At 36.4% G+C, this 66,247-nt stretch overlaps 6 protein-coding genes and 1 long non-coding RNA gene across 11 annotated transcripts; 4 read left to right on the top strand and 3 right to left on the bottom strand.

Annotated features, from left to right (window-relative positions):
• Window positions 1-2,833: 2,833 nt before the first annotated feature.
• Window positions 2,834-4,634, bottom strand: LOC130718485 (transcription factor RAX3-like). The gene is made up of 3 exons (XM_057569083.1): window positions 4,438-4,634; window positions 3,946-4,075; window positions 2,834-3,698 (listed from the first exon to the last, which is right to left on the bottom strand). Exons 1-3 carry the CDS (start codon window positions 4,571-4,573, stop codon window positions 3,326-3,328), a joined length of 639 nt encoding a protein of 212 aa, XP_057425066.1. The 5' UTR covers window positions 4,574-4,634; the 3' UTR covers window positions 2,834-3,325.
• Window positions 4,635-18,156: 13,522 nt separating this feature from the next.
• LOC130718982 (agamous-like MADS-box protein AGL80) lies at window positions 18,157-20,588 on the top strand. Its single transcript, XM_057569634.1, has 2 exons — window positions 18,157-18,652; window positions 20,440-20,588. The coding sequence occupies exons 1-2, from the start codon at window positions 18,157-18,159 to the stop codon at window positions 20,586-20,588; spliced, it is 645 nt and encodes a 214-aa protein (XP_057425617.1).
• Window positions 20,589-22,959: 2,371 nt separating this feature from the next.
• LOC130720464 (uncharacterized) lies at window positions 22,960-26,257 on the top strand. 3 transcript variants are annotated; one of them, XM_057571110.1, is made up of 4 exons: window positions 22,974-23,727; window positions 23,843-24,484; window positions 25,176-25,598; window positions 25,726-26,257. In XM_057571110.1, exons 2-4 carry the CDS (start codon window positions 24,437-24,439, stop codon window positions 25,936-25,938), a joined length of 684 nt encoding a protein of 227 aa, XP_057427093.1. In that variant the 5' UTR covers window positions 22,974-23,727; window positions 23,843-24,436; the 3' UTR covers window positions 25,939-26,257. The 3 variants fall into 3 exon arrangements, with proteins under 3 accessions (XP_057427094.1, XP_057427093.1, XP_057427092.1); XM_057571111.1 differs by having other exon boundaries at window positions 22,960-24,484; window positions 25,855-26,257; XM_057571109.1 differs by having other exon boundaries at window positions 22,974-24,484.
• A 351-nt stretch (window positions 26,258-26,608) lies between these two features.
• Window positions 26,609-37,512, bottom strand: LOC130717787 (CSC1-like protein RXW8). 3 transcript variants are annotated; one of them, XM_057568147.1, is made up of 12 exons: window positions 37,191-37,508; window positions 35,747-36,105; window positions 34,604-34,747; window positions 34,082-34,145; window positions 33,747-33,956; window positions 32,882-33,058; window positions 30,596-30,894; window positions 29,616-29,892; window positions 29,034-29,312; window positions 28,158-28,391; window positions 27,750-27,927; window positions 26,609-26,927 (listed from the first exon to the last, which is right to left on the bottom strand). In XM_057568147.1, the coding sequence occupies exons 2-12, from the start codon at window positions 36,022-36,024 to the stop codon at window positions 26,752-26,754; spliced, it is 2,316 nt and encodes a 771-aa protein (XP_057424130.1). In that variant the 5' UTR covers window positions 36,025-36,105; window positions 37,191-37,508; the 3' UTR covers window positions 26,609-26,751. The 3 variants fall into 3 exon arrangements, with proteins under 3 accessions (XP_057424130.1, XP_057424131.1, XP_057424132.1); XM_057568148.1 differs by having other exon boundaries at window positions 37,090-37,207; XM_057568149.1 differs by lacking the exon at window positions 26,609-26,927 and having other exon boundaries at window positions 27,785-27,937; window positions 37,191-37,512.
• A 6,307-nt stretch (window positions 37,513-43,819) lies between these two features.
• On the top strand, window positions 43,820-45,276 carry LOC130718983 (L10-interacting MYB domain-containing protein-like). The gene is made up of 3 exons (XM_057569635.1): window positions 43,820-43,997; window positions 44,298-44,633; window positions 44,734-45,276. The coding sequence occupies exons 2-3, from the start codon at window positions 44,307-44,309 to the stop codon at window positions 45,274-45,276; spliced, it is 870 nt and encodes a 289-aa protein (XP_057425618.1). The 5' UTR covers window positions 43,820-43,997; window positions 44,298-44,306.
• A 369-nt stretch (window positions 45,277-45,645) lies between these two features.
• LOC130718984 (uncharacterized) lies at window positions 45,646-46,745 on the top strand. Its single transcript, XM_057569636.1, has 2 exons — window positions 45,646-46,075; window positions 46,155-46,745. Exons 1-2 carry the CDS (start codon window positions 45,646-45,648, stop codon window positions 46,607-46,609), a joined length of 885 nt encoding a protein of 294 aa, XP_057425619.1. The 3' UTR covers window positions 46,610-46,745.
• A 3,814-nt stretch (window positions 46,746-50,559) lies between these two features.
• On the bottom strand, window positions 50,560-52,939 carry LOC130721272 (uncharacterized). Its single transcript, XR_009013379.1, has 3 exons — window positions 52,528-52,939; window positions 51,810-51,872; window positions 50,560-51,561 (listed from the first exon to the last, which is right to left on the bottom strand). It is a non-coding gene; the product is annotated as an uncharacterized LOC130721272 (long non-coding RNA).
• Between the last annotated feature and the right edge of the window lie 13,308 nt (window positions 52,940-66,247).

Below are 66,247 nucleotides of genomic sequence, written 5' to 3' on the forward strand. Positions count from 1 at the left end.
GTTTATTGTTAATTACTAGTAAAAATTTTACTATATTTAAGAGTCAATAAGTAATTATTAATGTCATAAATGCAAGTTAAGTTTATAACTAATTTGACTAGAAAATGATATTAGAAATTATAATTAAATATAAATATTATATAATATTTGATTTGAAATATCATTCCTCAATTTGCAAAATAATTTTTTTTAAAATTATTATTCACAATAATCATTATACCATTGACTAAATATAATAATTTTATCAAATCTTATCAAAAAAATTTAATAATTTCAAATTTTGTTATCACTAAAACATAATCATTAACTTCGATTGCATAGAGTCCCCGGAACCAATATTAAGAAACATTATCTCTTTCCCTAGAATTATCCTAACCAAAGTTATAAGGGGTTATCTAGTTGACTCTTGAGAATGTTGGGGTTAAATAACCCATCATCGAATCACATTGAATATAAGTGAGTTAAAAAATTTATATTTTATTTATTAATTTATTTTCAACTCACTTATCTAAAAATTCAAAAGGTTTTGAGACACAAACAAAAAAAAGTCTACTACAATATTTCCTCTTTCTACTACATTGGCTAACCCCTTCGCCGATGAAGTTGGCGATGATGACTGATAGATCTAGACTGTCATCACTACACTCATTTGTCATTTGTCAGCAAAGAAACATGGACATTTATAACATCTTTTTCTAGATTTCTAGGAACTTTACTAATATATATTGATGAGTAAATACTAAATAGTAAATATCCAATACTTTTTTTTTTGAAAAAGAAAGATCATATGTAGTTATTAGATAAAAACATCAAAAGGAAACAACTACAAAAGCAACACAGCAAAACAGGAAACAACAACTAAAACAGCAACAAAGAGCAGAAACAAAGGCAAAAGGAAAAGAAAAACAGAACAACAAACGGTAGAATAACAAGCACCGACTGAGAAAGGCCAGAAAGGAACCAGCATCAAGAGAAGCAAGGCCGATTTCCCACCAGCAAGACCTCCGCAAGTTGCGAGCCAGCACAGGCCAAATCAGATATAATTCTGTGGTGGTAACATATAAGCCATAGGCAGCAGCAGCTATCACAGACCAGAATTAACAAGAGACAGGATTAAGCACGTACGCCACTCCCAAAAAATGGTTTCTCTATTGCACCCCAATTTAGCAAAATAGTCTGCCATAGAGTTCCCTTCTCTAAAAATGTGAGAGACCCCAATACAACCCACTTCTGAGATCAAGCTATCAATGTGATTGAGATCATTAAGCAAGATGGAGCAGCCATATTTAGATAGTAATTAATCCTGAAATCATATTTTAAAATAATGTTAATTGATTATACAGTCAAGTAATACAAAAAGTAACCTATCATCGATTAATTGTTTTGTTGAGGGTGCCAACGTGTGGCAGACTAGTATTTTGGATGGGATTATTTTGTTATCTTGCCAAAGGACCAAAAGATTATCATTGCATTTGTACGGTGGAGTAGTACATCTGTTTGAGCTTGCAGGAATTGGTTATTTCTCAACTGTTTGCTATTGGAATGCTGATCATTTCAAGGAGCAACATGGCTATATTCTGGCACTTTTTGGAGCATACCTTGAAGGCAATTAGTGGGTGGTGTTTTCGTTCGAGCAGAAGTGTAATGGTTTTTGGGGGGTTGGCTGGTGGTGTTACCTTATTTTGTTCTAGTTTTTTAGTTCTCCTTGGAAGTTTCACTTTGATCTTAGCTAGTAGTACTATTTTTCCTTACTAGGTTTTCCCAAGGGAGTTTTTCCTAGTAACATTTTAATGAGACATCTTTCTATGATCATTCTTCCAAGGTGGGGGTGGAGGTGGGTTACCATTTTTTAACATTAGGTTCTTATGCTATTGTAATTATTTTTCCTTTTGCTTATATTGGGTTGTAGTACCCCTTGTACTTCATTCAATATATATATATATATATATATATATATATATATATCAAGCTTGACCTTGCTGCTGCTGCTGCTGCTCTTTAATCGTCTTTTTCCCTCTTTTTATTGTTTGCTCTTTCTTTTCTAGCTCTTTGTCTTGTTTCTTTTATGTTGTTTTTTCTTTTGCTATTGTTGCTTTGCTTGGACTTCATCTCATTTGGGAGAGTTTGTTCCCAAGTATTTCATTTATCTATATATTTCATTTTCAAATATATATATATATATATATATATATATATATATATCATTGCCTATCAAAAAAAAAATCATCGGTAGCCTAATCCTGGATTTGTAATTGACTAATTCCACGATTAAAACTTGCAAGTTATCAACTCCAAATTAAGTCCCCTTCGAAATATATGAATGCCGTGTTTCTCATAGAAGAAGCTAACCTATACTTGACTTTAGGTCAAATGCAGCGAAATTTCTAGACAGAAACATGGAGGATGTTCTAAATTTCTAATAACAGACAAATTCATGCACAGAAGAATGGAAAAAATTGTGTTGGCACCCATTCTACCTCCATGTGCGTGTGGAGATATAAAAAAGCAAAAGAAGGTGAGATATGATGAGTGATGTACTTATATGAAAAGAATCGAGAGTAGTTTTGATCAATTCACACTCACTTTTAATTTTTTTTCATCACATTTTAGTTCATTTTTTTTCTTCATATATCACTTTTATTTTCCTATCATTTATCATATTCAAAATTTCTTGCTCTTCTATTTCTACCTCGTTATTCGTGTGAGATGAATTATGGTGTGAATGTAATATTTTTCAAAGTTAGAGAAAATACCATATGAAAGACTAATATGATGGAGGAGAAATTAAAAAGCTAGTTATAAATATATCTAATAACACAATTTTATTGCCTTTAATAATCAACTTCAAGAGCATCCTTTTGCCATGCATAGATGGCTATATATAGCAACAGCAATCAACAATAATGTACAAGAATGTATTACACCCCGAGGTAACTAATTAAACTCTTGTAAGAACATTAGTTCTTGTGGAGTCTCTTTGCATCACAACTTTTTATAATTAACCTTGGAAATTCAAAGGAAGTGAATGATACATAGGATTGCAAGTTTCAAGACCCCAGCTAGTACTTTGGCTACAACTACTACTGGTCCCTATTATCTTATCATCTATTATCTCCTCCCCATAGAAAAACTCCAACCCATCCAATCTTTGTGGAGAATTAGTAGATACCATTGCTTCGATTGTTGGTGGCAAACTCCCTTCTCTTTGCACCATGTCAAGTACTCCAACACCAACCTGTGGAGAGTACTGACCAAATTGTACTACTTCATTGTTGTTAATGCAAGAAGAAGAGTCCACATGAACTTTTTCTTGAAAATCTTGTTGTTACCCATCAAAGGTAGGATGATGATACTCATTGGAAAATCTCCCTCCAAGTTTGATGAGCAATTTTCTAATAGAATCTTGGTCCTTGAAACTAGCGCCTTGGTTTGTGTATTGCAAAGGTGGCGGTGGTGATAGCACAGGGATGTGTGGCAAATATGGTTGTTGATGAGTAGTACTATTTTCATGAACCAAGGATAAGGGATATTCAACACTCTCTCTATTATTGCTTTCTTGCTTAACACCACCGTTGCCTCTATTTCGTGCTTCTTTGTTACGGTGCTTCCCAAAAAGCTTCTTTTTGAGCCTTGTGTTCCAGTAGTTCTTTATGTCATTATCGGTTCTTCCGGGCAGTTGAGCTGCAATCACCGACCACCTGCGCTCAAAAGGTTTTCACTTATACAATTAATTCTAAGACCAAAATCAATTATGCGAAGAAGCTTCGGAGCTTTTGAATTTCAGAATTAATATAATTATGAAGAAAAGAAGTTGATCAAAACTTGGTAATAATAATCATATATATATATATATATATATATATATATATATTGCTAGCAAGGTCGTCAATCATGATCTGTTGCACCACCAAATCATTGAGGATAGAAACTGTACAGGATATGTACCTGCTTCCAATACTAATGTAAAGGCTGCAAATGATGTTGTCTTCTTCCTCGGAGAAACCACCATGCTTGAGATTAGGGCGTAGGTAGTTTAGCCACCTGAGACGGCAACTCTTGCCACAACGCTTCAGTCCTGATTAAGAAAAACAAAGAAAAAGTTAAAGTCCTAACAATTTTCTTTAATGAACAAATGATAGCATAATTTGGTCAATTTTGCTTTCATCAGAATCAATTTTTGAACTATGATGCTACTCACAGAAATTTCTTCTCAGAATAATTTTGACTTCATAATGAATTATAGAAGAGTTTTCAAACCAAGATAAAACCTATTAGACTGTCCTAGCTAACAATATTAATGATTTAATGTACATGTAGATGTAGCAAATGAAATTGATGAAGATATATGAGAATGAATAATTGATCAAGGAGAAGAAATTAAAGAAAAGGAAACTGAAATATTAAGTAGGGTTTGTTTCTGCGAGATAATTGATATACCAATCTTTTGTGGCAAAGCAATCCAGTTGCCACCGGTGCCATGCTCATCTATGTAGGACTTGAGCTTGGCATCTTCTTCTGGCGACCATGGACCTTTCTTCACGTTCGCTTTGTCACAGCAAGGAGCCCTGCCCATGTTGCCTTTTTGTGCAGTGTCTTCCTGTGTGTTTTGAGCTTTTTGATTGATTGGGGTAACCCTTCTCTCTTTACAACCCCAACTCAGAATTATAGGAGAGAGAGTATGAGATCTATTTATTAGAAATAATTTATTCACTCCTCAAATCTATATGCACTCAGAGGAATTGAATTTGGATTTTCTGCTGCCCCTTTGTAGTTTTTGTAGCATAAAATAAATGTATAATTTTTTTTACATATTTAACTTTTTATGAATTAATTTGAACTATTTAATATAAGAATTAAAGATTAAGAATTTGCATTAGAAATTAAAGCTCAAAGAATGCATAGGATCCATTTTTCTCAAAAAGAAATAAAAATACTATCGAGATATTAATGAGTGATATGATGAGATGCTAGAAAAAAAAAAAAAAAAAGGTATGAAAAACTCAGTAGAATTTTTTATTTATTTTTTAAATTGGTAGTGTGTGGCAGAGAAAGTAATTGTGAATGTGATTGTAATTGTGAATATGTTCCCGTCAAAAAAAAAATTGTGAATATGTTAAAAACTTAACTATAATTAGTATTAAAACTGGGAGGGAATAAACATGATTCCGGGAGCATCCATCTTACTAATTTTATATGTAGTGTGTGGCAGAGAAAGAAAGTTATTTGTATAGAAAATTTCTGAAATTTAGTATTGCCAGAATAGGAGAATAGGTTTGTTCTTCTTGTCTTTCTTAAACTCGAATCAACTAAATTAGTTGTATATTCTATGGGCTATCCTTTTTATTTTCCTTGCAACTTTTTGGAGTCCACTTCCCTGTGACCCTCACTGCCTTACTGTCTTGGGATATATATATATTTATGTGCACCAGACATGGAGCAGTACTATCATGTTCATACACTGTTTCTTCTGTTTCTCTTTTTATAATTTTGAATTAAACCATAATATTTCACACATATGAGTAGAAATATTATATAAATTTATTTTTGTGTCCTGAATTACCTAACACATTAAGTTTTGATGTTAATTTGTTCTTAACATGGTATCAAAGCTTCTATGACTAAGGGGTTTAGAGTTCGACTCTAGTTGCTCACATTATTCTAATAAAAAAGTTTTGAATTTCAGCATTAGTAGTTAGCATGTATATAATCCACACTTCAAGCCTAATTCGACACTTGTATTAGGGAGCGTATTAGAAATGAGATGTAATAAGATAACACAAGAAATGGGGGTTTGAATTGTGCCATATAAAACTTTGGTTTTTCAAGCGATAATTGGTTTTAATTTTTTTTTTTGCAATTGTTTGGTGCAGCAGATAAAAAAGCATAATAATAAACAATAGATACATGAGCTTTTTATCCTGGTTCACCCCTAAACGATGGGGTCACGTGCAATCCTTGGCTAAACCAAGATTTCACTATAGTGTTAGCCATGCCCCTCAATAGTTAAAAATACTGTTTAACTTAGTTTTACTGCCTGACTACACCTGAGTTTGTCTAAAAAAAGTATCGAAGACTTCTCCTACAAGTATTCTCCAGGACTTCTCCTTCAAATATTCTCAGAACTTCTCCTATACAGATATTCTTAAGTACTTCTCCAAAACGACCTTTTTCAAGATAATTTTTATATACAAAGATCTCTTGTTACCAGAGGGATAGAAGATACTTTTTAAGCACATGAACTATAAAGTTTGTGGTATAAGTTTTGACTCTAAAGATATTACTTTATGTTCAAATTCTAGAGAATAAGGTAAAAAGATTTGATAGATGTTTATTATATATTCATGTTACTTAAGGTAATACAAGAATGATTCTATAGGATAAGAGCAGGATATGATATGTGAACATGATAGCAACAGGATAGGATAAGAGCAGGATAGACTCTTATCATATCCTGTGTTTGAGGTGCACATGATAAGAACATGATATGATAAGGAAAAATGTATCAGATTTATATTTGAATAAAAAATACATTTAAAAATTGATTATTCTATTAAATTTAATTTATTTTACATTTTCATGAATGAGTATATATTTTAAAATAAATAAAATAAATTTAAATTTTATTAAATAGCCTATTTTATTGTTTTGAAGATAGCCTATATTTTAAATAAAATTATGAAGTTAACCAATTGGTTTTCACTTAGTTGTGACACATGATAATTAACAATAAAAGTTAACTAAATTAAGAATATTATTATTTCAAAATTACTTTATATTTAAATTATAAATTATTATATAAGTAGATAAGTAGTTTTAAATATGAGGAGATGAAAATAGAAAATTAACTATTACTATTAAAAAATCAATATTTGTAATCAATGGTTTTTACTTAGTTGTGACACGTGATAACAATAAAAATTAACTAAATTAAAAATATTATTATTTCAAAAATACTTTATATTTAAATTATTATATAAGTAGATAAATAATTTGTAAATAATAGGCGATGAAAATATTAAATTAGTCTATTATTATTTATAGATCAATATTTGTAAGTGAGTAATCTATTTTACTATTTATGAATAATAATTTTATTTAATTTTTATTTTAGTTATATTAATATTTTTATATTTATTGATATTATTATAGATTATATAATAATTAAAATAAATTAATTTGTAGTTAGATACTGAAAGAAAATATATAACTGATATCATATCGTGTTCTATCCTAACTCCCCCCTCATGATAACTTTTGCACATGGTTGACAGGATAGTGTTATCCTATCCTGCTAGCGCAATAAACAACAAATAACAACAAGATATGATTATTATCTTGTCCTATCCTATCCGTCCTGGCCACCAAACGGGTCCTAATAGGTTTTCTTGGTCTCGTGGATATGCGCTTTGGCTCTGTGATGCTTCATTCCTAGCTTTGGTTCCAAAGAAGGAGACTCCCTTGAGCCTTAATGATTTTAGGCCTATTGCTCTAGTGGGTTGCATTTACAAGATTGTCTCTAAGATTCTTGCCATGAGATTGAAGATGGTACTATCAAAGTTGATTGATTCTAATCAATTTGCTTTCTTAGGGAGGAGGAACATGCTTGATAGTGTTCTAATTGTGAATGAAGTTCTCTCTGAAGCAAAGCACATGAAGAAACCTACTCTAGTATTCAAAGTAGATTATGAAAAAGCATATGATTCTGTCAGATGGGATTTCCTCCTCTATATGCTACAAAGGATGAATTTTTGTCCAAAGTGGGTTGGTTGGATAAAAGGTTGCCTTGATTCCAACTCTGTCTCTGTTCTAATTAATGGAAGCCCAACATCCGAATTCAAAATGTGGAAAGGTCTCAGACAAGGTGACCCTATGGCCCCTTTCCTTTTCCTTGTTATTGCAGAGGGTCTAAATGGCCTACTCCGGAGGGCGGTGAATTTAAACAAATTTAATGGTTTTAGAATTGGTCAAGGAGAGGAGGTGGAAATTTCAACGCTACAATTTGCAGATGATACTCTTTTTATAGGGGAAGCTTCAACTCAAAATGTGATGACCGTAAAATGCATTCTTCGCTGTTTTGAAATGGTCTCATGTTTGAAAGTGAATTTTCACAAGAGCAATCTCATTGGGATAGCTATGGAGAACAACCTTCTTGGTGAATATGCAACTATCCTTCATTGCAACACTGGCCTTGTCCCCTTCAAGTATCTAGGTATCTTGGTTGGAGGCAATCTTAGAAGGTTATCCTTTTGGGATCCTATCATAAATAGAATCAAGAAGAGATTGTCGGCTTGGAAGAACAAAACGGTATCTTTTGGAGGGAGAATTTGTCTCGTCAAGAGTGTATTATCGGCAACTCCTCTTTACTACCTATCCTTCTACAAAGCTCCAATTGGTGTCATCAAGGCTTGTCATCGTATTATGAAGAATGTTTTATGGGGAGGCTTTGAAGGGAACACAAAGGTTGCTTGGGTAAAATGGGAAAAATTATGTAGACCAAAGTGTGAAGGAGGACTAGGCATTAAGGATTGGGGAAAATTCAACTTGGCACTATTAGGTAAATGGAGGTGGCGGTGGCTAATAGAAAAAGAAAGCCTTTGGTGCAAGGAAGGTCCTTAAAGCAAAATACAACAATGCCAATCCTTCCAAACCTTCCCCTTGGTGGCAAGACTTATGTAATTCTTGCTTTCCAGGTGTTAATGGACAGTGGTTCGAGGACAATTTAAAAAGAAAAATTGGAGAAGGGAATGAGGTATTATTCTGGCGTGATGATTGGCACCCTCAAGGCAACCTCATGGAGAAACACTCTCGGCTATTTCAGCTCTCAACTGAAAAGGATAATAGTGTGAAAGACATGGGCTTTTGGCATGGTGGTACTTGGATTTGGGACCTAAAGTGGAGAAGAAATCTAAGGGACAATGAGGCACTTATGAAGGAAAATCTGATTTCTATAATTAATACTTTCTCACCTCAGCAGGGCACTTGTGATAGTTGGATTTGGTGTGATACTACTGATGGCATTTATTCTGTCTCCTCAGCTTATACTATTCTGCAGGGGCTTACACATGAGGTACTGGGTTCTGTTTTTAAATCCTTATGGGAAGTGCCAGCACCTTCCAATGTTATAGCTTTTGGTTGGAAGGTTTTTCATGATAGGATCCAAACCAGAGGAAATCTTAGACGAAGACATGTGATTCATTTACCGGAGGAAGCCGTTTGCCCCTTTTGTATGCTTGAAGAGGAGAATACCTGTCATCTTCTTTTCTATTGCCCTTTTGCGTGGAATATTTGGATGGCCTGTTACAAATTGTTCGGTATCTCAACTATCCTACCTAAACATGGTGTGAATCACTTCCTTCAACACACCTTCTCTTGTTGGTCAAAGAATCAAAGAAGGGGGGCATGGGTCATTTGGATTGCTACTATTTGGTCTATTTGGTCTCAGAGAAATGCAAGTATATTTAAAGAAGAGGAAATTGACATTGATAAAGTCATTGACAATTTACAATTCAGGTCTTGGGTTTGGCTTCGTGGAAAATTCAAAGATTTTGGATGCTCCTTCTATGAATGGCAAATTCATCCTTCTTTATATCTGTCTTTGTTATAATTCCTTGGATACATTCTTGGCTGTTTGTTGATCACAGGGAGCTCTCGATTGATCTTTATATTGCTTCTGGACCTTGCACATACATTACTTTTGAGACCTGGTTTAGGACTGCTTTGTGGATACTTTGATAGTTCTTACTGGGATTAGGATTGCTTAGTAACTGTTTTTCTTTCCTGTTTTTGTGTTCCTCTTGTTTCTCTTGGTTTGAAGTACACCTAGTACTTCCCTTAATACAATTGTTTGGCTGATCAAAAAAAAAATGTTGATCACTATGATTGTTTTGACGAAATTAGTTGTAATATGTTTGTTTGTGTTCGGCTCATTTATATTCACACCTAACACACACACATATATTTTATTTTTCCTCAAATTAATTTATCTCCCCAATTAAATAAAATTACACATAAAACCCCCAATTTACATTATGTGTGCGCGACACACACAAAACGAGTGAATCACCATTTTAGTCCCTAATAATGAAGGTGTCGGTCATAATAGTCCCTTGAAATCATTAATGGTTAAAAAAATCCTTGTAAGTGTTGACGTCGGTCAAAGTAGACCCTATTTAAGTTTAGTCGTTAGTCCCTGGGACGGAAAATGTCCATGTGTCACGTTATGTGTCACGTGGGTTTCAATTTGGTCCCCGAAATTATCAATTTAGTCCTTGACACGTAATTAAATAAAAAATATGAATTAAAAATTAATAATTAATTATTAATGAAATTAAAATTAAAATTATTAATTAAAAAATTCTTGATTTCCAATTTTAGAAATTTCTAAATTAAAATAACCTTCATCTTCATCCCTCTAGAAACCTGGAAAATCCCTAATCAAATCCTCCAAGAAAAAACCTGAATTATATATCAAACTTCATTCTTCTACTGTAAAAGAACAAAAACATGCCCAAACCTCCTTCTTTCCCTTTGCCGTAAATCCATCCTCTCCACCCTTTCACTCTTTTTTTTCTTTAAAGAAAATAAACTTTATTCCCTTTCTACTCTGTCCGTATAAAAAAAACCACCACCAAATCTTCTCCTTTGAATTCCATTGTGAGACCCAAGTTTTTAAGCTTAGAATAAATTAATGAAATTCCTATTCACGACTAGGTTCGATGTATCGTGAAGGAAACCTGAACAAGTGTTTATCGAATGGAATGAATTTATGAAGGAGAAAGTTCAAGAAAAGACTAAGAATAGTATTAAAGTCGATATAAGTTATAGCGCGAGTCTTATTCGCTCACGCCTAGGGCAAGAGCGTTAGTAAACGACTAATTTACTCTTCTTTTTTTTTTAGGTAAGCAAAAATGGTATAAATAATGAAGTACAATGGGTACTTCAACCAATTACAAGGAATCAATTATCAGATTGCTAATTTGCAGTATACTACTTACAAACAGCTCTTAAAAAGACAACATGCAAAATCAAAATGGAAAATTAGAAAGCTGCCATAAAATAAAATAGAGGGTAAAAAAAAATATATTCAGAGAAATATAAGAATTTCTCTTATTACTGTCCATGACAGGTGTTTCGACACGAAACCCTGGAATGTACGAACGTCCGATTCGAATTCTCGGAAGTTTGCCGAAACTGAATCTCTGATAGCTCAAGAACCTTAAAATAAACTGTAGATGAAGACTTTTTCTATTCGGAGCTTCAAACAAAGATTCCACATGCGTACACTCATTTCTTTCATTGTTTTGGACCTTTCTTCAGAAGAAAGTTTTCTGATCCGACATCGACTGCAAAAAGTAACTTTTCGGGTTAAATCGTCTAATACTGTTTTTGGATCGATTGCCTAAATTCAAAGAAACCTGTTTCGAGTTCTGAAACATTGTCGCCAGATTCTATCTTATAATTCACAGAGGAACGCACCGAAAAAATCGGAATCGCGAAATTTTCATTTTCCCGCGTTTTCCATCTTCTATAAATAGGAGGAAAAATCAAATTTTCCTCACCATTGGAGCACCAAACCCGCGAGCTTGAAGGAAGAGAGGGAGAAGGAGATTTTCGTCGTTTCTTGCCTGATCGTCGCTCCGTTCGTTGCTACGCGTAGGCCTCAAGGTATAAATGTTATTCCTTACCTCTGATCGTAAATTATATCGCTTTTCTCTATGTCTTTCTGTGCTCAAAGTTTTGAGCTTTTTGTAAAACTGTCCAAATAACTTGATTTCAGTGTCTAAACTTATTGCCTACATGCCCAAGAGCATGAATATCTGGTTGTTTTCTGCTGAATCTCGCCGAATCGTCGCAGAGATCCAATTTTCAGGAAAAACCCATTTTTGGGTAAAAGCTTCGCTTTTTGAATCAAAAACTCATGACTGAGCTTAGCGCCAGTAGGATTAGTTGTCATAAATGTCGTTAGGAACACGCTCACCAAATTTATTTCTCAAAATTCCGACTTTGAGTTTTCGGGCTAAAACCACTGACCAAAATACCCCTGTGTTAGTTTTCGACCCGATAATTTTTCTGAGTTTCTTTGGTCTAGATATCGCCTAAGAATACCTAGGAATTAAATTAGATCGAAGGAAAAGTTCGGGAAGCCCTATTTTTTAGGGTGGCCGAAACTTGCTTCAGTGGGGCTGTGTCCAAAAATAATTTTTTGGTCTGTATGGTCTGAGCTATAGCGTAGCTCTCTCTGTTGTCGAAATTTTGGCTTTGGTTTCGTGTCACTCTGAGTTTTGTAGCTCGAGTTATGAACGTTTTAGTGAATAAAGTGTTTTTCTACAAAACTTGAATCGAGTCAAAACTCATCCATTCGGGGAAACCCCTTCCATTCGTGCCTAAATGTTGTACTCTAAAGCTTCTTGAGCTTTGTCTAACGTTAGTTAGTATTGTTTCGATTGTATCGACTTAATTTGATTGATTTTTGCTTAGTTTGCTCTAAGGTTCGTTTGTGGAAACCTTGGGCTTGACTGAGCAAGCTTGGGAGCGTGACCTACACTGTAATTCTGGAAGAACTAGAGGTGAGGGCAACTTACTTTGCTAGATAATGACTTAGGCGTCGATAACTTCGACTTGCTTATTGTTTATGCTTATGATTGTTTGAACTGTACTAGAAAGTGTTTTCTGGAGGCTTCAGCCGAGTGAACTGATTGAGACGTGTGTCTCCGTTTTCTGGGGCTTCTGCCGACATTGGTGATTGGGATTTATTTATCGCTTTGATTTGCCATTGATTAATTCATATGTTGTACTTGCTAAATGGATAATCATAAGCTATGTGAATACTTGTGCACATGATTTGCTGGATTATATTGATTATACTGTGCAATTATACGAATATCTGTGGAACGTCAGAGTGTGGGGAAACGGGTAGTTATGCCATACTCATGATGAGATTTTGGGAAAGTTTGACGGGACAAACCGAGGTTCGGGCCCTCATTATTGTTTAGTGGATCGAGACCTTCTCTGGGAGCCACTTGGGATGACGAGGTCTTTTAAACTCATAAGGTTAGAGACAAACCTAAATGGAAACTATTTTACAAGGAAAATTCATAAGACACTAAACAACCTCTGAACTCTTTAAATAATGATAACAATGTCATATGAAATCTTAGGGCTTGGATATTAGTTTTGGAAAATGAGAAGTGTCGCCGAATCCAAGTTTTAGGGAAACTAATAAGTTTCCAAGTACATTGGTACTCTTTCGCTCGCTGAGCAGTTTTGAATACCCGATGGATGAATTGGATGGTTCGAGTAGTTTCACGAGTGTTGCTCTCCTTTCTTTGTTGTTGGAGTTCTGTCGTAGAGTCGCCATTATCTTGAGTTTCTTGGAGTTGAGTTTTGTAGCTAAACACTTATGTTGTGAGGAAAATCCTTGAGTGCGATAGCACCCTTCGCTCTTTGAGCAGTTTATTTAGCCATCCAAAGGATGAGCCGGGAAGCTTCACTAAGGCGTGAGACTTCGTGAAAGCATGAAACTTCACTGAAGCGTGAGACTTCGTGAAAGCAGAAAGTTCACTGAGGCGGGAGACCTCGTGGAGACGGGAACCTTCGCTGAAGTGGGAGACTTTGCGAAGGCGTGAAACTTCACTGAAGCGTGAGACTTCGTGAAGGGGTGGGACTTCATTGAAGCGGGAGACTTCATGAAGGCGCGAAACTTCACTGAAGCGAGAGACTTCGTGAATGCGTGAAACTTCACTGAAGCGCGAGACTTCGTGAATGTGTGAGATTTCACTGAAGCGTGAGACTTCATGAAAGCGTGAGATTTCATCGTCGTTTACCCTAGGGCAAACGACAGGGTACATTTGTTTAGTTAGACACTTGTGCGTTGGGAGGACGATACATTGTTTGACTAACCTTATCACCTAACTTCACATGTTGAGATTTTGATGATTTGATATTGGTGAACATCGTTATGTTATTTGTTGAATTGTTGAGATATTGAATATTGTGTTGTTATTAGAGATTCGATAACATGCCATGTATATACCTTAGGGTAGGCAATACAGAACTTATATGTATATGTACAACATATATATATATATATACCCCCTTATTCTTCACATGTTGCTTGTATTATTTATCATATTCTGTGAGTTGACCCTCGCGCCTTGGCTTTGTGTGTATGTTTGTGTTTGGGCGGTCGGCCTGCTGCCAGATGTCCAACAGACGATTCGAGTTGATCCCCCGCTCGGGGAGGATCCTGAGCGAAATGTCTACTACTGAGCCTTCGACGTGGACCCGGACTTCATGGTGGATTAGATGAGGGTCGATGTTAGGGGTGTAGTATATGGGGTGTTGTTGTCATAGCTCTGATTGTCATTTCTCATTTTGGGGCAGGGTAGGTCCCCGACTATTAGCTTTTTGTGTGGTTCTCTTCCATGAGGATCACAGGGAGTTTGTCGGACGTAGGAGGTTCTTTTGGAGGCCGTTTGGGGCTGACTTACTTTCTTGGATGACTGTATTTATAAAACTTATGACCCTGTCTAGGGGTTGCAATTTTGCCTGCGGGCACTACTTTTAGTTACTTTCTGTTACTTTTCGTCACTCGAGGTTACTCGTGACATGACTTTTACTTACAGCGAGGGTTGTAATTTATGGTACATTAGTTGAGGTTTAATGCCTTTGGGTTGAGTCTTTATTTCGACAAGTCTTTTTATTCAAACAAAACAAGAAAAAAAATACCTGCTTTTCCGCTTTATTTGATTTTCGGTTACTAAAGTGACGCCACCGAAATCGGGGTGTTACATCCATCACCTTTCTTCTGGGTTTCTTTTCATCTCCTCCCCCTTCTTCATCATCTTCTTCCTCAATCCCTCCTTCACCCAATACCCAAAAACCCAGATTTGTGAAAGTTAACAACTTTTTTCTCCCATTTTTCTTCCAAGATCCAGCAAGATAGGAACCCATAAACATCAGAGGATGAGGAACAAGGAAAAAGATGAGGAAAGAAAATATTTTTCTTCCAGATCCAGCAAGGGTGAACCCCCAATCACCATCACAAAGCCATGGTTTGTGGTTCTGCTTGGAAGAGGAAGATGAAGAGGTTGTGGTTTTGATCTCCTCTTCTGATCTGCTCCAATTTTCATTCGATCTGTACCCAACCTTCAATGAAAATAACTTCTTCACACCCAACCCTCAAAACGCAGAACGTGACCCTTCCTTCCTCCATTCTTGGTCGTTTTGGTTTAGGTGTTCTAAGCGACGTATTAGAGTTCATGGGTGTTGCAGAGCTTATTACTTCGGTGAGGGCGAATGGTAGGTCCTGGGCGGATCATGTAGTTCTGGAAGTTTGGTCATGTTCTTGTTGTGATGCTTGTTTCTTTTTTTTTTGAATGATGATGAAGCTTCTTCATATTTGGTGATATGTAAAGGTTGAATTTTTCTATTGCATAACATTCGATATGTACCAAAGGAGTTTGAATCATGTATTTAGTGTGGTTTTCCATGACGCAAGGTTAAATTTTTTTCCCAGATTTGTAATCTTCCATGTAACTTTAGTTGTGTGGTGGGATTTCTTGCTAGCCATAGAAGTATTTTTCCATTTCTAGTTTGGTTTTTTACTGGATTTACTGTTATCCTTCTAGGTTTTAATGTTACTGATAATGAATATGATGGTAATTAATATTTAAAAAAAAGACTCTGATTAATTTTTTTACAAGGACCAGGATTGATTTCCTTTACAATTTCAGGGACCAAAAGAGTATTTAAGCCTTAAAATTATTTGAATTTTTTAATAATTTTTTTACTTTTTATATTTTACTCGGTGGCATTACTCAGATTAAAAAAAAAACACGTGGAAAAGCTGACCAGGATTAAAAACAAGCCACATCAGACTTAGACACACTTTGTCTTTAATTAGATTAAAAAATATTTAGGGACCCAATTTGATGCGAAAATTTTACAAGGACCAGGGTTGATTCCCTTTACAATTTTAGGGACCAAAAGAATATTTAAGCCATATTTTTACAATGAAGCGTACTCAATTGGTGTTGAGTTGTTCTAACTTATGCAAAGATTTTAAGTTTTGAGTCCGAACCCCTATAAAAATAGCTATTTTTGATACTTTAAGGGTATAATTTTACCTTTTATAATAGTTTTACCCGACTTGAAGATCACCTCCCTAAAGGCTACTATGGTTTAAAAAAAGTAAGAAAAATCCTTTTAACAAAGTGAAAGTGATGAAGAAAGCAATGGTTTCTGGCATATGATTCCAACAAGGTATGACATAACTGATAAATAGTTGGACTCCTTAAGTAAGTATATGGTTCGATTCCTAGGCGTGTGTATGAAGAAACATTTGTTGGGAGATTCCTATTCACTTAACGTGATCTCAGAGGATTAGTCTCATGGCTGCCGGCTGCGAGAATACCTTGGAAAACAAAAAAAAAATCTTGAAAGAGAAAAAAAATAATTCATTTTATTGGGCCAGTAAAACACCAAACTTGCCCCAATCCAGGACATATAAAATCATATAATGCTAATTTTTATTTTTATCTTGGGTAAGGTATCTCAAGAATTGGTAGCCGTGAGATAAACTTTACCCAACTAAAATCAGCACACTAAATAGCAGAGGTTGGACAATGTGTATTTTTTATTCACAAGAATTGAAAATTAAATCTCAATTTCCAAAAAAAAAAAATTAAATCTCCAACAATGTTGATTTGTTTTAATTTAAAGGCAATGAATTTAATTAAAAATAATTATTTAAGAGTAATCTCAGGATACTTCACTTTAGAAAATTATGCAAGACCATTGACACATATTTAACTTCTCTAAAGTGCGCTAATCATCACAACCAATGCATTATCTCTACAAATGATTGGTTTATTTTTGAAACACATTTTCCAACACGTTTTATGTGATTGATTTATTTATTTTTGGCTTATTAGCACTTTTGGTCCCCCATAATTTTAAAATGTGCAAATGAGGTCCCTAAAATTTAAAAATAGCATTTCGCTACCCCCACGTTAGTCTCAGTCAATAGTTTTGGTCCCCTAGCATATTTCCGTCCAAAAGTTAACGTTTTTGTCTGAGTTGGCTTTTTTTTAAATGACGTGGCATGAGATTAGGAGAGAGAAATTGTATTTGGAGAGAGGAACATCACATGCCTCTCACATGATTTAAGCTGATCCTTATTTCTCCATCATCATTGTGTTCTTCTCCTCCCTCTTCATCTCTTCTCCCCTAAATCACCAACTCTAACCAATCTCTCTGTAGTAGGGATCATAGCCTTTCTCTCTCCTAATCCCATGCCACGTGATTTAAGAGTTAGGGGCATAAGGGTTGGGGAGGGGAAGGTCCAGGGTTCGAATCCTAGAAGGGAACTTTGAAGGAATTTTCTAACTTACTAATAATTAACCACTAACATTTACCTATAAAAAAACATGATTTAGAAAAGGGTTAAGGGTCATATTATTCCCTGTGTTTGTAAAAGTGTTTGATTTTGGTCCCTTAGCTAAAAAATGACGATTAGTGGCAGTTTTTTTACAGTTAGTGGCGGTTTATAATACAGTTACTGGCGGTTTTTTGACTGAGGGACCAAAATCAAACGTTTTTACAAATACAGGAACTAATATGACCCTTAACCCTTTAGAAAAAAGCCAACTCAGACAAAAACGTTAACTTTTGGACGGAAATATGTTAGGGGACCAAGCCTGTTATTAAATAAAAAGTGTGCATTAATATTATTACATAAATAAAAATAAAATAAAATTTAATGTACATATGATTTTTCATATGCAATAATGTTATCAGTATATCGGGAAAATGCTGAAAATAAAATATATATTAAAATAAGAAAAAAAGATAATACCTTGCAATGCACAATTATTTCTTAATAATTATATGGAACAACTTGATCTTCTCTGGACGGGCGATTTGCAAATGCATTGATACGCATGACATCCAGTAAGTATGTCTATTTGTAAAACATAACAATAATTTATTCCTAAATATGTTAATATTTGGGATCCATGACAGTACACAGTTTCCAAATGACTTGATGTAATTACAACTGCGTAGATAAGATATCTCTCTATAAAACCCATACGCTACAAACAAGTATTGCATCAAAGTTCCAAAATCCTTATAATTTTCTTTGTGATTGTAGGCATGGATAGGAAGAAGGTGAAGCTCGCCTATATCACTGATGATAAGGCAAGAAAGATTTCATACAACAAAATGAAGAATAATATCATCAAGAAGGTGAATGAACTCACCACTCTCTATGGAGTAGAAGCATGTGTTATAATTCCCAGCTCATTTGATTCCAAACCAGAGATTTGGCCAAATGTGAAGGGAGCAAAGAAGGTGATTGAGAGGTACCAGAATACACCTGTGAAAAAGAAAAACATGACTTTGAACCAGGAGAGCTTCATGACACAGATGACTTCCAAATCACAAGACAAACTAAGCAAGGTGCATCAACTGATTCGTGAGAAGGAGCTGACCATGCCTGTCTTCAATTGTGTGAAAGATGGAGCCCTTCCAGAAGGTCTGACCGTGACAGATATTAATGATATCAAGATGCATCTTGAGAAGATGATGAAGGAGGTCAATGATGAGATTGCTAAACGCAATTTATCAAATGTTATTTCAATTGTTTCTTGTAATTTTGGTATTGTCACAAAATAATTATGTTTTATCCGGCCTTTAGAGCCCGATCATTTTGCTTTACATTATGTCTTTCTTCAGTAAAAAGAGGCATGACCTCTATTCAATAATAAGAGGCAAGACCTCTCTGTCTTTGTTTCAAAAAAGAGTCATCTACTCATCTATCTTGTTTTTTAGTTTCATTTATCCGAAAAAAAGGTTAATAATTCTGAAAATTATCTATTAAAAAAATGCATGTCCAAATATAAAAAAAAAACTTTAACAAAGGGGCCTAAATCCACAAAAAAAAAATGAACAAGGTGACTTAGGGGAGAAGAGATGAAGAGGGAGGAGAAGAACACGATGGAGATGGAGAAATAAGGATCAACTTAAATCACGTGAGAGGCATGTGATGTTCCTCTCTCCAAATACCCCTTCTCCCTCCTAATTGCATGCCACGTCATTTTAAAAAAGTCAATTCAGACTAAAAACGTTAACTTTTGGACGGAAATATGGGGGACCAAAACTGTTGACGGAGATCAATGTCGGGTAGCAAAATGCTATTTTTAAACTTTAGGGACCTCGTTTACACATTTTAGAATCCTGGTGGACCAAAAGTGCTAATAAGCCTTTATTTTTAAAGCCAACAAATTTTTTAGTTAAAGAAATGTGTTCACTTCTATAAAATTAATCAGTCACATAAAAAGTGTTCGAAAGTGTGTATTGATAATAGCACTCCTCTTTCTGTGACTTTAAAATTGAAAAGTTCATGAAGATTCTGTAAGCAAAAGAAGTAAGGTAATTCGAGCATTGAATTTCTGTGGAAAATTAGTAGCTTTTTTCTCCCATTTTTTGATTGGTGGACAAATGACCAACCAAGAAATTAATAAGAGAATGGCGTGATCAATTAGCCAGTAGGTTGACAAGCTGTCGAGCACCTCCATCCCTATACCATATAGGCCGTGATTAAATAGATAAAACTTACATCATTATGTTCGGCGAGAGAAAATACACATATTAAGAAATGCAATTAATTTTATTAATTTTTTAAAAATATTATTTGTTTCATATTTTGCCCTCTAAAATGTGTTTTATCTTTTATTTATTCTCTTACAATGACACTATTAGAAAAACAACATTTAATGCTCTAACTAAATGGACAGATATATAAGAGCAATTTATTTTTTCAAAATGGATGGTTAATAAGGAACATATATAGTAATTTGACTTAAAATTAATGTACTTTATTAAATAACTTTTATTTTTTTACATCGGAAAAGTAAACACCACAAAACAAACTATAAGGTTGACCCCGTATGTATGATAACTCATGTGGTAGGAGCTGAGGGACATATGAGTTGAGTAGGGGAAGGTCCAGGCAGTGGCGGATCCAAGACCCCAGGGTCATGGGGTTCAAAATTTTCAAATGAACACATCGATCAAAATATAATTAAAAACAACTTTAATATGTTTATACATCACAAATTATACAAGTCATAGTTGTCATCTACGTGATTTCATATTCTGAAATTGTTGAACAACTTACACTAACACTAGCAATCATTTTCTCCCCTCAATTGAGGAAAAACTGAATAAAGTTAAATCCTACATAAAACTTGCAGAAATTATAAAAGCGACATCCTCTGATCATTTTACTTACTAACGAAAATAGCAGCCAAATAAGTAAAAACAGAGGAAAAAATAGTCGTCACTTGAAATATGTATGTATGATTCATTGGTTCATTAATATCTATCATTTTAGTATCACTTTTGACATTCAATAATTATTTCTTACACTTCTAGGGACTGCAATTGAACTTCTATTAGGAACTGCAATTGAACTTCTATTGTTCTATATTGAATTCATGCTCCTTCATTATGTTTATGTTATTGGTTTCCTACAAATGAAACAATCAAGTTTGACAAATCCAATTATGAAAAACTTTGCGTAAAGAACCACTTCTAGTAACCGTTGAGTATTAGAGAATGAGTCATTTGTCATAAAAATAAGCTCATATTGACTACATAGTAATATAAAAAAGTATACGAAAAATAGTGTACAATTTTGTTAACCAAGCAATTGGAATAGACGAAGAAGGATATAAACAACGAAGCTTCAACTCATTGCTATTCATGTAGTAAAAAAATATTCACTCCTTAAGTGGAGATTACATGTGATGATGATGATTTCAGTGCAGATTACTTCACTTATCTCCAATCAGCATTTTACAAAATATCTTAGTTTAAATTATCCAACTGAGGTGAAAAATCTAAACTGAAAACACCAAAAACATATACTATTCTCATTGAACGTTTACAATTCAGTAAAGATCAGATAAATGAATAATTCGATTGTCTTCAAGAACAATCTAACTAACTCGAAACAGAAAAATTGAACAAAGGAAGCATAATCTGAGATTGAACTATTTTGCAGACGATGATTCGGACTGCAGTTCTCACTTCTCAGTTGGTGAGACTCATGGTAGCGAGAGAAAGAGGGTGAGTGGCTGAGTGCGCGTGTGTGAGAGAGAGTGAGAGGAGAAAGTGATTGTGGGTCTTTGGTGTAAATAGGTGCAAAACTTGGTCTACCAATATAATTTAAAATTTTCAGGGGGTTAAAAAAATATTATATATGGGTGTAAGTGCAAAACTTTTTTGTTCAGGGGGTTCAGCTGAACCCCCTCACATAGAGGTACATCCGCCACTAGGTCCAGTGATCGATTTTTGGCGGGTGCAATTTATCTTTTCGATGTAAAAAAAAATCTATGAGGCTAACATATCCCTAGTCAAGATTGCGAAAGAGGTGAGGCCTCAAAATGGGAAAAAAAACACTAAAAATTAACTCCAAAACATATGACGAAGTAGCTTGTAATAATAATAATTCTTTTTTTTTTTTTGGTCGAAGGTTCAAATTCATTCAATACCCAAAAGTAGCCCAACGGCTCTTACAACTGATCATAATACATCATACATATTGAATGAAGAGAATTGGGTCATAAGCCCAAAAACTTGCAACAGTTCATTAACACTTAAGCATTTGACTACTTAGAAAAATCTAAACTGAGTTAGAACTAAGTGAGATTTAAGGGAACTCTTGCAAGTACAAGCCCAAAGATCAGGCCCATAGTACTGAGCCCAAGAATACTGGGCCAAACAAACCCTAGCTTCAGGGACTCCAAACCCTAGCCAACAGAGGTGGCAGAACAGTGGCGGAGGGGAACAACTGAGGCTCCAAAGCTCAAACCAAAGAAGATCTGCTGCAAACGGAAGTGAAGATTTGATATTGAAAAACTTTAGAGGTCACTTCTTCTACCTTGCCGGCTCTGCCGTCAGCAATATTGCTACAAGGCCATCCTCAACATAGGTGCTCAACACCTCTTTTAGAGGGGAAACAAACCGCAACAGACCAGATCTGGAAGAACAATAGATGAGGCTAAGAGGTACCGTCTTGAACAATGGAAGCCACAGTTGAAGGATGGGGTGGAAGTCATGGCCGTGGCATCGGAGGGAGTAGCGAAGAAGCCTTTGAAGAGACAGAGGTGGCTGCTATAGGTCTTCAGAGCAGAACCGGCAACTGAGCACGTATATGGCAGAGGCGGAGGAAGCGGGCGAGGCGTATGCGGTGGTGGAGGCGCGGGTGAGATGGTGGAGGCACAGCCTGCAGCACGGTGGCGACCGGTGGGAGGAGGTGAGCAGAGGGGACAAGAGGTAGCAACAAAACAGGGGAAACTAAAGGAAAAAGGAAAAAACCCACTTATTGGGTAGCATATCCACCTACTGTGGAAGAGAACCCACCTATTGTGGGAGAAAACTACCTACCTAGAGCAGGAGAGACCTCCATAGAGGAGGAGAAACCCCCAAAGGGGGTGGCGGCTGGTTGTCTTTGTTCAAACCCTAGTAGACAACAAAAAAAATTAAAATGCTAAGAGAAAGACTTTTTAATTAATATTAATAATAATTCATTTAAGGGTTAATGGTCAAATTGATCCCTGTGTTTGTAGTGACTTTTGATTTTAGTCCCTCAACGGAAAAAACTAGCTGATATCTCCCTGCAGTTGCAAACATTTTGGTATTAGTCCCCGCCGGAGGGCGGAGCTCCGGCGTGGATGTCCGGTGGCAGGCCAGAGCTGATGTGGCTTTATCCACGTCATTTTGATTTAAATTTATTTTCAGCCATGGAATTAAAAATTAATTAAAATTAAAATTATGTACTAAAAAATTGAAATTACAAAAAAAAATCTTTCTTCATGAATTAAAAGTTAAAACTTAAAAATTAAACATGTTTAAATCTCAAATTAACATTAATAAATTTAATTCTCCATCAACCATTTTCATCCTCCACCTCCATCTTCATTCATCTTCATTATCCACCATCAAAGAATGAAAGCTTATCCTAACATATGAAGCAACATCGTTCCACCGACGCATGCACACCAAAACAGGGACTTCACGACACCACATTTTTCATAAAGTTCCTCCATCTCCTTCACCTGCAAAAATTAGAAGCCAGTAGCTAACCAAAAGCCAGCACCTAACCCAACAAAACCTTATCTTGTTCTTCCAAAGCCATCAAACCCTTATCTTCTTCTTCCTAACCTGACAAACTCAAAAACAAGCAAACCCAACAACTCACACCCAGTGAACCCATGAACCCACCCCCACGCAAAAGAGGGAGCGAGAGAGAAGATGAGAGGTCTGAGAGAGAGGAGTTCACAAAAGAGATGGGTGAGACTCAAGGGGTTCACGGGCGGCGACGAAGATGAGGCTTCAGAGCCCTCGTTGTTGACGGAGATTTGGGGATTTTTCCTATTTGGGATTATTCTAATTCTCTCTCTTGATCTTATGTTCTGGGTATCTTAATTTGGGGGTTGGGGTGAGGGTTGATCCAGATTGATGGGAGTGGATTTTCTGGGTATCTTCTTAATTTGGGGGTTTGGGTGATGAAGAGTGCATAGAGAATTTTCTATTACAAGATGAAGGAATGGGGTCTGGCGGCAGCAGAAGCGGTCAAAGCTCCATTATCTTTAGCCCAAGGGTTTGCGACAATGTTGACCTTGAAGTTGAAAACTTCATCCGTGTTCACCCTCCGTGGTCTGATTGTCAAGATCATATCTTTTTATATGCATATTCAGTTGAGTCTAGTTTAATCTTTCTATATATTTTATGTTATGACTGAATCTTTGTTTTGGTTTCTGTTCTTGGACAGGAAGTGGGAAATGAAAATATTATCTTGTGAAAAAACAATAGAGATGGAGATTGATGATTTTAGATGATGATGAAGAGTGAAGATAATTTCAATTGATGATGATGAAAAGTGAAGATGATGATGATGAATAATTAATGACGTTTTTTAAATTAGTATTTTTAATTAAATTAAATTATTAATTTATATATATGTGGAATTAAAATTTAATCAAAATGATGTGGATAAAGCCACATCAGCTCTGGTCTGCCACCGGACATCCTCGCCGGAGCTCCGCTCTCCGGCGGAGACTAATACCAAAATGTTTGCAACTGCAGGGAGATATCAGCTAGTTTTTTCCGGGGAGGGACTAAAATCAAAAGTCACTACAAACACAGGATCAATTTGACCATTAACCCTTCATTTAAACAACCTCACTTTTGTGTTGTTCTTTTCATTTTATTTTTGGTCAAAATTCTATGTTGTTTAAGGTGGGCCTGGTACCAATCAAACTGGGTCAGGCCCATATGGTGTCAACATGCGTAATCCCTATACAGACCGTGAGGTTGATGGTGATGATGATGCATTGCAATTGCAGTAGAGCAGAAGAAGCTAAGCATGACGGTTCTGCCTTCGCTTGCAGTTCCTTTACCTCCCAAGTTCCGGGTATGCTCATTTTCTACCTTTTTCTATGCGCCATGGTTTTTCTCATTTGGGCTATTGAAATTCAGCTGTTTCTTTTATGTATTCTAATTTTCTGCTTCATTTGGATGATTTGTCATTTTCTATAGAAGAAAATTTTTCTGCTATTGATTTTACTGAAATCCAACGGGGTTAGTGTATTTTAGGACTAATAAGAGAAATGAGATGTAGGACTTGAAGAAGAGAGACATTCATTCATTCAGAAAGTTGCAGAATATAGATAAAAAAGTGTTAAGAAGGAAGTAACACTTAGGGCTACAAACTAGAAAGTGCATGTTTTGAGATTTTGAAGTTAGAATCAATTATACTAGGGAGTAGCTTCTGTTGACATAATTGATTCTGATGTAAGAGTGTTTTATCCAAACATACTAAAAGAATGGGAAACTTTAGAGATTTGGAACTATAGTCCTCTGATATCACGACTAAACTGAAGTAAAACGTGTAGGTTAGAACATCTAGTTTGTGCATTTTTTTTAATTTTTGTGTCATCTTGATCACTCGTGGCTATCCATATTGTCTGTGCGACGGGTTCCACTTGAGTTGCGGTTCCAACAATTTATGTATCATGATATAACTTTAACAGGATGTAATAGTTGGAAATAACATCCTGGTGTTCATTTATTCATAGCAATATCTTTTTGTTCTTGGTTTGCAGGTTAAGCTATTTCGATGCCAACCCTGTCAATTCCATAGATGTTCGAAAATACATGTTCCACATCAAAGATTTCATGTTCGCACCCCTTCAATTAAAGCATCAGTGGCAGACCATAATGAGCCTAGTGAGGTTAATATGCAGATTGGGATCATGAAGGAGAAACTTAGAGAAGCGGTGCCAGTCTCAGTTCAAGAATTTCCTTGGAGAAAAGCTGAGCATGTGCTCTTGGAAAGATTACTGTCTCTTACACAAGAGGCGGTGAAGTGGTCTCTTGTTTTATTTTTCGTCTTTAGCTCTTTATCGGACGCTGTATATACATTCTCTGTAAACTGTGAACTGATCATTCCTGTTGGCCTCTTTGTTGGCTGCCTTATGGCTGATTTCTTGAAGGAGATAACACAAGAATTGTTTCAGAGATCTGAGGTATATTTTGAGCATGTTATGTTGTTCTTTCTAAGATTCTATGCTCAGTTTCTCTGTTCCTTTGTTTATTACAACCTGTTGATTAACTTGCTTTTGATGTGTATGCTCCTGCATTGCTATTTTATAGGAAAAAGATCTGAAATGGCATCTTCTGGGCTTGTATTGCCTTTTTGTGTTTGTCAAGTTTTTGTCAACATGGTTTACGATGAAACCAGGGGTGTTTCTTTTGAATGTTGCAAATGGTGGACTGATGCAGGTTTTGTGGTGTTGGAGAAACTTTATGGAAGATGCAAAGAACAAACGGGTAAAGAATACCCCTTCTGGTTTGGAGGCTTCATGATAGATGAATTGTGGAGGTTCGAGTTTTTTGGCACGTGATTATGATAAGATTGGGTAGAGTAGAGCTATAACTTGAACTGTAATTTTTTACAAATAGCCCATGTGGTCGGATAATCATTCAGAATTTCCATTAGATTCACTTAAGCCTTGCTAATCGGAAATCCAAAGGATGGGTCATATTTTCTGCTCAAATTTAGATGTTAGTGTACCCTGCATAAATACTTGTTATCCTTTTTTATTATTTGTTATGTCATTGATCTCTTTTATTAAGAGATGTTATAATAAATTTTGTAATATTATAATTAAAAACCAGTAATAATAGAAATATTATTGATAAAATAATAATTAATATATCCTTAAATTTTTAAGTGAAATGTATAGAGATAAAAAAATTACGTGACAATTAAAATGATGGAGATTCTTTTTTGATGTGATCGCTTGTGCCTTTTGTTAATGTTCACCAAGGTTCATAGTTTTCAATTTTCTAGATTGTCAAGAGGAACTGTGATATGGCAACTGAATTTATTTATGAATATGCTTTTTCTTTACCTGATAATGTATGGGTTGAAGAGAGCCCATTTGGTCTAGACAAGTTTCTGATGACCTCTCAATTCCCTCAGTTTCAGTTCAATTATATAATTCCTTCTTACAGTTAAAAAAAAAATTCTCAATTGTCTGAAATTACGAAAAAAGAATATTTAACTAAAATTGTAATTGTTTACACTCCTATATGTCTATTCACATTTAATTGAGGATAATTTCAAAAATATTTACAATTGAAAATATTAATAAACAATAAACGAAGAGACCTTCATCATAATCTGTCAATGACTAAATGTTCGCGCACTGCCTCGGGCACAATCACATCAGAATTATTCTTCCTCAATGCAAGAGGCGAAGTACTCGACTGCTTTTCATCAGATACCGCTTTTTCCGGACTCTTTAGATGAACAGGCCATGATGATCTATCTTTTGGACCAATTTCCTTGCCTAAAATTTGAAAGTTAAACATAATCAAGTTATTGAACATTGCCTGAGAAGCAAATTCTTAGGAAAATATTTGGTGAACACCTCTTGGGTGTTGACACCTAGATTGAGATAAGAAGAGAAATTAGATAAGTGATAGATGTGATAGATGATATGATATGACACGAGATAGAGATGAGAGAAAAATAAAGGTGTTTGGAGGTGTCAATAGTGTAGTGATCTAGAATCAAGACTCAATCTTAACTCTAATATAAATTATGAAAGCGCTTAAATATTTATTCACTGCTATCACACTTACACCAAGTGAGAAATAGCAAGAAACCAGAGAGATATGATCATATCTCCAACTATGATACATAAACCACCATCAGAACAAACACCATCAAACATCTCATTTTCTCTCTATCTCTCACTTCTTGTCACACATCATATATCACATCTATTACTTCTCTTTATTCTCTTACTTTCTCTCTCTAGGTGTCTAAACACCTTGGTGGTCTGTCTAACATTTTCCTATGATATATTATATGATAGAAAAATAAGAAAAGAAAGTGAATAAAAATTAGATGGAAGAAAGTGTTATGTGAATGAATCAAAACCTTATAAAAGCAAATAAACAATTCTTAGCCATAATACAAAAGTCAACTTTGATACATTCACATTACTTTCTTATCCATCCTCAATTCCACATCATTTTTCATTTTATCCCCCTCTTCTTTTTGTATCACATCGCTCATTATATCTCACATTTCTCTCTCTATTGTTTCTTTCTCTGGGTGAAAATCGGGTGTCTAACACAATATTAGTTTATAAAAGCAAACAAACCTTTCTCCATATCTCCCGAAGACTCAGCACTCCCCTTCTCCTCGTGCTGACTGGAAGATCCAGACTGGCTTGAGGCATCCGGCACTAAACTGAGCTGGCTGTAGGCTGAACGCAATTGTTCATAAATCTCTTCCATTTTTCCACACTGCTCATCTCTCCTATCCATGTCAATAAGGATCTAAAACAAACTGAGTTAGGTTTAGAGGGGTGAATGAAAGACAAGGGAGTGTTATAGGAGAATCCTATATCTCTGATAATTAGAATACTATATCTCTGATAATATAATCTTAATTACAAAGATATAATATTCAAATAACATATAAGTATATTTCCTAATCTCAATAGAGATATAATTTCAATACTCAGACTCCCCTATACGGGGGCGGAGCAGTGTGAAGGGAAATTTACCTGTGCTGAATTACTCCTAAATACAGGGAGAAATCGTTGCCTACAATACTGGTGAAAAAGAAGGGTTCCAATCAGCAGGGGAATGGTGAATCCAGATGCAACTGATGAGCGTTTTAGTCCAAACACTCCTAGCGCAATAAGTTGTGCAACTAGCAACGAAAACACGGTTGTGTTGTGTGCAATGGGCCAGAACTGTCCTCCACTATCGTATTTTGTGATGTACACGTTGAGAATCTGAAAAAGGTGTTCATAACAGAAGCTCTTTGTAAGGGATATATAAGAATAAATCAAAGAAACATTAAGTACCATGATCACATATTTTTGTTGACAAATATCCTCAGTAGAAATCAAACATGATCACGTATAATTGTATGCATAGATGTAGGTGTACACCACTCCCATTTTTTCTTTTACATTTCTCTCTATTTTCTTTCTTCATACAGAAAAACTGTAAAAACTGACAGAGACTCTGTGGATTTAACTGGAGAAACAGAAACTGCCAGAATATAAAGAAATAAACACCCAAACTCTACATAGAGCCTTTTGAGAATCAAGCCACAGTTTACAAAATCTTAGACTTGATGATAGAACCCAGAAATTATGACTGTGTTATTAGCAAGAAACCCCTAATTCCTATTTGGGAATTAGGGGAAAGATACAAGGAAGGGATCCCAAACACCCTCCCTAAACCCAGAGAGTCCCAATGCTCTCTCTAGACCCCAAACCCAAATGAATACAAAAGATACCTCATACTCTCACTAACAACCTAATTTATAGACTTTCTCTAACTAACTCTCGCCCCCAACTAACTAACAACCGTGAGTTCCTATCGCTTGAGGAAAATGAGAAGACAAACACATGATAAAGAGAACTAACCTGATTTCGGTATATAAGGTAAGCAATGAAGAAGTAGATCAATAAGAAGGGCAATATTAGAGGTGCCAGAATAGCACAGGTGAATCCAAGGAATCCAAACAATAAGACCCTTGGAACTTCTGTATGGTACGGAAAAGATAGGCTGCCACCACTTGCATCGTCTTTCTGCCTGAGTACGTATCTCTGCAATAGATTGCATATAAGAGGAAAAATTTGCATAACTTCAACTCCCAAACTTGCCCAACCAGATGATAAAACGTAAGTTGTGAAGAAAGTAGCCTGCATACCATGAAAAAGCAATTGTAAAGTGAATCACTGAACATAGAAGGTTTAGTCATTTATCTCTTCTAAAAATACGTAGAAGTGTTCGCTGTCCAGTGTAGCTCAAGTCTATAGTACATTCAAGTGGATAAAATCATTTTAACATTCAAATGCAACAATACTCAATCATTTCAACAAGAAAATGCAACAATACTATCAAAAAGAAAATGCAACAATACTCTATAGCATCACCATACAATAGGTCTACATGATTTAATGTACAATTTACACACTACACATGCAGGAATCAAGTTATATTACCTGGGATGGCACTGCCTTGGCAAGTTGGGCAGGCAGGTCTGTTACACTCGAAAAGACAGAGAGTTGACTGATAACGGAACCAGTAAAAACATTAACAAAAAACACATTCCAGATAGTAAAGTACAAGACTTTGCAACATGCACTCTTCTTCCTCTCACTACGTGAAATAGAACCCTCCACGGCTGAAAATAGCATCATCATTGGTGGAACTGCACACATAAATAAAACCAATATCACACTTGGTAGATAACCAGTCACCAGCTGACGTATGAATTTCCTGCATAATAAAGAAGAGAGTCAATATACAGTGATCTGTGTAATACTTACAATATAAAAATGCTCACTTTCCATATTTCACGTCTGAATTCTCATTATAATAGTATTAGTTAATCCTATTTTAAAAGGGTAGCTTTAGCTTATATTATTCTCCTCTAAGAGAAGCTTAAGTTACGCCATTCTCTCCTCTAAGAAATGAATGTGTTGCACTTTAGTCCATTTTAATGTTACAAAGCTTCATAGGGATTTTTTTTTCATTTTGTGACTCTCAGTCTCAGCATCATTAGAAGCTAGTTTGGAACCCCTACAGTAAACTTTGGGAATTTAGAAAATGAAATGAAGACTTTGGGTAAAGTTCCAAAGGTAATGATGGGGGTGTTCAAAACTATTTCACTTTTGAAAGGCCTAAAATTGAAAATAGTGAGTTCCAAATTAGCTGCCATTGTCTGAATGTTATAAACAAAATAAAAGGTTATTTACATTAAAATAAAAGAGACTAAAGAGTGGCACATTTCATCTGTCGGGGGAAAGAAGTGTAATTTTGATCCACCAAATGTTGCATATTAAAATAGTTTCACGTGCTATTTATCATGCATAATTCTTTCTTTCAAAACCCTAATCTATTTATATGGCCAAAAATATGAGCCAAGCCGAGAGTATAGAAGCCCATGATATTTGTCCCAATAAATGCGAAGATCTCTTACTTTTTAAGAATCCCTATTAGAAAAGGGAACATTTTCTGAAGCTCGTCTAGTTGAGTCAAGCCTTGTACAAATGTAACAGGGATAAGGAACACGAGCATGAAGGCAATTGAAGCCACGAGTGTAGCTATATTACGGATCCAAAGTTGCCTGTATGGTATGCTAATATTGGACCAGTAAACATCATGTGGTTCAGGAGCTATGTCTGTTGCCCATAACATAGGATTTGATGTTTGCAGTGAATGTGCAGCCATATGAGCTGCGTACCGACTTTTAAAGAACACAAAAGCAGCTGCGCATTCCTGTATCAGAGGTTCAAATTTGAAGTACACGTTAGTGGACATAACAAAACTGTTACACATAACCTGAAATTTGTTAAATACTTCTATAACTACTGAATGAAAACAAGAATTGTAATATCTGGGATATCATTACAGAATAAATAATCATAAAGATAAAAAGCTCTCAACAGAAAAGAACATCAGTTATATTGAGGCAACATAAAGTAGGAATTGCATCTCTGAAGAACTAACACATGACTAGAGTGTAACAAAAATTCCAACTATGATCGCTTCATATGTGGTTAATACACAGGTAGGAAACATTACTTATATTGGATGTCCCAAAAGTTCCAGTGTTCAAGGAAATTAATTTGAGTTTTGAGATAAATTCAGAACCAAAATAAGCTTGAAAAAGAGTTGCAAATTAATGCAAACTATTGAGGCTAAGAAAAAAATTGAGATATTCTACACCAGATGTATCACTATAGATTCTAGAAGACTCTCTGTTATCTGGGGAAACGAACTTGGTGTGCTGTTAGAGGTTCTGTTGGGGCTCGATTAGAATTATGACCTTACTCAATAAGCCTGGGTCAAAATATGAATACTGATCTAATCGTCAGAAAGTCAAGAAATAAACACACAAAGTTACCATCGTTTTAGATCCTAGTTTCTCTCTCTCTCTCTAGATTATCAATATGGTATCTAGAGCCTTCTATTTTATCCTTGAACACTTCCAGCCTCCACCATCATCACCCACCACCTTGGGTCAAACTGCATACCACGGCTGCCAACCTCTGTTCCACTGCTGGTGAACCTGCCACCAGCCAGTGTCTTTTCTCTCAGTGTCACGTAATTCCTTAGACCACACCTATTTCCTTCTCCCATACCATTTATGAAAGCATTAGAAATTTTCTCTCATGGAAGAAGCAGCTGGAGCCTATCAACCAAGGACACAACTTCACCATTTTGTAGTTAATCCATCAATTCCTCGGAGATTCCTCACAAAATAGGATTGAGGCCTAGTCAGAGTTAAAGATGCCTATACTGTTTGGGAGAAACAAGAACAATTTCTGCTCTCATGGCTCCAATCCTCCCTGTCAAGTTCAATCCTTACACAACTACTTACCTGTGTTTACTCTTGGCAGCTTTGGGAAAGAACCATAACTACTTTCATCATTCATGCTCAAACCAGAGCAAGTATAGCTTGCACACAGAGTTGTATAATTCGAAAAATGGCAATTGCACCATCTCTGAATTCCTACTAGCCTACTAAGATTCAAGACTCTAGTTGATTTCTTGAATATAGGAGATCTAGTTTCACTTCAAGAGCAACTCGTGATATCATATGAAGAACCAATTCATTGGCAAAGCATAATCCATTAGGTGCAGTTCCAAGAATGCTTTTTATATCTCTAATGGACCAAGCAGATTGCACTCCATCAATGATTCTGTTGAGAAGTCACACATTGCTCCATCATCCAAGTTAGACACTAATATCTTGCTTTTCAACATTCACATTAAAAGGAAATTATGTTACTTTTGAGTCTACAACAAACTACTATAGAGAAGTAGTTTAAATTAATTTTTCCATGGTTTATGTTGGGTACAGGTCAAACAATGTGCCAGAGTGAATATAACTAATTGTATCACCAAAAACCAAATTAATATTAGTGATGCTTATATTCAGAAATTAAAGTTATGTTAAAAATTTGTTTATTCTTCCTTTCTATACAATATTAATTGATCTTAGTCACAGCAAATTTTTAAACACTTCAGTTTAATGCCAACTCATGAAAGAAAAGTTCACATTATGCCATATATACTATATAGTATGTTTAATGAGTTGCAACATGTCAATATGTGGTTAACTTATTTCACTTCAAAATGACATTCTGTAATTTTTATAATAATGGATAGTTTTAATTGGAGGGGCAACTACTTTTTGTTCCGTACAAAGCAAGGGGCTGTGCTCTAGTAATTATGTAAGCCAATCCATCTATAAATTTACCTTTTTTCTTGTATCTAGATGCATGTCAGTGTAGCCCGGTATACTATCTATCTCATCAGGAATCATCTTAAAAGAATTTTTGGGTGCTCCAGAACACCAACACTGCATAAAACTTGGCCTACAACTCTTTTCCAGTGAAGAATCTCTAAGTACCTTGCACATATGTCCAGCATCATCCTGGGGGAATAAGATTAAAATTTACAAAAGTGTGAGCAGCTGTTTTGTCAACAAGAAAATTAATACAGGTTTAAGTTGTTGAAAGAAAAAAAATTGATAGGATATATAGTCTTCTGGAATCATAATCAAAGCCCAAGAAAGTTACAATGTACATTCTCCGCGTTTATTAAATGGAGAATGACTACATAGATAAGAAATTCACCACAACATATCAGACCTTAGTCTTATGCATAAGAAAGTTCACTGATTTTCTTATTACGTGAACAAATTTGGCACAAGGGTCAAAAGGAAGTAATAATTTTTTTGCCATCTGAAATAGCCTAACAAAGTCCAAGGTCAGACTGACATATGTAGTGAGATAAAAACTTCCATCCAAATAAACTGCCTTGCATGATCACTTCAGAGACAGATGCAAATAACTACTAAATTGCCTCATAAAGTGAAAATAATGAATGAGAACGGAAAAAAAAAATGTGGATACCCATTTCCATGATAAACCTTTATATTTTCTCTACATACCTAGAACCAAATAACCATCTAAGACAATTTTTTGGAAAATAAAAACATCCATTGATGCACTAAATGATGATAACATCAGCAGCAAACTTCACGCGAATATAAAATTAGCAACAGGAAAGATTATGAAGTTGAAATTACAAAAAAGAGTATTTGAAGTTAAGAAGCACACCTTCAGTTTCTGTACTGTACCAGACTTATAAATCATTTGGTGTGACAAATATGTTGATGCATGATAATATGAGAAGAATTTTTTCACAGTCTCACAATATGATTCTTCTGAAGACCAGGGAATTGATCGCACGAGAATACTAAAATGACTTGGATTTGGAGGTGATCCAATAATATGTAGCAGCCTCAAATTTGTAATGCTTTTATATTCCTAACCAAAACCACCAATTAATTAGTCATATTTAATAATCGGAAAAGAATAACTAAAAAGAAACTTGTTAGGTCATTCTATAAAAACAGGTGAAATCCATGATGTAAATAAACTCAGCTCCTTACAAAGTAAAGAAGAGTACAAGCCGCAAGTGTTATGATGTATAATGCGAGACAATGAGCCCAAAGCCTGACAAGCAAAAGAATAAAAACCACACATAAGTAACCAGTTTGAAGCTGTTTTCCTGAATAAATCATCAATTATTATTTCATCAACATCCTAAAATATCTAAAAAGAAACATCGTAAAGTGAAAATGAATCAGGTTTATCAAAATTCCAGTTTTACACTTTTTTTGCACACTTCATATTTTTTCTAAGAGAAAAAAATATAAATAAACTCTACAATAAAGAAAAGTAGTTTACTAAGCCATGAAGAGGAAAGACAACCGAGAAGATAGAAACATGGCCATAATAAACAACATAGCAGATCCACAGTCCACAATTTTCTTTGAAAGCATTGTTCATTCCTGTCTATGAAACTTAAGTAACCTTGTATATTCTATTGTTTTTCTCAACTTAATATAGACACTATTGGCTATTCTAACATATTTGGCACTTCAATTTGAAAAGTAAGATATAATTCTTACCATTTTGCACCATTGACATTCTCGATGGTAAATACTTCGAGTGATTCCCAAGGTATATCCTTATGCATTCTGGTCTTACCATTGTAATTTACAGGAAGCACTATGGAAATGCAGATGACAGCGGCAATGGAAAATACTCGAATGCTGAAGGAGACAATAGCAACATTGAGTCATTGACAGTTAGTAAAGTCACAAGTTGGGCAACTAAAATCCATCAGACTTATTCAGGTTTCAATTTGATATGCTTGTAAGTGTATGATGAATAGTTGATTTTGATTAGAATAACATAAAATGGTGCTCAAACCAAACACATAAAAACCAAGGTAAATAACAAAAGCTACTGGTATATTTACCATTCTTATTTGAAAAGTACATATATTCCAAAAAAGGAAAATTCCAAACTCACATTTAGCATCACTATTTGAGTTAATCGATGAGTCAACTGGCTACCTATATCAATTGCATAATATATATAGTAAATATCAATTTTGCTACTTTCTCTGTGATCACTAATCTTAATTCTAGGTTCTGAATTATACATGGTTAACCAAATGTCTTCTTATGCATGCAAAGAACTATCATTATGGATTATAGATAGTTAAAAAACATTTGGAATTTTAAACAAATCAAATCAAAGCATAAATCATATTAGATTTCAAGTACTTACACCATCCAATGGCATAAATATGCAATCAAGCATGATTTTTAGATGAATCTTCCGTTTCCTAACGAATTTCAGTGTTAGGCTTCCCTTTAGCCCAAAGACTCAAATGATTGACTTGCATGAGAAATTGTCATTGAAAAAAATGATAAAATTGTTGTGCAACATAGTAAAAATGTTAATTAATATTGATCAGAGATGTTTTATCAAATATATACCCCTAACATATGTATTCTTAGAGACAGACATCAAGTGCATCTAGAGAGTAGACTTAAAATAAACAAATCTTTAGAATAAGTTTAATGGCCTCATCACTTGTACGTATCTAGGCATCAGAAATCAACATTCGGTTGGTTTGGCAGATTCCAGATTAAGAAATTATCAAATAAGAAAGCAATTTAAATTCATTCCAGTGAAACATTCAACAGGATAACATAATGCACACAGCCAAAACTGTTCAAATTGTAGAAGGATTGAACAACCTAAACACAAGTATCCTTACAAAAACCACAGCATCCAAGCCACCGATAGCCAATATCTCATCCTCAGATGTATCCCATGCTTTTAATATCCAGCTAGGGGATGGAACAAATCTTTCTAGGCAGAATTCAAGGCGTCTTGAATGCTTAGAAGCTAGTCTCCGTCCAAAGTACACACTAACATTACCCGGCTGTTTCCTTAACACTGAGTAAAATGAAAAGAGCACTACACACACAGCAATATTAATTCCAGCAGAAGTTAAAAGAGCAGCAATGTCCATGCCTGCTCCCTAGAGTGCCAAACTTGACACATCCCATTACCCAAGAAGAAAGACCATAGAAATCCAAACTACGCCCATCACCTGAAAGAGTATATAATCCAACCAATGTTTCAGTACGAAATGGATGCATCATCAAAATATCTTTTTTCTTTCTTTAGTTAAGGTGCAGCAAGGTGTCTGTCTATAACTAGAGAGATTTTTACCATGAAACAACAGGCAACAGAACAAAGATGTAAAGGATTGAACAGAAAAGAAAGATAATTCACTTAATAGTTAAAACTAACAAAGACACATGCTGAGACCTAAAGAAGTGAAGCTTAAAAGAATAGTAACCAAGGCAAGAACCATTTAATTTCTCATACAATAGACACAAAGATAGAATACCTAAAAGTTATCCCATACTCTATTCTCTGTATGAAAAAAATATTCCGACATTAGGTATATTATCAACTACATTCAAAGTCTGTAACCAAATTTAGCTACAAGTTATGGAGGATTTGATAAGGGCATCTCACTCACAGATACCGAGGTACGCAAAGCTTCTTGGCATCAAGTTTCAAATCTACCAAAAGACACCAACAAATAGCCCAGTCAAAGGTTGTGTTTGGAACCACTAAAAATTGGAGTTCATATTATTGGAATTAACTTGACTTGATTTAAAAATCATTTTTCATGTTAAGAACACTCATTTGAAGAAGTGAAATCTGATTATTTGAGTTGATTTACAAATCGAATGCATTTAAGATGAACCGGATTGACCTTACACTAGTAATTTGTTGTTTTATCCTGACCTACAAATAAGGGGGAATTCAATTCTAACACTTAAAACAAACAAAAAAACATCAATCAACAAAATATTTGATTCCAATTCCAAACACTCCGAAAATGCTCAATTTCATTCAATAATAAATTTGATGTTGAATGTGCAAAGCCCAATTCAGTGTAGATAAAACTGGCAGTGTACAAAGTAGGATTCAGAAGCCAGGAAACAAAAGAAGCAAAAGCAGTTCACGAAAGCACTATCAACAACAACAATAATTGATTAGATTATCATTCATGCGTTACCAAAACAGAGTCTTCTTTCTGTAACCCCCAATTCAACCAAACACAACAAAAACGATTTTAAAATGAAGCAATTAACCGAATCCGAAGAAAGCAAAATGTACCAGCAACATCAATGAGCAATTCGTCTCCACGAAAAACGCGATGATTAATAGTTGAAACTCGCAGGGCAATGGCGTGCGTGCGTGTTGCTTCTACTTCACCAAAACGTGAAATGGAATGAGAATTTGAGATTGATTCCACGGCAACAAACAGAAATCGAAACCCTAAGTTTCGAAATTGTAATCAATTTTGTTCCCTTTTTCTTTGCTCCTTTCTGTTGAAACTCGCAGGGAAAAATCGCAGCAAAAATCTCAGCAAACCAACGAACACGAAAATTAGCTTAAAGCAAGAACGAACGTACTCGTTGATTACAGAAAAGCCACGTTCTTATTATAATTATAATTATAATAAAGTGATAATCGTAATAATTCATGCATAAGCGTCGATAATAAATTATAATTAATTATAATTAATAATTAATTGATTTGATTTTTTGTGGGTTTGAAAGGAAGAGTAGCGGGAGGGAAGGATTCTCCACGTGGCGGACAACCAGGCGCCAAACACATATGTGTGATGAAGAGCGTAACCGCCACACAAACTGGCAAATGGAAATTTTTGGAACTGATATGCTCATCACCAACTATGACGCAACATACTGGAACCACGCTCCATGATGCTTCCACGTGGCAGATAATATTAATTACTCAATAAATAATAATAAATAAATAAATATTAATATTAATTTCATCTCTATCATTATCATTTTGGTTGCACTAAAGGATTTTCACAGCTATCTTTAATGATTAACTCATTTAAAGCTTTCACACCACGTTAAGTTTGTAAGTATCTTTTAATAAATTCTAGGTTAAATATGTTCGAGTCCCTGAACTATAGCGAGAAATCGGTATACGATCCTTAATAAAAAATTTGTTGGTTTCTATCCTTAAACTTATTTAACCAGTTGAGGTGGTTTCATGGCACAGGTAAGTGTTGACATGTCAGTTTTATTTTTTTATTACACGTGAAATATACAAGAGGGACTAACACAAAAAAATTTCCTTCCTCTTGTAAAAAAAACCAAAAAATTAAAATTTCATCCTAACCTATCATCTTCATCTTCACCATTTCTCATGTTTTTTTTCCATAAAATCAAACCATAAATCCCAAAACATAAACTAAAACCCAGAAAATCAAGCCTCCTTCTCAATGACAGCCTTGGCCAAGACTACCATAGCCCCACAAATTGAACTCATTCTCAAAGTAAACATCGAAAAATCACAAAAAAAATAGCAACCCCACCAATAGCTACAACACTCAAATATCACCATTTCATCACTGCCAAAAAAATTAAAAAAATACCACCCTCATCTTGAACAAGTATAATACCCTTCAAATGATGGAACACTAAAAAACGCTGGGCTTGAAGAATGGTTCTAGAACACAAGAAATAATTCTCATCAACACACAAGTAGAAGAAGAAGAAGAAATTACAATCTCCACCAAATACCCATCAACACACAAAAAACCTAGCAAAAAAACAAAGAGGGAGAGATGACGGAACCAACCAAAGCTCACAGCGATGAAAAAAGTGGCGATTCTTGTGACGGCTCGGTGCCTCGATCTGGCTCGGAAGAAACCAACACATAAGCGTGCGACAGAGATGGAGCCTCTGTCGACGGCGAGTCTAAATCTGCGGTCATCGGAGACCATCACATCACGACCACCAATGGAGCTTCACATTTATCGTCGCGCCTTAGGGATGGTAATGGGTCTCGGACCCGTTAGGTACCCCGCTAAAAATACCCATAATGGGTAGGGAAAAAACTCGCTAGATGGGTATGGAGTTGGGTATGGATAATTACCCGCAAAAAATATTAGGTACGGGAGCGAGTATGGGTACTATAGTACTCAATCCGCCCCATACCCGCACACACTTTATTAATTATTTTTATTCTATATAAACACACTTGGTATATATATATATATATATCAACAAACTTAACTAAAGTTATAACTTTCTAAATTACTCTTTTAAAAATGAATGATTTTACTTATTAAATATTTGGATAGTCTTTTGTATTTTTAATTAATAATATAATAGTAGTTATATTATTTTCTTTTGGAGAATGTAAATTGTATTTTCGTTAACTGAATTATTGCGGGTATGAGTACGGGCATATAGGTACCCAGAGGGTACGATGACGTACATTCAAATTTCTACCCACGTGGGTATGGGGACGAGTACGGGTATCTTTTGAAAACGCGGGTACGGCGATGAGTACCCTACCCAAACTCTACCTATTGCCATTCCTACCGCGCCTTGACTTATCAACGTTCCAGCCACCATCAAAACTCCACAAGCAGAGCTTCGACCTCCTTGTTTACTCTCTCTTGTTCACTCTTCAGATCTGAAAGGAAGGGAACCATAAATGAAGATCTCATCCATCTCGTTCACCTGTGCTCCGATCTACTTCGATTTGCTCCGATCTACGCATCCACTTTCTCTTTGGTCACGATTCTTCCTCTTCTCTTGATGTTGCTTCCATCTTCGTTCTTCTTCGCTCTCAATCTCTCTTTTTGGTTTTTGTAAGCTCCACCCTCTAGACCCATTTTGGAGATTTTGTGGGTTTTTCAAAGTTTGGGGTTTTGTAGGTTGTGTTTTGTGTTCTGGGTTTTGGTAGTTGTGAGGTTTGATGTTGGATATCTGGATTTTGGAGGTCGATGGTGAAGATGAAAATGAAGTGATGATGAAGATGGAAGATTTTTTTGGTCACAGAAGATAGAAGTTTTAATTTACAGATTAGGTTTTTAAAAACAATATTGGACTTTAATTAATAATTTTAATTTATTTAATTATTAATTAACGACGTGGAAATAAATGACATGTCAGCACTTACAAATGCCAACAGATAAATGGATGGAACCCAACCGATTTTCTAAGTTTCAGGATGGAAACCAACCCTAAATCCTGACTATAGTTCAGGGACCCCCGAACATATTTAACCCAATCATTTTTATACAAATCGCCAAGAATAAAATTTCAAATTAAATATTTAAAGAGCTTAATTATTTATGACGTGTTGGTATCATTTTGAGTTTAATCAAACTAATCTCTCATCGTTCCCGTAGGATAGCTCAAGTGGTAGGAGCTGGGGGATATTTGGGTTGGGTAGGGAGAGGTCTCAGGATCGATTCCTCGCGGATGCAATTTATCTTTCCAATGTAAAAAAAAAAAAAAACTAATCTTCCACTAAAAAATCACTGAATATATGATAGCATTTTCTTTTGTTCTCTTCTCATAAATGATTGAAATCATCACAACCATCCATAATAATGGTTTTTGAATGTTTTTTTTTTTAAAATCTTAAAAAGAAAAAAGCTACCTTCTTAAAAACGATGTGCATGTGTAATTTTCAACTAAAAGTGAACTAACACCTAAAGGGGTTGATAATTAGTCACTAACCAATTATAAGATTTCACTATCTTTTAGCCAAGTGATGCACCACTACTTTACCCTCACGAAGAGTATGATATAACGACACAATCATATCATTCTGCAAGAAACTATAAATTGGATTTATGATGGAAACATACTAATGATACTTTGGGAAGTTTTGTTGAAGGAGTGAGAGAACAAAAATATAATTTATATTAGCCACACATGACGAAACCCAAACTCAGGGGCGTATCTAAGGAGGGGCTGGTAGAGGCCACGACCCCAAGAATTTTGAAATCATCGCTATTGCCTACTAGGTAACATTCACCACCACTGTCACTCTACCACCTTCGCCCTCCAAAAGTGCCACGACTACCACCCTCCATCACCGCCACAACCACTAGCATCCTCAGCCACCACCACCACAACCACTATCGTCATCAACACTAGATAATGTTCATCTCCATCACCAACGCCACTAGGTAACATTCACCACGACCATTTTCACCACTGTCACAACCACCTGCATCCTTCACCACCACTACCGAGTAATATCCAACTCCACCATCACTACTTATACTTTTATCTAATTAATTGTATTTATTATTGTTACAAAATCAGTGCATGTAACTTAATGTATTGTTTCAAAAATAAAAACTTAATGTATGTGGAAAACAATAGGTAGGGACTATTGTCGAGGAGACGTTTCCGCCGATCACCCTCTAGGCGACCAAACCGTTTGCACGTGTGATCAAGCAAAGCACACTCCATGTACCCGACCTGCCAAACCCTCCGAAGGCTAAAGATCCAAATCACTTCACCTATATATTCTGTCACTGACTCTACGACCTAAACAAAGGGGATAAATGTGGAGCTCAAAGCTTAGTCTCCACTCCCCACTAACGAGGAACCTTTGACCCTTGGATCTCTGCAGACAGCCAAAGGTGCAGGGAATTCCAACGCTCGACATTTGCTCGGACCTAGGCACTCATTGCACCCCTCTAAACCTCCCCTAACCTACGGGCAGATACAAAATGCCAACACAATTGAATCAAGTGTGCACTTTTTTCTCCAAAACCTTAGAGATTTCTCAAAGCTTCTCAGCCACTAACTTAAGCCTCAAAGTCATTGTAGGGACCCCTCCTGAACTGGGCATCAGAAGTCAGTGTCAACATAATCCCCCATCTCACACTGGACCAAGCTCATTCTAATAAGAGTTTCGTCGTTTTCTTCTCAATCAACACCTCTTTGATGAATTAACCGCCTTAGAGCATCTTCAATGCTAGTTCTTAGTTCTTATCACTATTCATATGGGCTCGTACTGTCACATGTGCTTAAGCAACTCTTTGCAGGTTTTGCTCCAACCATGAATTCTTAGTTTTTAGTACCCTTAGTACTGTTCATCCAGTCTCACAATACCATTATATTAATATTTTTTATTTTCATATAATTTTGATTAAAATTTAAATGCTAATTCAATACTTAAATTAAATGAATGAGAGATAAAAAATTAATTTTTTATGCTAAGAACTCAAAAAGTAAAACTTATTATATAAGAACCTAGTTCTTATTTTTAAGAATAAAGAACTCTACGTCATCCTCTCCAGTGGTTAAAAAATCATTTTTTAGTTCTTATCTATTAGTTATCCATACTATTAAATTTTTAAAAAGTAATTATGACTTTAACACTCATTTTTAAAAGTAAAAAATCAGCATTTGAGTACTGAAGTATTTTCCAGTTGGGTAGGAAATTTTATACGCTGATGGCACAGAATAGCTAACTATTGGCTCCTTTGTGATTTGTGGTGGCTTCCTTTTTTTGGTCAAAGTGGTGGCTTCCTTTGAATATGACCTGTTGTTGCGTGGGAATTTCATTACGCGACATGTGGGGGGCTCCAAACACGTTTCGGCCGCTTAATGCTAGGCCCACTGCGCTGGAATATTTGAGAATGGGAACGCATGGGCTTCTTCGTCTTCATTTATAACTCTCAAATCGAAACAACTCTCATTCCCCACCTTAATAATTAGAGCTGTCAATTCATAACAAAAAAGCTTAAAAAAAAATATAGATCACGAAATTTGACCGAAAGAAAAGTGGAGGAGAGATACACTTGCATCAAATTTTTTTACATTAAAAAGATAAATTGCATCATTCAATAATTGATCTTTGAGGCCGTTTGGATACCATAAATAAGCTCTTATTACAGCTTTTTCACTAGAAAAAAGCTAGAGCTTATTAAAAAGTGGTGTTTGGATAATTTATTTTAACTTATTAAAAAGCTTCTTAAAGATCTTTTTGAAAAGCTGGGTCCTGGAGCTTATTTTTTCTGCTTTTTCGGGAAGCTGTTACCTAAAACTTTATTGACAAAATTACCCTTAGCAAAATATCAGAATGACAAGCCTTGTCCTACATTTCAATTCTCTCCATCTGAAACAATAAACCCTAGCACACAAATGGTTCCCCACTGAATCTCGTCGCCGCCGCCGTCACGGCCTCCGCCGCCGTCACGATCGACGTTCTTTGGATTCAACTCATCGACATTCTCATTCGAATTGAATCAGTTCATCAAAACCCAATCATGCAGTTCATTTTCTCTCTATTTCTCCTACCAAGGTGCGTCTTCGTCTGTTTCGAATTCATCAAATTGCGACTCTATTTTCATTATCTTGAATTCATCAAATTGGGATTTATATGTTATAATCTGATTAGGGTTTGATAATTGATCCTGCTTATGTTATCAATTTTGAGAGATTCACTTTCTGTTGGTGGTTCTGTTCTTTGCCAATTTCGAATTCATCTGGTTGCGTTCTGATTTTTGTGATTTTCATTTTGTGTGAATTTGTTCCCCAAATTTCCAGTTCAACATTGTGATTGAAATTGAAATCACCACACTGAAATTTCCAGTTTATAATTACATGGATCTGTATGTGTCTTATGTAGTTTTGTTAGATTTTATTTCTTATTTCTTTGTTCTGTTTCCCTGTAGTAGATTTGTTATGATTAACTTATGGCTAGTGATCATGGTGCTATATATATGCTTTGAGACTTTGTTAATGTCATCTTCTGATCATTTTAAGCTTAGTGGTTAACAAGTGATAAGACTACGTGTGATGACTGTTTAACTTTGAGGAACAATGATATGGTAAACACTAATCAAAGTGTGACAATTTGAAGATTTTAACACTATAAAGACCAACAAAACAAAATTGAAGCAAAGGATTAAAGCTAAAGAAAATTGAATTGGGTGATTCTTTCAAAGTTGAATGCTTCATTGCATGGTGGAACTATAATTTGCAGAACTTGACAACACCCCATTTTGATTTTCTACTTTAATTTGCAGAGCTTGAAACAAAGAGAATTTTGCTTGACATTTTTAAGGAAAAGCAGAAGAAAAGTGCTGAAGCTTCTACAATACCAAGTTTCTACAAGAAGGTATGTGAAAGCATTGCTTGTTCACACTCACTCTGGTATGTTACACCCACTTATCAATGGTAGGTTTGATTTTTAGCTTCTTTTGCTTCTAGGTTTGATTCTGTTTTCTACTTTTTTTTTCTTTTTTCTTTTTTCTCAATTATCAATGGCATCATCATCTATGTACTGTGTTCTCTGGTAGCATTTCATTTCATGGACAAGTTGAAACGGTTGCTGTTTAAGAAAGATAGTTAGTTAACTTGCAATATTAATTGAATTGAATGATGTGCTTACCATTCACTTATATACTGTTTCTTAAAGCTTGTTGAAATGTCTCAAGTTCATGTGAAACGAAAGAGAGCAGATTGGAGTGATAAGAATCTTGGAATTTTTTTGAAAGTGTGCGTTGAAGAGGTACGTGCTGGGAATAGACCTCACACTCACTTTACAAGAACTGGATGGGCAAATATACAAGCCAAGTTCAACAATGCCACAAAGTTAGCATATGATTATAAAAAATTTAAAAATAAGTGGGATCATTTGAAAGTAGATTGGGCATTATGGACAAAGCTTAATGCAATAGAATCAGGTCTTGGTTGGGATGCAACTAAGAGAACAGTAGCTGCTAGTGATGAATGGTGGGAGGCCAAAATCAAGGTATGTGTGATGACTGTTTATTTCAGCTATTGTATTTGCATGATCTGCTCTACAATTCTTGAGTTTTGCAAGTGTTAATCCTTGTTTTTCTTTTTCACAGGAGAGTCCTGAGGTTGGAAAGTTTAGAGATGAAGGTCTGAAATTTTTTCCTGAGATGGAAATTTTATTCAAGGGTGTAGTTGCTACTGGTCTTGCAGCATATGCTCCATCTGAAGATTCAAGAGACTCTCACGGTCAAAGCATTGGAGTGGAAGAGTCATTTGATGCTGATATTGATGAGGCCGAAACAGAAGAGCATGGGATTGAGGTAGAAATGACAGCGCAACCATCATCTTCAAGGGGAAATGGACAAAGGAAGAGAGGTAGAGAGGGTGAGAAGAAAGTTGGGGCTGCGGCTAACCTCTCTAGTCAATTGGAACGTGTTATTAATAGCTTTGAGTCAAGTGATCCTGGATCTAAAAATGATCCTGCTAACATCAATGCATGTGTAGAGAGGCTAAAGAATCTACCAGGGCTCACTCGTGGGAGTGATTTATTTTACACGGGCATTAGTCTTATGGACAAAAGGGAGAATAGGCTTATCTTTCTTTCCTTAGAGGAGCCTACACTGCAGCTTGGATGGATTAAGTCTAAACACAAATAGGCTTATCTTTCTTTCATGATATTTTAGTTTTGCTTTCCACTTTTATTGGTTTGATATAATTTTAACAATGAAATCTCACAGGATGTCTTCATCAGAGTTAGAGGAGAAGAAAAAGGTTGTGTACGCACTTGTATGTGAAGTTGTGAATTACTTCACGAGTAATGTTGTCAAAAGTCCACGTAGAGATTCAGATCAAACAGGTTATCGTTGGGTTTCTGAAATTCTAAATGGTCATCCGATTCGTTGTTACCAAATGTTTAGAATGAAGAAACATGTCTTCTTCCATTTATGTGATGTGTTGCAAAACAAGTATAACTTGAGGCCAACTCGCAATGTGGGAATTTATGAGCAGGTTGCTTTTTTTTATACATGGTGGGTCAACCAGCTTCTGTTCGCAATTTAGAGGAGAGATTCCAACATTCTGGAGAAACAATATCTAGACAGTTTCATAGCGTCCTAAATGCTGTTTGTGGACTTGCAAGAGACATAATTAAACCTATTGACTCATCATTTAGTGATGTTCCTGATGAGATTAAGAATGATGTCAGATATTACCCTTATTTTAAAGATTGCATTGGTGCAATAGATGGTACTCACATAAGAGTTTGTGTTCCTCCTCAACTCCAGGCAACTTATATTGGTAGGAAAGGTTACACTACCACTAATGTCATGGCTGCTTGTGATTTCAACATGTGTTTCACCTTTGTCTGGGCTGGGTGGGAGGGTTCTGCACATGATGCTAAGATTTTTATGGAGGCTCTGCGTAGACCATCATTGCATTTTCCCCATCCTCCTCATGGTACGTAATATTTAAAACTTATAATTATATAATATTGTTACACTTATGTATTAACATGCGATAATATTTTATTGTTTAGGTAAATATTATCTTGTTGATGCGGGATACCCTACTTTTATGGGTTTTCTAGGGCCATACAAAAAAAATAGGTATCATCTTCCGCAATTCAGAAATGGACCTAGAATAACAGGGAGAGTTGAGGTGTTCAATTATTATCATTCTAGTCTTCGCAATGTGATTGAACGATCATTTGGTTGTTGCAAAGCAAAATGGAAGATACTAGGTAGTATGCCTTCTTATGATTTGAAGACACAAAACAAAATCATTACGGCTTGTATGGCTTTGCATAACTTTATTAGAAGAAATGATAGAAGTGATGAAGAATTTGATGCAAATTATGAAAATGAAGATGGAGGAGGAGAAAATGAAGCTGGCCCAAGTACTGTTACATGGGAGGAACCTGATTTTCAAAGTTCCTTGCAAATGGAGCAAATTAGGGAACACATCAAAAATATGTTTCCAACACGAGTTTAGCTTTTTTCCTAGTTATCTATGATACTTTAGTAGATATGTCTTTTTATTTGTAAGGTGGTATGATTATATTCAAGACTACGAATTATGATTTGTATTAACTATTTGATACTTGATATGGTTTGACGTTATTGTTAGAGCATTGTTAACATTATGATATTATGACATTTTTTTTTTAGTAGAGATGCTTAGTGTACACACACATTTAATTTTTTGAAAATTTCTAACACAAATAAATAAAACATTTCAATGTTATTTTAAAAAAACATTGTTCAAATATTTTTTGCCAAAAATATTTCATTAAAAGCTACAAATATAATATTTATTTATAAAATAACTTAAATAATTTTACTAATAAATAGTTTAATGATAAATTTTTTAGTATTTAAATATTTGAATCTATTAATATTAAAATCATGACCTTTTTCGTAATTTTATAAAATAAAAGTGCTTATACAAATGTATCCAAACGCCACTTTCTACTTGAATAAGCACTTATGTATGTGTGCATCCAAACGCTAAATAGCTTATTTAAGAGGAGCTTTTTCATTTAGAGCTTCTACAAAAAGCTCTTTTTTCTATAAGAGCTTATAAAGAAGCTCATCCAAACTGCCTCTTTGAACCTTTCTAACCCAACTCATATGTTTACTAATTTTTATGACTTGAACTATTATTCAACGACCTTTACAACTTTACGACACTTTTAGATTAAGAGAAATTCAATAATATATTATATTTGTCTTTGTAGTGGGAGCGGTTGGTCAAAAAGTCGAACATATATTTAACTTTCATTTCTTTGAGCAAACATACTTTATTCGGTGATGTTTTTTTAAAGATTATTTGGTTGTTAATAGTTTCAACTTGCAAATCTAGCTAACAGTGCCGTATTTAGGGAAAGTCTTGAACCCCGGGCACATCCAACAATGACAAAAAAACCTATTAGGAGAAAACGAACCGCACTCCATTTTTGAGAAAACGAACTACCTGACCATCAAGAAATATGTAAGACCCTATTTTATGAATAATATTAGTTATCTTGAATAAATAATAAGTGTAAAATTTTAGGTTGTGTTTGGATGGAGGATTTGAGAAATCTAAGGGATTTTAAATGCTAGGGAATTCAATTGATGAATTCCCTTGATTTTCAAATTCCCTTGTTTGGATAAGGTGATGCAATTCCCTCAATTGTAAAATTATTTGTTTGGATAATGTAATGGAATTTCCTTTATCTTATTTTTTTAATCTAATTAATATTATTTGAATAATTATAATAAAAAAACTTAACTTAAAATCAGCCCATAATTTTATAATTTGCCCAAACCCCCTGAATTGACTCAAAAATCTGAAATTAGTTGGATCACAACAGTGGCATAATGAAAAGTTGGAAACACTGTGTTTTTAACAAGTGCGAACATCAATCCAAACAAACATTCATCGAGATATCACATTTTCTATTATTTAAATTTCAAACTGTGTTTATAACAAGTGCTAACATCAATCCAAATGAAAAATAAATAAAACAAAGTCTCAACAGTGGCATAATGAAAAGTTGGAAACACTACAAATGAGTCCATAAACTATAGCAAATCATGAATCAGTGCATAAAAGCTAAGATGTAATCTTTCTTTCTCTCCATGGGAAGAGCTTTCAAAATCTCCAACTTATTTGGATTTTCTGAAAGCCAATCCACTGCTTTTAGCCATTGAGTGCCATTAAGGTCCGGAATGTTCTTTAGCTCATCCATCACATCATGAACCACTTCTTGGACATTTTTCACCCCTTTTCTAGTTGCTTGCACAAATTCACTCAATGACTCAGCCACTTTATTCATTGAAGTAATTATCCCATTCTTCTCTCCACTTTTTCCCTTTTTGAATTCCATTGGTTGTTTGCTTTTCCTTGTTGTAGAGCTTTGTTCATCAGCATCAATATCCACAATATTAGCTCCATCCTCATTTGCTTCTTTGCTCATGATGTCATCTGCATCCAAGGATGTCTCCGCTCCAATTCCTGTTGCTCTATCTTTAGCACACAAGTCTACAATGTCATCCCAATTAGCAATCACCTTAAATTGAAACCTCTTAGCGTCATTATGTGACTACAAAGAAAATAGGCAGCATATTAATACTAACACAAACACTAATTTAATTAAATAGTAATAACATTAAAAATGATTACCTTGACATACTCATTCCATGCATCTTCATTTGTAACAGAAATCATATGTTATTTGCTCCTGCAATTTTGCCTCTTCTTCTTCATTTCTTTTACGTTTTCGTAAAAGAACTGAAGTGTCAATTACTCTAAGATCCATTTGTTAACTAAAAAAAACATATAGGCTTAATCCTCAAATTGGTCCCTGTCTTTGAGTCGCCGTCTGATCTAAGTCCCTCATCGGAAAAATTTGTGCAAAAGGTCCTCATTATTGCAAAACGTATGGAGCGAGTCCTCGCCGGAGCTCCGGCGAGTGATTAAATGGCACGCTGACTGGATTAATGAAGTTGACGTGGAATTAAAAAAATAAAATAAAATAAAAAATAAATTACACATAAGAAATTTTAATTTAATTAATAAAAATAAAATCAATTAACAAAATTAACCCTAATTTAATTTTAAAAAAAAATTCCTCCCAAATTAATCCAATTTCCCCAAAATTAACCTCAATTCTAAATCACCGATTCAGAATCTTGATCCCATTATCTCATAATCAACTACATTCATCTCATTATCTCATCATCTTTATCCCATCATCTTTATTACATTCAAAATCTTGAAATAAACTCATGTGGGGTGGCAACACAGGTACAGTACTAAGACAATAAAAAGAAGAAAGAAAGCATAGAAGACAGAGAGTTACAAAACAAAGAAACAAACAACCACAATTCAAAGGCTGGAACGAACACAGCATCAGCACCCCTTGGAACCTCCCACCGAGCTCAAAACACATACACGAAGCACTGTTAATTTAATAAAGAGAAAAAATGGTATGAACAAAACCCAGAATCTTCACAATAACAAACCCAAAAGAAAGCAAATCCACAACCTTGTAGGGAGGGATCTGCATAGCCATGGAAACCAGCGTTACCATCATCGTCTTCCCTGGATCTGTGCGCCACCGCCGCCTCCTCTTTGCGGTGTCGTCATTCATCCTCACCTTCATGAGGATCAAGAGCTGCAACCTCTCTTTTCCCTCTCTCGGGAGTGGAACCTGAAGCTCCTGCAATACCGTCTCGCGTCCTGGTCCGTTGCAGAATTTCTCCTCTTCCCTTCACAACGTTGAGCTTTTTCAGAGCGTCAAAAGCGAGCTTTTGGGTCCCTTTCATCTTTATCTAAGTCGCAGATCTGGAAGGGCAAGGCTCTTGGATGGAAGCCCAGGGTTTGGTTCACCCTTTCATCACCCCCAAATTGAATCGAGTCTTCCTCTGTTGATTTCGACCTTGAGAAAGCGGTTAGGATTCGATTGAAACTGAGTTCGATTGTTGTTGTTGTTGGGTTAGATTGTATGTCCATGAGGAAGTTGAGATGAGAGGATCTGAATGAGGGGCTTCTGGAAAATTTCTGGAAATGAGTTTCTGGAGTGAGAACGTTCCAGATTACTAGATTAGGGATTTTTTATCTGGGAAAAAAAGTTGTTGTTTTTAATTATAGTTAATGAGTTTTTGTTTTTTTAGCTTTAATAAATTTATGGTGAAATTGGGTTTTTAAATTAATTTTGGGCTTTTAAATTAATTTATTTTCCTGATGTGTAATTTTTATTTTTATTTTAAAATCCATGTCAGCACACTTAGCCCAGTCAGCGTGCCATTTCATCCCTCGCCGGAGCTCCGGTCTCCGGCGAGGACTTGCTCCATACGTTTTGCAATGATGAGGACCTTTTGCACAAATTTTTCCGGTGAGGGACTTAGATCACACGGCGACTCAAAGACAAGGACCAATTTGAGGATTAAGCCAAACATATAATAAAACATCAATATTGCATGACACTATAAAGAAAATAGGAAGTAAGAGAAGCTAACTCAATCAGATTCAAAATCAGCTAGTTTAAACATAAAAATGGATAAGATGTGATTAAAAAGCTCATATAATAAGATGTGATTAAAACATATATATGTGTTTGGTTTTATGATGAAATGTTCTAAAATCAATTCAGACTATAAGCTGCAAGTCTTATCTCTGTGCAGATTATAAAACTAAACTTGGACATAATAGCAGAGTTGATGGACCTCTTTTCCAACTAAATTGAATCTATTCCGGAATAACCACAGCAATGAAAATGTAATAAAATCTCCTTTACTCCATAAATTCTTTTTGCTGATAAATTATGAGCATGACTTTTGACAAGCAAGAAATAACAAATTCCATATCAGATTTTCAGAAGCAAAGCAGGTTTGGATTAAGATATTTTACCTGGTTCAGATTATCGGACTAACTAGTTACTACCAATTATTCTAAGCTCTAGAAGGTGAAGTAGTCCTACTACAAGTCATAGAAATTATCAGGGCACACAAAATGAAACGAAATCCCAGCAAGTATTCTAAAACTACCTAGCACTTATCTTCAGTTGGCACTTGGCAGTATATCATCCTCAAACTCCTAAATTAAATGCTTATGTTACATACACCTATTTGTAACATCTTCAAGTTAACATGCTTCCTCAAATGATCACAAGCCTTTACTAATCATAAAATTAGGAAGCAACAAAATTTAGTAAACAGTTAACCACCCAATCCGAGTTCTACAAATATATCATTTGATAAGTCACCCCAAAAAGAAAGAAAAGAACAAGCATACTGCTCCAATGTAGGGGCACTGAAACAAGTGGGAAATTAATGTTTTAAGAAGAGGTAACCTACCTTCTGCCTCAATGAATAACATACTGCTGCAAAGCCAGGAAATTCATTAACTAGCGGCTTAAAAATCAACCTGAAAACGCCAGTAAATCCTATATTTTTTACCTGAAGAACAGAGAGTGTAAGAGCACAAAATCAGAAAGGTTTTAGTCACAACTATCCCTATAATTTTATTCACAACTATCCCTTTTAGTTTCAGAGCTAAATGACAATATGTCCAATTAAATAAACTGGAAGAATTTGCTAGTGAAAAGTTCTTTCTATCCTAATATGTCCATGGTTGTTTTGAAATAAAACTCACTACAAATATTAAAATCACAGGCTTGACTATAAGATGAAATGAATAACTTTACCTTCTTCTTTCTGCACTTCTTGGCAGAAGCAGAGTTGCTAGTGTATCCACTTATAGCAGTAGCCTGAAATATTTTTCCGATCATCAAGGATTAGCAAAAAACAGTGACAATAAACACAAATCAAATCACTGTCATGACAACTTGAATAATGCTTGAGGAATGCAATGCACCTTATTATATATAACACACATCATGCTATTGCTACTTGCTATAAAAATACTCTTTATTCATCAAATTCCTTCTCTGCATAATGGGATTTTGTCCCTTTGTTTCTCCCCAAAACCATCCTAATCTAGAAATACACCTACAAAAGCATACCATCACCATGGAAGGACCAAAGAAATTCCAAAAGGGTGGTTGGAAATCAAGGTGGGTCAAGGCCAAGAGCAACAGAGGATTAAAGTACCTTTGATTTACACATGAATTGAGGCCTAGTCAATTTTCAGATTCAGTTTGAGCAATTCTTATGTAACTCTAATTATTGTTTTGGTAAAAAAATAGAAACCATTGTCTTCCTCACCTATGTTCATCTGCTTCTGAACCAGGCACAAAATGGAGAAAAAAAACATCACAAACCCAGTACTAGCATCAACGAACGAAACTCAGGACAAGAACAAAACAGATATTTTCAACTCCAAAAACAAAATCAAATTCGAAAAAACAACAACAACCACAACAACAATACTGCAAAATTTGTGAAAGAATCAAGAGATTTTACCTGAATGAAGAGGGAAGAAAGAGCCACTCCATGAATCGGGAGAGCGAGAACGAGAGAACGAGATCGCAGAGAAGTTGAGATCGGGAGCGAGAACGAAAGAGCGAGATCGGGAGAGTGAGATCGGGAGAGCGAGAACGAGAGAACGAGATCGCAGAGAGGTTGAGATCGGGAGCGAGAGTGAGATTGGGAGCGAGAACGAGAGAGTGAGAGACACGAGCCAGTGAGGGATTTTCCAATTACTTCCAATTTTGAGGGTATTTTGATTACCCCATAATCCCTTCATTAAATTACCTCTTTTAATTACCAGTATTTTCAGAATTCCACAAATAAATATCCAAACAAGGTATTTCAATTTAAGGGATTTAAAATACCCTCTAGAATTACATTCCCCCCAAAAATCACCCCATCCAAACACAACCTTAGTGATTAATGAATTTTCTTGGTTGATGTGCGTGTGAAATTTGCATGAAAAGTGTGAAATATTATTATTTTTGAAATAATAATCTTTGAGTGTTTGAAAATAAATTATTTTGTGAGGTTTTGACCTCAAGATGAGAGAAGGCGTGGTTGTTTGAGTGCCAAGGGAGGTTGGCCGAATTTTTGAAGAGAAAGAGATATGAAAAGATATCTTTTTGATTTGTTTTGATTTATTTGAGGGAAAAATCTGGTTTAATTAGGAAGATTGAAGTTTTAATTATAGAAGGGGAGTTTATATCTTTTATTTAATTATTATATTCATTTTTATTTTGAAAAAAAAAAACTGAATAACTAATTGATTTTTCAAATAATTGTGAGATAGGATATTTTTTTGGAAAACCCTAGATGCTAGTGTGTGGGCCGCCGATTTTTGAAAGGAAAAGGGGGGGAGAGGATTTTCTTCTTTTCAAGTGAATAAAACAGAATCAAAAAGGCACAACACACACACACACACACTTTTCACGTAAAACACTAAAGAGAAAAAAAAAAGGTTTTGAGAGAGAGAGAGAGGATGTAAGACCCTGTTTATGGTCATTATTATTTATTTTAAATAAATGATATTATGTGGATTTTAGTGATTAATAAATCACTTGTGTGACTTGTGTGCAAAATTTTATTTTACCTATGTTGTTAAAATATTATTATTTTCCGAGATAATAATAATTGTGTGAAGAAATATTTAATTGTGTGAGGTTTTGACCCCAAGATGGGGTGTTGGGCGAGTGTTGATGAGAAATTAGGGTTAGAGGCCGAAATTGTGATGTAGAGATATGATTTTGATTTGTTGTGAGTTAGTTGCAACAAATTGAGAGAAGATATGTATGTTTTAATAAAAGATTGAGTTTCTTTTATTAAAAGGGGATTTAATTGATTGATTTCAGGTTTTTTTTAGAAGATAAGGGTTTTATCTTTTATTTTTTTTAAATCCTAAGAGATATGATAAGATTTGGTTTTCAAAAAAAAAGATTGGGTTTGTTTGAGAATATTACGTGATTTTGAATGATTTTTAGAGTGGTCTTAACGATCTAATATGAAGAAACTTCCTTCATAAGAATTGTAGCTCTCTCTGTTATCTAAATTATTCCTTTGACTTCATGTCATTCCGACCTCTGTAGCTCGAGTTATTCACGTTTTAGTGAGCAGAGGTCAAGCTGTCATGTTTTTCCACGATTTTGCTGCAGGGTTTGTTATTTCCGAATTTTATCTTTGAATTTTAAAGGTTTGGGTTTGTTCTTTTTAAAATGGGGTTTATACCTTTTATAATTATTATATATTCAGTTTTTATTTTAAAAGATGAAGCATTAATTTATTTTTCAAATATTAGGAGATATCATTAGGATTTATTGTGAAAGGGATAAAAGCTTATTTAGAAGGGGCACAAAACACTACTGCTACGTAAAACTCAGAAGAGAAAAAGAGAGAAAGAAGAGAAGAAGAAAATCGCGAGAGAGGGAGAGGAAGAAGAAGAAGCCGCCACCTTGCACCCTAGTAGCCGTCGCCGGCCACCACGTGAGAGAGAGAGAGAGGGACGCGCGATTGGTAGAGAAAGAGGAGAGGCTTGGACAGCAAGGGATAGCCTTCTTCACACTTCATCTTTCACTTTCTTTTCATACCAAAGACTCAAGGTAAGGGCTGGTTTAGGAAAAGGGTAGAAGTGTAGGTTTTTGCCATGAAAATCTTTGAGAAAGGTTGTGATCTTTCATGTGTTTGCATGAGTTTTGTGAATATGCTTGTTGTTGTACCCTTATGCCATGATAACCATGAATCCTAATTCTTATTTAGTATACTTTTATGGCCCTATGATCATATGTGTAAAACCCATGATGATTTGCTATTCTTGGCTTGATTTCACATGTTTGAACATGAAAGTTGATGTATGATCAAATCTGAATTTTTGTGAGAATATGGTTGATGTTGTTGGCTGGTCTTTGGCTTGTGAGGTTGAAACGGAAGAAAGGAAAAGTTTTTGAAAATCCTAGAGCCACTTGATGGTTCGGCCGAGACCTATTTTTAGGGTTTCAGTGAGTTTCTTTCTTTCGATTCATGCATAAGTTCACATGATGTTATGCTTAATGGAATTGCTATGAACTATGTGTTGAGATGCATGAAAATGTGAGTATAAGTATTGTTGTAGCATGAATAAATGCCTGACTGAGATTTATTTAAGAAGGTCGCTCATCCAGCTGTAATTCCTTCTGCTGTTGATTATATTTTTTGTCGTTTATGTTTTATCCGGCGTTGAACTGTTAAGACTCTAGGTTGACATATTAGAGCCATTAACAAAGAGAATTGAGAATTTAATCGCTTGCAAGTAAAATGTGATATAATTGGAACATAGGTCTAGTGATGACTATGGACCATGAGAACAATGGTGCCGTTAGAGACAAACGGTTACTTGCACGCGAGGTTGAATAGGTGGATTGACTGTGTCGGTCTCCACGTGATAACCATGATTGAGTCATGGGATAGGGATTGACTGTGTTGGTCTTCCTGAGATTTGTGGATTGACTGTGTTGTCTCCACGTGACTTGGGTCGACTGGTCCCCTTGTGATTGTGCATCTGCGGATGTTCGAGATTGGCCAAGGTGTTGAGGTGGTTGTGTGAAGTGAGGATCGTTAGTTTAACCAAATACCTAGCTGACTAACTGTTCTATGATATCCTATTAAACTAAGAGATAATGTGTGATGTGAGATGTATATTCATGTTTGATTTGTAACCTGACCCTTGCTTGTTTGTTTCTGTGTTATTTGGGGGGGGGGGGTAGATGGTGTTGACGAAGACAACGGTGTTGACCCATTCCTGGGAACTGATGCGATATGATGAAGAGAAGGATCGGGCTTAGGCGACTGACACGTCCGGAGTCCGACGAGTTTATGGCGGCAATGATGGAGCTGATGAAGATTAGGGTTTGGGATGTGAGACCTCTACTTTCTTTCCTTGGGGTTGAGAGTTGCGAGTGGGCAATGAACCATTTACTCATTTTCAGTTGGTTTAATTTGATGTAATTTACCTCTTTACATTCTAGACAAGTGTTACATTTGGTTCCGAATGGTTACTAATTTTAAATGGTTTGGTTTTGAGTAATTCCGCATGTTTTCGATGGTTTGTTAATTTTGAAGATTTTCGTAATAATGAACCTTTATAACTAATTGAGGTTAATTAATTGAACGACGAAAACTTTTTACGAAAATTACATTATTTGGTTACCGTGTGACACTCGAAAAATCGGGGCGTTACATTGTGGTATCATAGCTCCGGTTGTGAAACCAGAGCACTAGGGTTTTGGGCACACGAGTTTCCATACTCGTTGATGTTTTGTTTTTGTTAAAAAAGGATTTCAAAGCTTTCGCGGTGAGATTGGGTAGACTTGTTTGCTAAGATGTTTGCTTGGCCGTGAGATTGTCTGAAATTAGTATAATTGCCGTGATACTTGAGTTAAAGATTGTTTATTTATACTTTAGTTTAATTACTAGATTTTGGGGCACTGACATTGGGTTGTGGTTCTATTTCCAAGCAGGAACATGCCGCCGAGACAGGACCCAACCAATGCTCAGCTTGCTCAAGCAATGGCACAGCTGGCTCAAGTAGTTGCCCAACAGGTTGCCACTGCCGCTGCACAGACCGCAACACAAACCTAGAGGGAAACTGAGGAGAACACCAGAAGAGCTGAGGAAGATGCTAGAAGGGCACAAAGGGCCGATAGGGAGCTGGCACAAGACCAGATCCGTATGAAGACTGACTTCAACCGCCATGGACCACCCAAGTTCTAAGGCGAAGTTGAACCCGAAAAAGCTGACCTATGGATTCAGGAGATGGAGAAAATCTTTGAGGCTCTTCACACTCCTGATGCTGAAAAAGTGAACTTGGCGACCTTTATGCTGAAAGGTGACGCCGAGTACTGGTGGAGAAGCGCCAGGCAGTTGATGACTGCGAATCAGGTGGCTATGAATTGGGAATCCTTCAAGACTGCATTCATGAATAAGTACTTTCCCGAGACAGCGAGAGAAGAGATGGAGAACCAGTTCCTTGGGCTGAAGCAGGGAACAATGACAGTGGGGGAATATGCTGCCAAGTTGGAGGCTTTGTCCAAGCACTTCCGTTTCTTCCAAGTGCGTGTGGATGAGGCATATTTGTGCAACAGGTTCATGAGGGGACTCAGAAATGAGATTGAGAGATCTGTCAGGCCGCTGGGAATCAGAGTCTTTCAGCAGGTAGTTGAGAAAGCTCGAGAGGTTGAAACCATGGATAACAGCCAAATGGATCGATCTGAAAGTGGAGGACCAATCCGTACTGGGCAGAGACAAGCTGGGAGAATTGACGAGGGTAAAGCGACACAAAGGAAGCCTTACCAACGTCCAGATGACAAAGTTCCTTTCCCAGGAAAAGGAGGGGCGACAGTTGAAGGTATGAAAAACGGTAGAAGGGGGGGGGGGGGGTTTGAATAACGTTTTCAGTATAAAACTTCCACCTTAAAGATTTTGACAAATCTTTCGAGAACTTAAGTGCTAAAGATAAGAGATAGAAAAGCACACAAGGATTTTATCCTGGTTCACTTGATAAATCACTCAAGCTACTCCAGTCCACCCGTTAAGGTGATTTCTTCCTTCTTAGAATGAAGGCAATCCACTAATCAGGTAAGAGTTACAACTGCACTTGAAACCTACAAGTGACTAACAATTACACTGACTTAGCTCACACTAAGATTCACTCTCTTAGTCTTCTCTAGGATCCGATCAGCCTTGATCTCCTAAAGGAACTAAACAAACTGTTTATCAAAGAATTGTTTACAAGAGATTTGCTTCTAAAAAGCTAATAGTAAACTCAATGAATTTCAGATGAAAGAAAGCTTAGAAGAATTTGAATATGTCTTGCGCGTATGTGAATGCTTCTAGCCGCTTCTTTCAGTCTTCAGCCTCTTTATATACTCCAAGGATTAGGGTTGAGCGTTGCATGGAAAATGCTACCGTTGGAGGGCAGTTCTGGAAAATCCAGCTTCTGCTATGTCTGAGACTGTTAGGTAGGTCGTCAGGAAGGTACAGTTGCTTTTGTACTTGGATAGCGACTTGACCTTTAAACCTAGGAGACTTCTGATCAGGGGAATGCTTCATATTGGAACTTGTGAAGCCGGTTGATCAGAGTCAGAGGGAAAGCCCAGATCCTCTGACCATTGTTTCTTCTGATTCTGAACTCAGAGGGAAGAACATGGTCTTCAGAGTATCTTGCTTCTGGACAACAGAATTTCACTAATCAGCTTCTGGATCTTCAGAGTCTTCTACACCATCAGAATATCTGAGCCTTCAGTGTTTCTTGGTTATCAGACTTTCTGGATCTTCAGAGCTTCTAGTGACTGAGTCCACATCAGAGTTTGTATAACTTCAGAACTTCTGAAGCTTTTCCACTGTTCATACTGAACATGGTGAATGCGAAAGCGTTGCTTGGGTCGCTCTTTATACACAGTGCTTCTGATTTGTGTGAGATTGAGTTAAGGTCAGAGCCTGTAAATAGCACACTCAGAAAAACACGTTAGAGTACCACAATTGTTCATATCAAAAGGTTAACTTGTAATCATCAAAACATAGAGTTGTACTACTAGATCAAAACTTGATCTTACAATCTCCCCCTTTTTGATGATGACAAAACTAAGATTTTTGATGAACAATTCTTAAACATTAAACTGAATTCACTCAGAGTTTAGAGATATAGAATAAGACTTATCCTGATGTGAATAGTTTATCTTGCTCATTCTGAATTCAAGTCACTGCTTGATTCTGAGCTTAGCTCCCCCTGAATCTAATACTTGATGAAAACGTTAGTAAAGTCTAAATTCTGAGCTAAATGATATAAGAGTTCAGAGTGAAAAACTTATGACATAGATGAAAATCGAGTAATCAGAGCGCATAAGTAATCAGAGTCACGGACAAGGTATCAGAGTCTTGGGTATCAGAGTCAACTTAGAATCACTTCAGAAGAAGTGAAATGTATTCCTTGTATTTGCCCAGTGACACATCTATGGTCATGAAGGTGGAACTCTTAAATTCTCCAAAAGAAAAATAAATCACACTAACACATCTTACACATCAAAAACTGGGTTTACTCCCCCTTTTTGTCATAAGCAAAAAACTTGGGGTGTGAAAAACTTAGCTTGAAGTACAAGGTACTCCCCCTTAGAGAAGGTCTAAGTTTAAAGAAAACGATGCAAGAATCAGAGTTAGGCGAAATGAATAGAAGAGTTAATGCAAGAGAAGAACGTTTACCACCGGTCAAGGGAGTAAAGAGAAGGGTCAGTTACCAAGAATTTAATCTCGAGAAACTGTAGGAGCATTAACTTTCAGAGAGAAAGTGAAGCATCGTAGCACTAGAAGAGCTGAGGAAGAAGGCCTTCGAGGAGGACTTGTTCCTGAACATCAGGCATCCAGAGGGTACAACGACCATCTCGGAGCTGACACGGACACTGCTGGAGGAGGACCTGCGTCCAGAGTTGAAGAGAGACCTGAGGGAATTTCTTGCCTTCGTGGAGGAGGTGCAAGAACTCAGCCGGCTTGAACTCAAGCTGCTGGAAGAAAAAAAGAGTTTGGAAGAGAAGCTCAAGACTGCAGAAGAGATTCTGGAGAGGGATGAGCTAAAGGACAGGCTCAGCAACATCCAGTATGCACTGGAGCGTCTGGAGAAGGATAGGTCAGAGCAGCGCCAGGAGTGCAGAAGAATGAGGAGGGATCCTCCATTCTAGACTTAGGGAAAGAATGTATGATGTAAACATAAAGAGATTATGAATAAAAAGATTTTTGCAAACACATGTGACAAAAATATATATAGATATGCATAGATAATCACAAACGAACAAAGTAGAATAATTAAATAAAAAGAAACAGAAGTTAACAAAAATAAAACAACATTAAAGAAAAAGAAAAGCGAAGAGATCCTAAAACTAGGGTTTATCAGTTCGACGCAGAAGTTCCATCATCATGTGCTTCATTTCAATTAGCATGGATTCATGAGTGTCAAGACGCTGTTCCATGATGTCGAGTCTGGACGAGCTTGACTGAGTAGAACCGGAAGGAACATTCTGAGCAGATTGAGGAGCTGGAATGGAAGCAGAAGCAGCAGAAGTAAACACTACTGGTGCAAGTGCTTGGCATCTAAGAGCTTCAGCCTCAGCTTCAATTCGTTCTGCCTCTAATCTGGCTTGTTCAGCTTGAGCTGCTGCTTGACGTGCAGCTTCTTCTGCTTGAGCTTTCTTTCTCTTAGCTTCTTCAATAGCTTCAAGAAGCTTATGTCTCTGTTCTTGTTCATGAAGAGCCACCCTTCGAGCAAACCTTTGCTTTGCAGCCTCAATCCTCTGACTTCCTTCTGCATGCAGGAGCTGCATCATAATTGGAACTTGAGCCACTAGCCAAGTGCCCAGATTGTTCCACTCATCAGCCACATGTTCAGCATTCTCACTTAGGTCAGTCTGACCGTGCACATTGCGTAGCATCAAAGAGGCTTCATGATAGAAAATATTGATGCACTCAGAGAGAGATGTGGGTCGGAGGTGAGTGTAAGGAATTATGGAGAGGTTGGTTTCAGGAGAGGCTGGGTGATTGCTGCTGTGAGCTTCAGAGGCACCTTGTGGAGAGCCAATGTTAAACATTTGAGCATTGGGTTCAGAGGTTCCAAGGTGAGGTTCTGAAGTTTCAACCAGAGGATGGGGTGATCTAACCGAGGATTGGTTAGACACAGATTGTTCTGGTTCAGGTTCTGGTTGAATAGGCTCTTGTTGGTCTGGGGCAGGGTGAGCTTGTTGAGCCAAAGGGTCTGCCTCATGTAAAGGATTGGCCAAGATAGGTTCATCTGGGTCAACTAGACGTTCAGGTCTAGGGCCAGGATATCTCCTAGGGCTTGGACAAGTGAGATAATACTCTTCTAAGGTAGACACTTTTTCTTTTCTGACCTCCATGAATTTTCTAATGGATTCAGAGTTATTGGAGGGAGAAGAGTCAGCAACATTGGTTGGGAAGGATACAGGTGTAAGGGCTGTGGAAGAGTCTGTATCCGTGGGTCTGAGAGCCAGTCGTTCTGATGCTCTTGGGACAGAGTGATCAGAGGTTCTGGGTCCAGGTTCTGTTTGGGTAGGCTCTGGTTGTTCATGAATGATGGGTTCAGAAGTTAATGGGTTGTACGGGATGGTAATGGGAGAGGTTGGTTCTTCTGACCTAGAGGGTTGGTTCTGGAGAAAATTCCAGAGAGGTGCTTCAGTAGGGGAAGGTTGAAAGAACGAAGACCTTGGGGAATGTGGTGGAGAGGTGGTTTGTGCAGCTGGTTGGGATTCAGGAATAGGAGTGAGGGGATTTGAAGAGTGTTTGAGCATGGCAGATATGGGGAGTGCATCAAATAAATTCAAATCATCATCAGAAGCAATTGCAGACTTACTTGAATGTGCTGATGATCTTGTCACTCTGGCAGGAGGTTCAGTCCTTCTGATCACTGCAGCAGCTGGTTCCACCCGAGTAGGCTTCACCACAATTCTAACCTGCTTCTTCTTCTTCTTAGGAGGACCATCCTCATTATCACCATCATCACCATCATCACCATCATCGGGCTTGCTGGTTTCATCTTGCTTTCTCTTGGATTGACCAGCCTTCTTCTTTTTGATCAGAGGGACATCTGATTCCTCAGAAGATTCTTCTAGGATCATCTTCCTCTGAACTTTCTTCTTGGGAGGAGAAGGAAACTCTGGAGCTGGCGGCAGTCTGCTGAAGAAATCATCGAGATCAATTTCGAATCCTTGAGCCCTTAGGTCTTCAACATAGCACCTAATGGCGTCAGGATTGTCTGCCTGTGTCCACAGAGGGTAGTCATTCAGAGGCATCCTTCTACTTCTGATCTCAGAAGATGTGTCTTCATGGGAAGGAGCAATCTTCTTCTTGATTAGGCCCATCTTCTTTAGAGAATTTGCAGTGAAGACATCACTGACAATGGTGGTCAGATCCTCTGTGCATCCAGCATTTATCAGATCTTGAATGAGGCCACTCTCAATGAAGAGATCAGACAAAAGTCTCCCAAAGGGAATATACTTGATCGCTGACTTGATGGAGGCAGTGGTACGAGACTTCCGGATACATTCCTTCAAGTAGGAGAACAGGAAGTAGGGAAGGCAGATCTTCTTCTGGTCTTGGATGAAGAACAACATCACCTTCTGGTTGAAGTTGATGTAGTCTGGGGAACTGCCCTTTGGTCTCTGGTTTATGCAGTGGAGCAAAATTTTGTGCTAGATCCTGAGCTTGGGATGAAGGTCCATCACCTTGTAATTCGTCTTGCCCGGTTTGTAATTGGTGTACAGGGCCTTGTTGATCTCATCCTTCGTCTTGGGTTTCAGCTTCGATTCCGTGAATTGGAAACGATACCCAAAAGCAGTGTCTGCACCCAGCAAATTCACGAAAGACTTCTCTGTGATGATGATCTTTCTTCCAAGAATGTGAGATACCACCTGAGTATCATCGCAGTCGGCGTGCTTCCAGAATTCCTTGATCAGTTTATCATACACCGGTCCTCGAAGTCTGTTGAAGTAATTTCCCCAACCTTGAACTTGGACTTCAGGACGAAGATCATACCCATTTGTAGCCAGGTTGTCGAGGTCGAATCTCCATTCTGCCAGGACTTGAAGTTCCTCAGGAGCATAAACGCAATGAACGGCACAGCCCCGTTCTGCAATTGGAATAATCTGCTCTTGAGCTTGACCTTGATCTTGTGTCGGATTCTCAGGGCCCCTTTGACCCGTTGCTAGACCAACTACCATGTGAGGGAACTGGGTTGCATCTGCAGTAGCTCTTCTGGTTTGACTCACCATTTTAAGCGGTTGAAGGTTTGAGGTAGAAGATGAAGGTTGAAAGATGAAGAGAGATCGAGAGAGAAAACGAGGATAAGCGGTTTTGAAATAGCAGAGAGAGAGAGAGTAAAAACCGGAAGTGAAAGAGATCGTGTGTGTATAGTGGGTTTTGACAAATAACCGTTGTTGATTCAAAAAGCAATTTAAGATCAACGGTTGAAAATTAAAGATAGATAGTAACAGTAAATACACAAATCACACACAGGAGAGAAGCACATCTACACGCAATCATAACAGACTGTCACACGGGCACAAGGAACTATGCATCAGAAATACTGACACACGTGTTGCTGTCTCAGCTTCAGAGTCAGTACCAGTGGGTACACACACTCTGATTGAGTTACCTTCTGGACTAGACATCTTCTGATCAAGAAGTATCATAGTCAGAGGTTCTGATCCATCTTCACTCTGGACAAAAGTCCATGTTCAGATTTTTCAGAATAAAATTAAATCTATCCTCTGCTAAGGGCTTTGTAAAGATATCTGCCCATTGATGGTCAGTATCAACAAACTTCAGAAGAAGTACGCCCTTCTGTACATAATCTCTAATAAAGTGATACTTTACCTCAATGTGCTTTGCCCTTGAATGCAAGATAGGATTCTTACTCAATGAGATTGCAGCAGTGTTATCACAATAGATTGGGATATTGCTCTCAAGGATCTGATAATCCTCCAGCTGATGTTTCATCCAGAGCATCTGAGTGCTGCATATTGCTGCTGAGATATATTCTGCCTCTGCAGTTGATAGTGCAATGGTTGATTGCCTCTTGCTTGCCCATGAGACTAGATTGCTTCCCAGAAATTGACAATTTCCAGAAGTACTTTTTCTCTCTGTTCTATCTCCAGCATAATCAGCATCACAGTAACCTGAAAGCTTATACTCTGATGTTTTCTTATACATCAAGCCAAGGTTAGTGGTGCCTTTCAGATACCTTAGGATCCTCTTAACAGCAGTGAAGTGGGTTTCCCTTGGATCTGATTGGAAACGAGCACATAAATGAACACTAAATAGTATGTCTGGCCTAGATGCAGTTAAGTATAGAAGTGAACCTATCATGCCACGATAGAGCTTCTGACATACTTTACCACTTTTATCTTCTTTCTCCAGAATGCATGTAGGATGCATTGGAGTCTTGGCCACTGTAGATTCCAGCATATTGAACTTCTTCAGAAGTTCTTTAGTGTACTTGCTCTGATGGATATATGTTCCTTCTGGTGTCTGATCAACTTGTATTCCCAGAAAGTACTTTAATTCTCCCATCATACTCATCTCAAATTCAGCCTGCATCATCTCAGAAAATTCTTTGCATAGAGATTGATTAGCAGAACCAAATATAATATCATCAACATAAATTTGCACAATTAAGATATCATCTTTATAAGTCTTGCAAAAAAGAGTTGTATCTACTTTACCCCTTACAAACTCATTCTCCAGAAGGAATGAGCTGAGTCTCTCATACCATGCTCTGGGAGCTTGCTTCAGACCGTAGAGAGATTTCTTCAATTTGAACACATGGTCTGGTTTCTTCTCATCTTCAAAACCTGGGGGTTGATGAACATAGACTTCCTCTGAGATATAACCATTTAGGAAGGCACTCTTCACGTCCATCTGATGTAGAACTATGTTGTGATTTACTGAGAAAGAGATCAACAGTCTGATTGCCTCCAGTCTTGCTACTGGAGCAAATGTTTCAGTGTAGTCTATTCCTTCCTGCTGGCTGTAGCCTTGAGCAACTAGCCTTGCCTTGTTTCTGACTACATCTCCTTTCTCATTCAGCTTGTTTCTGAATACCCATTTTGTTCCAATTACATGGACACTCTCAGGCTTCTTCACTAAGCTCCAAACATCGTTCTTGGAGAATTGATTCAATTCTTCTTCCATAGCCAGAATCCAATCCTTGTCCTGAAGAGCTTCATCTATGGACTTGGGTTCAATTAAGGACACCAATCCTTTCAGACTGAGCAAGGTCTCTTCAGAGGGTCTGAAGGCAGATCTGGTTCTGACTGGTTCGTCTTTGTTGCCCAAAATCAATTCCTTAGGGTGAGCTGCAGTGATTCTGCTCTTCTTCAGAGTTTGTGAGTTAGAGGGACCAGCTTCTTCCTCTGGTTCATCTTCCTCTGGCTCAACTTCCTCTGGAGCTTTGCCTTTGTCAGAAACATTAATGCTTAAATCTGCAAACTTTTCAACTAGCTTTGACTGGTCAGAGTCAAGCTTATCGTCAAATCTAACATGAATAGATTCTTCAATAGTCTTAGCATCAGTATTATAAAATCTAAAACCTTTAGATCTCTCAGAGTAACCGAGTAATAGACACTTAGAAGACTTAGCATCAAATTTATGCAATCTATCCTTAGTATTGAGAACATAACAAACACAGCCAAAAGGATGAAAATAAGAAATGTTGGGTTTTATGTTCTTCCACAATTCATAAGGAGTCTTATTCAGAATTGGTCTCATAGAGATTCTGTTCTGAATGTAACATGCTGTATTTACTGCCTCTGCCCAAAAGTGCTTAGCCATGCCAGTTTCTTGGAGCATGGTTCTAGCCATCTCCTGAAGAGTTCTGTTCTTCCTCTCAACAACACCATTTTGTTGAGGAGTTCTGGGACAAGAGAAATCATGTGCAATTCCATAGGAATCAAACAGACTCTCAAATTTGTCATTCTCAAACTCTCCACCATGGTCACTTCTGACACGCACAATCCTACAAGCCTTCTCGTTTTGCACTTGAGCAATGAAGGTAGAGAACACAGCATGAGACTCATCCTTGCGGGTTAGAAACTTTACCCATGTCCAGCGGCTATAGTCATCAACGATAACCATCCCATATCTCTTGCCACCTATAGACTCAGTTTTCACTGGTCCAAAAAGGTCGATATGCAGAAGTTCCAACGGCCTTGAGGTTGAGTCAACATTCTTTGCCTTGAAAGGGACTTTTGTGAATTTGCCTTTCTGACATGCTCCACAAAGAGCGTCTGAAGCGAACTTCAGATTGGGTAAGCCCCTGACAAGGTTTAGCTTGCTCAGCTGAGAAATCTTTCTCATACTGGCATGCCCTAACCGTCTATGCCATACCCACTGCTCTTCATTAACAGACAGAAGGCACTTCACATTCTGAGCCTCCAACTCAGATAATCTGATCTTATAAATGTTGTTCTTCCTCTTGCTGTTAAACAGAACAGAGCCATCGATTTGACTTACAGCCCGGCAGGACTTTTGATTGAATATAACATCATAACCCTTGTCAGCTAATTGACTTATAGAAATAAGTTATGTGTTAAGCCGTCTACCAATAACACATTATCAATGCATGGACTACTATCTACACAAATAGTACCAGTACCAACAATTTTACCCTTTTCATTTCCTCCAAAGC

This window comes from Lotus japonicus, chromosome 5 (assembly GCF_012489685.1).
Source record: "Lotus japonicus ecotype B-129 chromosome 5, LjGifu_v1.2".
Lineage (NCBI taxonomy): Eukaryota > Viridiplantae > Streptophyta > Magnoliopsida > Fabales > Fabaceae > Lotus > Lotus japonicus.

What these genes read in the sequence shown, in the direction of transcription:
- LOC130718485 (XM_057569083.1), bottom strand. Translation starts at nt 4,573, where the DNA reads ATGGGCAGGGCTCCTTGCTGTGACAAAGCGAACGTGAAGAAAGGTCCA. An exon ending in TGCTTTGCCACAAAAGATTG is followed by an intron (nt 4,076 to 4,437) that starts GTATATCAATTA and finishes TTTCTTAATCAG; the next exon opens with GACTGAAGCGTTGTGGCAAG. An exon ending in TACATTAGTATTGGAAGCAG is followed by an intron (nt 3,699 to 3,945) that starts GTACATATCCTG and finishes TTTTGAGCGCAG; the next exon opens with GTGGTCGGTGATTGCAGCTC.
- LOC130718982 (XM_057569634.1), top strand. Translation starts at nt 18,157, where the DNA reads ATGGATAGGAAGAAGGTGAAGCTCGCCTATATCACTGATGATAAGGCA. An exon ending in TGTTATTTCAATTGTTTCTT is followed by an intron (nt 18,653 to 20,439) that starts GTAATTTTGGTA and finishes TTACACTTCTAG; the next exon opens with GGACTGCAATTGAACTTCTA.
- LOC130720464 (XM_057571109.1), top strand. Translation starts at nt 24,437, where the DNA reads ATGACGGTTCTGCCTTCGCTTGCAGTTCCTTTACCTCCCAAGTTCCGG. An exon ending in CTTTACCTCCCAAGTTCCGG is followed by an intron (nt 24,485 to 25,175) that starts GTATGCTCATTT and finishes CTTGGTTTGCAG; the next exon opens with GTTAAGCTATTTCGATGCCA. An exon ending in AATTGTTTCAGAGATCTGAG is followed by an intron (nt 25,599 to 25,725) that starts GTATATTTTGAG and finishes GCTATTTTATAG; the next exon opens with GAAAAAGATCTGAAATGGCA.
- LOC130717787 (XM_057568147.1), bottom strand. Translation starts at nt 36,024, where the DNA reads ATGGACATTGCTGCTCTTTTAACTTCTGCTGGAATTAATATTGCTGTG. An exon ending in GTACAGTACAGAAACTGAAG is followed by an intron (nt 33,059 to 33,746) that starts GTGTGCTTCTTA and finishes TTATTCCCCCAG; the next exon opens with GATGATGCTGGACATATGTG. An exon ending in TTCGGGAGATATGGAGAAAG is followed by an intron (nt 26,928 to 27,749) that starts GTTTGTTTGCTT and finishes TTCAAATTTTAG; the next exon opens with GCAAGGAAATTGGTCCAAAA.
- LOC130718983 (XM_057569635.1), top strand. Translation starts at nt 44,307, where the DNA reads ATGTCTCAAGTTCATGTGAAACGAAAGAGAGCAGATTGGAGTGATAAG. An exon ending in GGTGGGAGGCCAAAATCAAG is followed by an intron (nt 44,634 to 44,733) that starts GTATGTGTGATG and finishes TCTTTTTCACAG; the next exon opens with GAGAGTCCTGAGGTTGGAAA.
- LOC130718984 (XM_057569636.1), top strand. Translation starts at nt 45,646, where the DNA reads ATGGTGGGTCAACCAGCTTCTGTTCGCAATTTAGAGGAGAGATTCCAA. An exon ending in TTTTCCCCATCCTCCTCATG is followed by an intron (nt 46,076 to 46,154) that starts GTACGTAATATT and finishes TTTATTGTTTAG; the next exon opens with GTAAATATTATCTTGTTGAT.